The 72,089-nt window shown below is 39.8% G+C and overlaps 3 protein-coding genes and 1 long non-coding RNA gene across 5 annotated transcripts; 1 reads left to right on the top strand and 3 right to left on the bottom strand.

The window, feature by feature from the left end:
- Positions 1–30,698: 30,698 nt before the first annotated feature.
- Positions 30,699–32,982, top strand: LOC138888395 (uncharacterized). The gene is made up of 4 exons (XM_070170252.1): positions 30,699–31,151; positions 31,371–31,586; positions 31,686–32,104; positions 32,853–32,982. Exons 1-4 carry the CDS (start codon positions 30,699–30,701, stop codon positions 32,980–32,982), a joined length of 1,218 nt encoding a protein of 405 aa, XP_070026353.1.
- Positions 32,983–41,052: 8,070 nt separating this feature from the next.
- Positions 41,053–44,717, bottom strand: LOC104221572 (glutaredoxin). The gene is made up of 4 exons (XM_009772650.2): positions 44,440–44,717; positions 44,060–44,148; positions 41,499–41,597; positions 41,053–41,406 (listed from the first exon to the last, which is right to left on the bottom strand). Exons 1-4 carry the CDS (start codon positions 44,541–44,543, stop codon positions 41,321–41,323), a joined length of 378 nt encoding a protein of 125 aa, XP_009770952.1. The 5' UTR covers positions 44,544–44,717; the 3' UTR covers positions 41,053–41,320.
- A 3,434-nt stretch (positions 44,718–48,151) lies between these two features.
- Positions 48,152–61,522, bottom strand: LOC104220662 (uncharacterized). Its single transcript, XM_070171199.1, has 13 exons — positions 60,985–61,522; positions 59,885–60,020; positions 59,014–59,150; positions 58,564–58,765; positions 58,017–58,255; positions 57,823–57,934; positions 57,502–57,646; positions 57,210–57,352; positions 56,951–57,120; positions 55,951–56,247; positions 55,818–55,873; positions 55,183–55,394; positions 48,152–49,475 (listed from the first exon to the last, which is right to left on the bottom strand). The coding sequence occupies exons 1-13, from the start codon at positions 61,189–61,191 to the stop codon at positions 48,298–48,300; spliced, it is 3,234 nt and encodes a 1,077-aa protein (XP_070027300.1). The 5' UTR covers positions 61,192–61,522; the 3' UTR covers positions 48,152–48,297.
- Positions 61,523–63,393: 1,871 nt separating this feature from the next.
- On the bottom strand, positions 63,394–66,915 carry LOC104220663 (uncharacterized). Of its 2 annotated transcripts, none has more exons than XR_011406263.1 (4): positions 66,810–66,915; positions 65,482–66,640; positions 65,180–65,399; positions 63,394–64,317 (listed from the first exon to the last, which is right to left on the bottom strand). It is a non-coding gene; the product is annotated as an uncharacterized lncRNA (long non-coding RNA). The 2 variants fall into 2 exon arrangements; XR_709557.2 differs by having other exon boundaries at positions 66,749–66,909.
- Positions 66,916–72,089: the final 5,174 nt, after the last annotated feature.

Below are 72,089 nucleotides of genomic sequence, written 5' to 3'. Positions count from 1 at the left end.
TCCACTGGAAAGCATTAATGGTTTGGGGAACTATACCGACATGACATTTTGGTCATCTCAATTGCTTACATCACGGGGATGACATCATTATCTGGGTCTCCAGAAAATCGAGGCTCAAGTCGTTTCTTATCATTGTACTCTAAGAAACGAGGGGGATTATCTGTATACAGTAGAAATTGAGGATACTCGATTTCATCCTTTGCTCGAGATGGGAATGTCGCATCAAGGAGCTAGGACGTTGAGTCCAGAATTGAAGCCTCTTTCCGGACCAAGGTCGACGTCAATCGCGGGCATAAAGAGATAAACTCCGAGTGACATCGGTATAGCTTGAGAAAGGAAAAGGTGAGATATTCGTGATTGGTCGATGATCGTTGCATAAATTTCGGAACGGATCAATCCACGTCGGTTAATAAGATGTTAATATGGTTTCCTACTATAATTAGAAATGTACCTTATTTAGGACTCCTCTACTATATAAAGAGGGACCCCATTCATTTGTAATCATCATTGTTCACTCATAAGAATATATACACTCGTTACGTTCCTGCTATTTCACTTACTGTTCATCATAGTTGATTTATCTTTTACTGTTCTTATTGTTCCACCACAAGACTATCTCGAGTCAAGGTCGAGACCTGGCTAGCATACTGGTTTGATTTATTTTATTCTCTAATTTATTCATTTATTTCTTGCTTATTAATTTGTCACAACCCTAAACCCGGACCCGGTCGTGATGGCGCCTCTCGTGAATACAAGGCCAACCGACACTTACCATTTTCCAATTATTAATAATTAAGAATTAAGAAACTGTTTGAACATGAATAAATAAACCAAAGTTTAAGCAGGTAAAAGCATAAATCATAGAAGATAACCCAACGCAGCCTGATACCGGGGTGTCACTAGTCATGAGCATCAATAAAACCTAATACAAGTCTGAAAAATCCACAAACTATTACAAATGTCTGTTAAGAGATGGAAATGATAAAAAGGGAGAGACACAGGACTACGGATGTCAAGCAGCTACCTCGTGGACTCCGATATCTGCTGGGAGCTCTCAACTCGCACTGGCAGGATTCGCAACACCTGAATCTACACACAGAGGTGCAGGAAGTAAAGTGAGTACTCCAACTCAGTGACTTATAAATGTAAATAAAGAGTGAAAGCAAGAAATCACATAAGGCACAAAACATTCTATAATGAAGCAGTAAAACCATTTAAAATCAGTAAATCAGTGAAAGATAGGTAAAATTCTTTAAGTCAAATGTAGTTTCATGAAAAGCCTTTTTCAATGATTAAGCAGGTAATTGACAGTCAATTATGAAAAGTAAACACATAAAGGCTCGCCCCTCGAGCACAATATCAACAAATCCGCCCCTCGGGCAACATCTTAGAACAGTACCAGCCCCTCGGGCAATCACATAGAACAATACCAGCCCCTCGGGCTCAATCTCACATCACAATGGGTATTCGCTGTGAGCACGTGATTTTTGCCCTATGAGAACTACTCCAAAAAATTCAAAATAAAATGGTTTTGTGTTGTTTGTGATTTATTTGTATTTTGTCTGTGCATGTTTATTTCTACTTTAATTAAGAAAAATTCAAAAATATGTGTTGTATGTGCATTTAGGATTTAATTTTACAATTTAGGACTTAATTAAACAATCAAGTTTGTTTTACAAAATGGAAAAATCACAAAAAATATGTACTTTGCATTTTTTGCATTTAATGTCCGAATTGTGTGATTTTATCTTTATTTGATGTTTAATTTCGTGTGATAACTAGTATTAAGAGTTAATGTTTTAGTTAATTGTCAATTTTATAATTTAATTAGGATTTTTATTTGAAAAGGAATTAAAAGAAAATGAAAGGAAAAAGAAGAAAAGAGTGAAAATTGGGACAAGTTCAATGCAAAAAATCAGGCCCAAATCACCCATGGACCAGGTGCAGTTGGCCTGGCCAGAGACGTCTTAAAGCGACGTCGTTTGGTCACTCTTAATCAAGGTCGTTGGATTAAATCGATCCAACGGCTGAGATTCAATCTCCCTTACCCATTCCCGAACCCGACCCGTTACCCAGATCCAGCCAACCCCCCACTTAGACCAAACGACGCCGTTTCCTTTAAGTAAATTGATCCAGGCCGTTGATCGTGCTTGATCCAACGGCCAGGATTAAACCACCCCCCTCCGTATATAAGCCCAACCTCTCACCTCACACCTCCCTAAGCCATACCCAGTTCATCGTCTCCTTCAGAGACAAACCAAATGACCCTCGAAACCCTAGCCGCCCTGAAACCCTTTCGCCTGAAAGCCGGCGGCAACAACGCCGATGACCATGAAACCAACACCCCTAGATAACCTAACCACCCTCTCCACGAATCCCTTACCCGTTTTGCTCGAATCAGACTGTAGCTTCTCGAATCTTCAATCAAATATTTGAGCAAAACTTGAAACCCACCCCAACCAGTCCCAAACTCACACCAAGGCACCCCCGACCACCCTCGTTACGGATCTGTTAATCGTTTGCCTCGAATCAACCTCCAGCTTCTCGAATCTTCAATCGAAGATTCAAGCAGAACCTAAACCTACCCCAACCAGTTCCAAACTCATACCGAACATCTCCTTGACCTCCCTCGTCACCAAACCACTGTTGGTTTGGTTCGAATCAGACCAGAACCGTTCGAACCCCAAATCGAACCCCCAAGAACCCTAGAAAACCAAAGGTTGAAGTTTGTCCGAAGAAAAGGAATTTGGGTGTCCAGTGGACCTTAGTCGAAGTGTTCTCAGTTGAGAACACTCGATTAAGGTTCTTTCGACCTCAAAAAGGTCCGAGTCAGAGTCCAAGTCAGGATCGTCTAGTCTCCAAGTTCCTGAGGTATTTTCCTTTTCCTGTTTGTTCCATTTTTGTGTTTGTTTATTCTGTTTACTTTGTTTAAGTGTAGCTTTGTTGATTTTTCAGTTTTGTCGATTGATTCTGTCTTTCTTCATCAGACCTTTTATTTGTTCCAATTTTATCATTGCTTCTATTTGTTGTCGATTGTTATATGTTATAATTTGTGTAATCGATTGAATAAGTGGCGTCGATTAGTCCGGTAGGTTTGAGTGTTAGTTTAACATGATAGTAGTTTAATTTTGGTTTTGATTGCATGGTTCATTCTAGTCTGTCCTAAATGTTGTATTGAAATGAGCCTGTTGGTATAGTTGAACTTAGAACTGAGCCTGTGGGTATATTCAGTTCGCCACATTGTTTTGAATTGCATGGTCAGTCGAACTGCTTAGTCACAACTGTTATTTTGGTTGTCACCTGAACCTGCTGTGTCATGCCCTATAAGGGTGTTCTAAGTCATTAAAAGCCTTGGCCTTTATTTTGTTGCTATTTGATTCAAGCTTAAGCAATTGATGAATCGAACCCTACTGTTTAGGGTCTGAAATGAATCTGACATTGGTTTGAATTCAGTGTTGGTATGATAATGTCAACTGGATAGTAGTGAGTCATAAGGTTGCATTCAAAACTTAGGAGAATTGGTTATAGCTGTAATTTCAGGGGCTTTAGGAGGGTATTTTGGGGTTTAAAAGGTCTGAAAATGGCTTAAGATGAGTGGGCTGACAGTAGGGTACTAAAGTACCATTAAACTAATGCAATTGTTTAGTGCTAATGGGGAACAAAATATAATGGTGGGGGGAAGGTTTAAAGGAAATGGATTAAGAAATAGGTGCCCATACCTATTTGAATTTAAATAAAGAAAAGACAAGGGTAGTGGGGAACAAATGAATTAAAAAGAGGGAAAATATAATATAGTGGGGTTTGAGAGATGATGGGCAGAATTAGTTTAAAAATTCTGCCTAAAGTGCTTTTGAGAGTTGATGGGGCAGGCCTGCTTTGGGGGTTATATATAGAGTCATTTTTAGACAGAGGGGGGATCCGAAAAAATCTGAAGAGAGACCTAGAGAGAGGAAAAGTCAATCTGAGAGAACATTTTTGAGTCTTGAATCAGTTTTAAGAGAGAGTTTAAGAGAAAGGATACTGTTCCATTGAGTTCTAGGCAGAATTTAGATTCCAAGCACTAGTTCTTGCCTCTTTTGATTGTTGAATCTATTTGGCAGTCTATTGATTCTGTTTCTGAACTTATCCGAGCTCAGTTTGGTCTGTTTTGGGTGTCTGTATTGCTGTTGGTTGACAAACTCTTTCTGGGTTGTGGTTGAGTGTTATTTTGGTTTTAAAACTTGTTTTTGGAGCTGTTCTGAATCCCATTGCTATTGTATTGTCTGCTGCTTACCTGCTGCTGACTTTTCCTTCTTCTTGTCCTGTTTTCCAATCCAGGTACATGTTGAATCTCCACATCATGTAGAGTTTGGCTGAAATAAATGAAATGGAAACCTAACTTCATTGGAAAACTTCAGTAGCTACTATATCTTCTTTATAATTGAATGTAATGGTTTGAATTGTAATTAGGACTGTTTACTTAAGTAATTTGGAATGGCTGAATCTACAGCTTGTAATAAACTGCCCTTGAACTGCTTCGAACCAATTCAAATTCGTGACTATCTAACTGCAATTCAGTCCAATGGGTGTATGTGTAGTTTAGTGTTCATTTATGTTTAAAAAGAAAAGTCGGAAACAGTTGGATTTGAAATCGAGTTTGATGTCCAGTTGAGCATGTATTGTATTGCAGTAACTTATATCATGCAGATTAGTTCTTAATATATAGGTGTTAACTAGCGTTGGTAGAAGTGTATGACCAATAGTCTAATCCTTGAAGGCTTGATATGCAATCTTGTTGTCGAACTCAAAGCTACCTCTTAATTTGCTCTTTCACCTTTAGTAAAAACGGACCAGTAGTTAAAATAATCTAATCTTCAAACCATGTTCTATTCATTTGAGTAAAAGGATGCAGTAATTTCGATGGATACTTGATTTGATTCAACTGAAGCTGCGTCGGTCTAGTGGCCAGCCTAATTCCATGCCATCTGAGCTTTAGCGCTTTAACGAATGGCCCGGGTTTTACCTTATTTGTATACTCGCATGGGCCTGGGCCAAAGACTACGTTGGGGCGGCTTTTGGTTGTGCCAATTCACATTTTTCGGGCCTATCCTTGAGCCCTGAGACATATTTGGTTTACAATTATTGTTTTAGGCCCTTGACAAAATCGATTAGGATTTTTCCTTATTTTTAGAGACAAATTAATTAGAAAATCTTAGTTCATTTTAGGATGGACCTATAAATGAAATGAGACGAGCCTCGCTAAATAGAACACATAAGTCGCGGGGCCCTCATCAAAATGTATATTTGAAATACTTAGATTCCGAGGCGAGACGTTAGTGAATTTCACGGTCTTCCCCAAATAACCACGCGTTAGTCTCTTTAGGCGCGTACTTTAATAACATTGCCTTCTTAAACCCGGGTGCATATTTATGTTACCCAAATCCAAATCTCAACAAAGTCGAAATGTGTCTCTAATCACGAGTACATTGATTGTGACGTGGTTCGAGATGCATTTCCGCGACGTTGTAAATTCTTTTAAAAATAATGAGTGAGACGAGCCTCGACAAACAAAAGTATACAAGCTGCGGGGCCCTCTATACGTATTGGTAAAATTACTTAGACTTCGGGATGGGCCGTATAGCAAAATTTCATGGCCTTACCCAAAATAATGATACGCTAGTCGCTTTAGGCGCGCCTTTAATAATTTACTTTCTTAAACTCGGGTGCACACTTATGTGACCCAAATCCAAATATCAACGGAGTCAAGACGTGTCAACAATCACGGGTGCATTGATGTGACGTGGTTCGAGATGTGTTTTCACGATGTTGCAATTCTCGTTGAAAAAAATAACAATAATAAAAACGGTAAAAAGTTTAAATTTGCACATAGGTTCAATATGAATTAAAATCAGATATATAAGCCGAATATGACAGTTGAGCGACCGTGCTAGAACCACGGAACTCGAAAATGCCTAACACCTTCTCCCAGGTTAACAGAATTCCTTACCCGAATTTCTGGTTTGCGGACTGTAATATAGAGTTAATCTTTTCCTCGATTCGGGATTCAACCGGTGACTTGGGACACCATAAATCTCCCAAGTGGCGACTCTGAACTAAGTAATAAATCTAGTTTCGATTGTCCTTTAATTGAAAAAACTCCCCCTATTCCCCTGCGGGCGCAGGTGAAAAAGGAGGTGTGACAACTCTGGCGACTCTGCTGGGGATTCGAACCCAGAATCTCTGGTTCAGGGTTCAGAATTCGAGCTTAGATAAATTGTTATATTTGGCTTTTATCTGATTTTGTTACATGTTTGGGCCTAATGTGCTAAATGTTGCTTTTACCGCTTTGATATTATCTGAACTGTATATAAACTGTGCCGAAACCCTTCTCTTCTTACCTCCGGGGATGTGCTTGCTGGTCGAGACTCCCTATTCTGTTAGTGTCATACCTGAAATAAGAAAGAGGCCGGACAAGTTGCTAAGCCGGATGGCCTTTTGGTTCCCGGTACGTAGCCCCCTCCTCGACTCGAGTTGTCCGCTTGGGTACACAGTCTAGAGCAAATACCCAGGTTATGAACCTAGAATAACTCAGCTTCATGCCGGATCCCTAGTAGGAACGTTTGTTTGCACCACGTGCATTTGAATTTGGAGGCTCAACACAGGGGTTGGGTCTGTCTAGGACAGGTGTACCAAAAATGGAAATGACCATCCTGATGCATCTTACTTGCTACCTGTGCATTTATTTGCTTCGGGCTCGCATGCTGACCGGCTTTTGAATACTTTGAGGAAAGAGATATAGAGATGGTTAATCGCCTGTTTTGAAAAATCAATAGTGTCGAAACTCTATCGAATTTTTGAGAAAATGAAAAAAAAAAGAAGAAAGAAGGGGGTTTTGTTTATGAAAAATGGTTTTATTTGCCATTAAAAAGAGTCTGGTTTTTCAAAAAGAAGTTTGTTTTATCTACCCGAACTACGCCGGTTTGATTCTCACAGGGTGCAGGATACGTAGGCAACCGTCATCGAGTCCAACCTCCCCTTTTACAAAAATAGCCAAAAATGTCAAATTTTAATTGTCAACATAAATAAGTCGGGTGATGTCGTTTTTGGCAAGAATAGCCGAATGTTCCCGAAAGGGACGCCGGAAGGCTGACTTTGCATAAACGACCACTTTTAGTCATTTTTGGATTTTTGACCGATTGACTCACCCAACTTTAAAATCTTCGTTCCCGAAGTGCTGAAAAGCCGTGTGCGGAGCCGTATCTTCCTTTTAATCTGTGAAAAGTTAAAAATAGTCAATTTGTTGGGTCAAATAAATTTTATTTCTTAATCACCTTAATAAATGTGCAGGATGAGCACGATGCAAAATGAACATTTTTTAATAATGACTAAAATCCCTTTCAAGTTGCGGCTATGGTGGGATGACTTAGGTGGTGAAGGGCAAGATGAGGTCAAGAAATATCTAAAAGGTCTTACGGGTTTATTGGAAATCCAGCCTCGGGGGATATCATAAGAGCTTTGGTCACCCGCTGGGACCCGACACACAATGTCTTCCACTTCTCCGATTTCGAACTCACTCCGACTTTGGAGGAAATAGCCGGGTACATCGGAAATACTGAAGTTCTGTTGAGGCAAAAATACCTGGTTGCTCCAAGAGCTGTCACTGTGCATCGGTTTTTAGATTCGTTAAAGATACCCAGGACGGTCCATAACCCAGATTTGGCCGCAGGTTTTTGTAATCCGCGCTTCATATACGACAGATACGGTCATGTCGGAGGATTCAACAACCCGGGTAACAAGTTATGCAGCAAAAGTAACCGTCAGAAATGGGACGAGCATAGACGAGTGGCTTTTATGATAACCTTTTTGGGCCTTTTGGTATTTCCAAGGAAAGACGGAAACATTGATTTGAAAATAGTCGGGGTCGTCAGTACCTTGCTCACTCAAGATAAAAGCACTCTTGCGCCTATGATAGTATCTGATATCTTCCGAGCTCTCACAGCCTGCAAAGCCAGAGGGAACTTTTTCGAGGGGTGTAACTTGTTGCTACAAATATGGATGACTGAGCATCTCTGCCACCGTTCCCAGCTCTTGAGTTATGGTTCCTCGAAGAAAACTTGCATAGAAGAGTTCTACACAAGAATCAAGGGGGTCAGTCTACCCGAGGGAGTTACGGCGTGGACATCATTCTTTCGGACCCTCACCGCTAGCCAAATACAGTAAACACTAGGATGGTTGCCTGTGGATGAAATCATATATATGCCAGCCACCGGACCCCATTTCCTTTTGATGGGACTCCGGAGTATTCAGCCCTATGCCCCGTATTGAGTCTTGAGACAGTTGGGGAGATGCCAAATAGTTCCGAAAGATGAAGATCTTAGTGGCAAAGTAGTCGAGATCGGGCCCAACGGACAGTTTCCTGAAGCAGCAGTCCGACAAATTTGGAGCGAGTGTCAATACTTAACAGCCAATACATGTGTACGCGATCGGTCCAAGGGTGAAGTTTCACCGGGATACCTTGCTTGGTTTAAGAAAGAAATCGAGTTTGGGAGACCGGCCAAAAGGCCCCATCTCCAGGAGTTCATCTAGGCGTCGCAAGAACAGTGGGATTGGTTGGCTAAAGAAGAGAGTTACAAGGCAAAAATAGGCAAGCTGAGGCAACAGATTAGAGACCTGGAATTTAAAAATAGTCTGCAAGTTGATGCCGACCAGGGAGAAAAGAGCAAACTGGCCCAAGAAAATGAGGCGCTGAAAGCCCAAATCCGACAAATGCGGAGAGATGCTGACAAACAACAAAGGAGTCAGTCGGATGAGCGGTTAATAAAAGGATTGGAAAAGGAAATCGGTGAGTGCCGGGATGATTTAAAGAAATCTGAGGATACCATAGCACAACTCCAGGCACAATGGGAAAAAAGAACGAAAGAGCGTACACAGTACTTACAGCATGCGAGGAAAGATTATGGAAAGACCATTGCCAGTCTACAAAGGAAGGTGACCACCCTAGAGAGCGAGACGGCTAAACAAGCCAAGGCTTTTGAAACCGAGAGTAAACACTGCTATAATCTGATGGCCGCAATGGAAGATGAAATACAGCAGTTACGGAAACAACATCTGCATGATTCTCGGGTTTTGAAGGCTAGAGGGGATCCGATAGAACGCCTGCTCCTAGGGAAAGACCGAACCAGGAACAAGATTCTGACTATTGCTCATGCTATTACCAGGAAATATCGGGAGTGTGAAAACATGACCCGTACTACCTTCTTCTCAACGGTGATGATATTTGTGAAGCACATCATGTATGAATTGGAATAGCTGGAAAGGAACCTTACACCTAAACCCGCGGCGAGGCCGAATGACGCCCCGCGGGCACCCAAATTTAAAGCTTTAATGTGTTCATAGTTTGAATATGCATTTTCTTTTTCTTGGAGTCTGTCTTTATTTCGCATCAGAGTATCAGTAGTTATTGAGTTCGTACTTGGTTTGGTTTTGAGTCTGTTATTTTCCTTTCCAAAAAGCGTCTGGTTTATAATAGAATATTTATTAGTGAAAAATCGAAAATTTCCAAAATTATATTTTTATTTTCCGCACTTATAGGCAGAATTACGCCCGGTCTGATTCATGCGGGGACATGATACGTAGGCAATCCACATAAGATTCGACCACCACTAAAAAAAGGAAAAAAGGCAAAATGAATAAAAAAAAAGAAAAGAAAGAAATAAAAAGAAAGATGAAGGAAGTTTCTTAAACGCTTAAACGAGGCACAAATAAAGTAAGCCGGAATGACGCATGCGGTCGAAGCAAAGACATGTTAGAAATGCTTAAACTGCCTAGGAACATTGCATCCCCCAACGTGAAATTGCAATATGTGTTAAACTCTAACGCTAACAAGTTTGTTGTCCTTCCAGAGATTTCGAACCAGTTAGTTTGTTAGAACGTTCTGGCAGATTACCATTACCAAACAAGATCCAAAGGGCCCGTACTAAAAAGCATGACTAGTTCAGACCAAAGTGTCGAGGATGAAAGGACGGAGAATCAAATGCTGAAGGAGGAAATGGATAAGATGAGACAGGAGATGAAAGAAATGCAGCTGGCCTTAGCTAGGGTACAAAAAGTGCCTAACCCTCCGTTATTCCCACTCTCCCACCAGGACACACGCCGGAATACCCTCCCCCCGGCCCTTCGACAAGCTTCCCCAGTCACCAATACTATCAGGGAAGAAATGCCTATGATCCCCAAGCTTCACAACCCAATCAGAACCCTCCTCCACCAAATGTTCCTGTTTTCGTGGCACCCCCACCAGCCACGCTGCAAAGATTGTCCAGTGAGCCGTTGTTTCAGGCTCACGATAACCAATATTACCCCCTGAACCAACCTCCAAAGCACCCGAGCCTCATACTTATAATACTCACTTCGAGATACCGGTAGATACTGAAAAACCGGATAAGAGCCTAGAGCAAGACGAAGTGATTCGAAAGTTTAAAAGCCTGGAGCAGTCCTTCAGGAATATCCATGGGTTAGGCAACCAAGTCAGTGTGGCCTACAAAGATCTGTGCCCATTCCCCGACATTCAATTGCTGGCAGGGTTCAAGATGCCAAAGTTTGATTTATATGAGGGGCACGGTGATCCAATGGCACATCTGCGTGGTTTTTGCAGCAAGATGAGAGGAGCAGGTGGTAAACATGAGCTGCTAATAGCTTACTTTGGTCAAAGTCTAAGTGGGTCTGCACTGGAATGGTACACAAGACAGGATCCGAGCAGGTGGTACACCTGGGACGATCTAGCACAAGCACGGTACTTGGTCCAGATCCAGAGGTCCCCCCCCCCCTCACTACCAACTTAGACCCCATCACTCAAATTACCCACACATTCCATACGGCCCTCCACAGCCCCACTACCCACCACAAGAGCCATATTTCTCTGTCCATCACGCCCAAACTTACACCCAGCCTCCGGCTCGCCCACAATGGCGTGCGCTGGCTCCCCAGAATACATATCCACCTCCACAAAACACATATCCACCTCCACAAAACACATATCCACCACCAAAGGCCTACAAGAATCCTTCGGGACCAGGTTTCCGTGGGAATCAGACTTTCAAGAATGAAAGGGTGCAAAGACCGAGAACATTCACTCCGCTGAGAGAAACCTATACTACTCTGTTCCATAAATTGAGGCAGTTAGGCCTATTGAGTCCTGTGGAGCCCAAATTGCCAAATCCCCTTCCCAAAAGTCTGGACCACTCGGTAAGCTGTGAATATTGTTCGGGGGCTCCCGGGCATGGTACTGAGAAGTGTTGGAAGTTGAAGACTGCCGTACAATATCTTATTGACACAAATAGGATCGAGGTCCAGGAGCCAGAGGCACCTAACATCAATCAGAACCCGTTGCCGGCACACCATGAAGCCCACATGATCGAACTAGTGCACGAAGGAGGGAAGCTCAAGAAGCCCTCACAAACGGTAATGATGATCCGTGCCAGTCCGAAAGAAAAGTTGATCAGTGGAAAAGCGGTAGTATAGTCGGAAAGGGTAGAAGGCAAGCCAGTGGTGGTGATAGGGAAGAGTTCGTCTGATGTTGCCAAGAATCCAGAGCCGGTCAAAGTAACGGTGCAAGGGATATCAAGCAAGCCAGTAGCCGTGAAGGGGGCATGCATAGGACCAGTTGTTATCAGGCCAGTAATGCAGTTGCTGATAATCAGCGAGAAAGCTGTGCCATGGAGCTACAGTCAGGTAATGGTAATGCATAAGGGGAAGGAAGTTGTGGAAGAAATATGTGAGGCACAGGGGTTAACTCGTTCGGGAAGGTGTTTTGCTCCCGCAGAGTTAAGAAGGGACAATCCCGTAGCGACAAAGAATCCAGTTACCGAGGAAGAGGCGGAAGAATTTTTAAAGAAAATGAAGGCACAAGATTACTCCATTGTGGAGTAGTTGAGGAAGACCCTGGCACAGATCTCATTGTTGTCGTTGTTGATCCATTCAGATGAGCATCGCCAGGTATTGATGAAAATTCTGAATGAAGCCCATGTTCCGGATAAGATCTCTATGAACCATCTGGAGAAAATAGCAGACAAGATTTTCGAGGTCAACAAGGTCACTTTTTCAGACGATGAGTTGCCCGTGGAGGGTACAGAACATAATAGAGCCCTTTATTTGATTGTGAAGTGTGAAGACTCGGTAGTCACTCGCGTACTGATTGATAATAGGTCCAGTGCCAATATCTGTCCTTTGGCCACATTGAACAAACTGAAGGTCGATGGTGACAGGATTCACAAGAACATCATCTATGTTCGAGAGTTTGATGGTGGTGGTACAGACACAGTAGGTGACATCATACTTGAATTAACAATTGGTCCAGTCGGGTTCACCATGGAGTTTCAAGTGTTAGACGTGGCAGTGTCATATAATCTTTTGTTGGGGCGACCCAAGATCCACGCCGCCAAAGCAGTGCCTTCTACATTACATCAGATGGTCAAATTCGAGTGGGATAGGAAAGAGATCATAGTACATGGGGAAGACAATGCAAGCGTCGTAAGTGATGCCATCGTGCCCTTCATAGAGACTGATGATGATAAGGGACCGTGGGTTTACCAGGTTTTCGATACGGTTTCAGTGGATAAAATTTCTGAAGGCGAGGACCTTCCACTTCCCAGGATCGCAGCTGCGACTGTCATGGTAGCCTCGGAGATGTTGAAAAACGGGTTTGTGCCAGGCAAAGGTTTAGGGGCTGATCTTCAGGGTATTGTTCAGCCGGTTTCTTTGCCCAAAAATCTGGATACTTTTGGGTTGGGGTTCAAGCCTACAGTGACGGATGTGAGGCAGGCCCGCAAGGTGAGGAAAAGAGTCTGGGTCCTTCCTAAGCCAATCCCGCGCCTATCCAGATCATTTTTCAGAGCAGGTATCAGAAAGTTGTCGGTCCCAAAAGTTCTCGGACCACTGATTGGGCCAGATGGAGATTTGAATGAGGGCTTTGAAAGGCTATTCGCCGATGTTAACATGATAGAAGCTGGAGAAGGGTCCAGTAAGTTAGATGTACAGTTTGTGGGGCCTAGGGCAAATATCAACAATTGGATGGTTACTCCCCTTCCTACCCGGAGGGAGTCTTGGTAGTGGGCTCTGATTTTTCTTTCTTTTTGGATTATTCCAGGGTTGTAATCCAGTTTTGTTTTGTATTCGGCAAAGTGTGAAACTCTGTTATCCCGTATTTTAATAAAGTGAAAGCTTTTTATTCTTATTTTGTTTTAACTTTGTTTTCTTCTTTTCTCTTTCTGAACAGTTCTCTTTATATTGGTTCTAATGACATGACATGCACAACAGATCTTCAACCCAGTCTAAAAAATCAATCTGACTCCGAACTAATTGTACAAGAGGTCGATTATGATGATGAATCGGAATACGATGAGGATGAAGCCTTCGAAGAGATAAATAGAGAGTTAAGCCAGTTTGAAGAGAAATCCAAGCCCAACTTAAATGACACAGAAGCCATCAATTTAGGGGATGCAGTTGATATCAAGGAAACTAAAATAAGCATCCACATTGCACCGAATATCAGGGAAGAACTAATCAAAGCACTTATTGAGTTCAAAGACGTTTTTGCATGGTTGTATGATGACATACCGGGGTTAAGCACGGATTTAGTGGTTCACAAATTACCCATTAACCCGGCATGCCCTCCCGTCAAGCAGAAATTGAGGAAGTTAAAAATAGACATGAGTGTGAAGATTAAAGAGGAAGTAACCAAGCAGCTGCAAGCAAAGGTTATTCAGGTCACTCGATAGCCTGATTGGTTGGCTAATGTGGTTCCAGTGCCGAATAAAGATGAGAAGATCAGGGTGTGTGTCGATTACCGCAATCTGAACAGGGCAAGCCCCAAGGACAACTTTCCATTACCCAACATCCATATCTTGATCGATAATTGTGCCGGACGTGAGATCGGGTCTTTTGTAGATTGCTATGTTGGGTATCATCAGATTCTGATGGATGAAGAAGATGCGGAAAAGACGGCATTCATTACACCGTGGGGGACTTATTGCTACCGGGTAATGCCTTTTGGCTTGAAGAACGTTGGGGAAACGTACATGAGAGCAATGACTACGGTGTTTCATGACATGATACACAAAGAGATTGAGGTGTACGTAGATGATGTGATCATAAAATCTAAGCGTTAGGAAGACCACATTGCAGACCTAAGGAAGTTTTTCCAAAGAATTCGAAGGTACGACATTAAGCTCAACCTTGCCAAATGTGCATTTGGTGTTCCATCTGGAAAGCTGTTGGGATTCATTGTCAGTCGGCGAGGCATTGAGTTGGACCCGTCAAAAATCAAATCCATCCAGGAATTGCCACTGCCGAAGAACAAAACAGAAGTAATGAGTCTGTTGGGAAGGTTGAATTATATCAGCAGGTTCATCGCTCAACTCACGGCGACTTGTGAACCCATTTTTCGGCTACTGAAGAAAGATGTTGTGGTAGAATGGATGGCAGAATGTCAGGAAGCCTTCGACCAAATCAAGGGGTATTTATCAAACCCACCTGTGTTGGTCCCACCTGAACCAGGAAGATCGTTGATTCTCTATCTAACGGTACTGGAGAATTCATTTGGTTGTGTACTGGGGCAACATGATATCACAGGAAGGAAGGAGCAAGCCATCTATTATCTCAGTAAGAAGTTTACGGTCTATGAGGTTAAGTACACTCAACTTGAGAAGACGTGTTGTGCCCTAACTTGGGTGGCCCAGAAATTGAAGCATTATCTGTCATCATATACTACTTATCTCATTTCACGCTTGGATCCACTGAAGTATATTTTTCAGAAGCCTATGCCCACAGGAAGATTGGCGAAATGGCAGATATTACTCACAGAATTCGACATCGTCTATGTGACGAGGACGACCATGAAGGCCCAAGCATTGGCTGATCACTTGGCCGAGAATCCTGTTGATGAAGAATACGAGCCCTTGAGGATGTATTTTCCTGATGAAGAAGTGATGCATGTAGATGAGTTGGAATTATCTGAGGAACAAGGTTGGAAGCTCTTCTTTGATGGAGCCGCAAATACGAAAGGAGTTAGAATAGGAGCGGTACTTATTTCTAAAACAGAACATCATTATCCTGTTACGGCACAACTACGTTTCTATTGTACCAATGACATGGCTGAATATGAGGCATGCATTTTGGGTTTACGGTTAGCTGCAGACATGGATGTCCAGGACGTCTTGGTCTTGGGAGACTCGGACCTCCTGGTGCATCAGATTCAGGGTGAATGGGAAACAAGGGATTTGAAGCTCATACCATATCGACAATGTTTGCACGATCTGAGCAAGCGATTTTGATCAGTGGAGTTCAGACACATCCCAAGAGTTCATAATGAGGTTGCCGATGCTTTGGCCACCTTAGCATCGATGTTGCACCACCCAGACAAAATTCATGTTGACCTGTTGCATATCCATGTTCGTGGTCAGCATGCTTATTGCAACATGATAGAGGAAGAAATGGATGGCGAGCCATGGTTTTATGATGTCAAGGAATACCTGAGGATGGGGATATACCCGGAACAGGCCACCGGAGATCAAAAGAGAGCCATTCGGCGATTGACAAATGGATTTTTCCTCAATGGGGGAGTGTTGTACAAAAGAACACCAGATTTGGGATTGCTGAGATGTATAGATGCTAGTCAAGCCACGACAGTTATGACAGAGGTACATGCTAGAGTTTGTGGGCCACATATGAGCGGATATGTATTGGCAAAGAAGATTCTTCGAGCAGGGTACTATTGGCTCACTATGGAGCGTGATTGTATCAGTTTCGTGCGGAAGTGCCATCAATGTCAGATACACGGAGATCTGATTCATTCTCCGCTGACAGAATTGCATACAATGTCAGCACCATGGCCATTTGTTGCCTGGGGCATGGATGTCATTGGGCCAATTGAGCCGGCAGCTACCAACGGTCATAGGTTCATTCTGGTGACCATCGATTATTTACTAAGTGGGTTGAAGCTAAGACTTTCAAGTCGGTAACCAAGAAGACAGTGGTAGATTTTGTTCATTCCCATATCATCTGTAGATTTGGGATCCCAAAAGTGATCATCACGGACAATGGTGCTAATCTTAACAGCGGTTTGATGAAAGAAGTGTGTCAACAGTTCAAGATTATACACCGTAATTCCACACCATATCGTCCCAAGGCGAATGGAGCGGTCGAGGCGGCCAACAAGAACATAAAGAAGATACTGAGGAAGATGATAGAAGGATCCAGACAATGGCATGAGAAATTACCATTTGCATTGTTGGGTTATCGCACTACTGTCCGTACTTCAGTAAGGGCAACTCCTTATTTGTTGGTATACGGAACTGAAGCAGTAATACCGGCAGAAGTTGAAATTCCATCCCTTCGGATTATCGCTGAGGCTGGGATTGATGACGATGAATGGGTCAAAGCCCGATTGGAGCAGTTGAACTTGATTGATGAAAAGAGATTGGCAGCAATATGCAATGGCCAATTGTATCAAAGGAGAATGGCAAGAGCCTACAACAAGAAGGTGCGCCCCAGAAAATTTGAAGTGGGGCAGCAGGTGTTGAAACGAATCCTGCCACATCAGGCCGAAGCAAAGGGCAAGCTCGCCCCGAATTGGCAAGGGTCGTTTATTGTGACCAGAGTGTTATCCGATGGTGCTTTATGTTTAACAGATATCGAAGGGAAATGCGTCGACATGGCTATCAATTCGGATGCAGTTAAGAGATATTATGTATGATTTCTTTTGATTGTAATTGTTGTTTGTTTGTACTTGGCATTTATCGGAGAATGAAATGATAGAGGCAATTATTTCTTCTATCCAAACACTTTAACCTTTGCTTCCCCCTTTGAGCCTTATTTATTCTTTTATACCCCTCTTTTGGAATCAGTAATGAAAATGAAAAGAAAAGAGAAGAGAAAAATAATGATAATAAAGACAAAAAGAAAAGTCACAAGAAAAACAAAGGAATTGGGAACTACTTTTGACCTGATTCCTCAAAGAAGGATATGTAGGCACCTCACGGCTCGGTCATAGTGTAACAAAAAAAAATTCCAAGCAAGAAAAACTGGGGCAGAAGTTGTATTTATAATTTTGGGAAAGAAAGTTGATTCCAAGAGTTGTAATGTTTTACCCATCAAGATTATCTTGAACCTTTTACCCTTTTTCTTTTAGCCATACACAAAAACCCATATTGATGTCCAAAAAGACCTCCCGATCAGTATCCGAGAAGTGCCAAGTCATGCAAACAGAAGTCGGGAATAACACTCTGATCCCCAGCAGAGAAGAGGATCACAAGCTGGAAATGAATTGGTAGCCGAAAGAAACCCCAACAGAGAGAGTCATATCGGTAACACTCCAATCCCCAGCTGGAAAAAAATAAAATAAAATGAGAGAGTCTTATCGGTAAAAACCTCTGCAGGCACCATAAGGCAACGTAAGTTGAGAGAAATAAAACGAGAGAGTCTTATCGGTGAAAACCTTCACGGGCACCATAAGGAAATGGGAGTTGAGAGAAATGAGAGAGTCTTAATAGTGAAAACCCCTCGAAGGGCACTATGAGGCGACAAGACAAGATTGGCGAAAAGTATCCGCATTTGGCAAAGAGTTGAGTGCCTGTTTATCCCCAGCAAGATGAGGCGGTCCGAAAGATTGATTGATATAAGTAGACTGGGTTGATTAATCTGGAATGCACGACATGATCGTTGGGATCGGTTATATCATTCAGATAAGTTCTTTTCTTTCTTTTTTTCCCAGCATTTGTTCAGAAAGACTCCTTCCTTTTCTATCTTTTGAAATCATCACTTTTTCATTTCTTGGTCTAAAGACTTTATCTCCCCAGCGGTTTGTTTTTGAAAAGGATTTTCAGAGCTTATTACCAGTTGCCAAGATGGTGCAAAAACGCAATGTGGATAGGACGGGCCAAAGATAAGGCGACAAAGCGAAAAGAAGTTTGTCGCAAGACCAAATGATGAATGGGTCTAGATTCCAAGAGGACCGAATTTCTAGGGGAAGTTGGAGAAAAACAGAAAAAACAACAGTTGAAAAGTTATGGATCAAATTCCAAGAGGATCCCCAGCAGATTTGCGAGATGCGGGAATAACTCCGACAGATTATCGACCAAGTTCCGCGATGGTCGGACAACACAGAGCGGGGAAGGAAGAGAAAAGAAAAACCATCCCCAGCAGGAATATCATCCCCAACAAGTTTTGTAATAAAAAGAAAAGCAGGGAAAGGAAGAAGAGAAAAACCATCCCCAGCAGGAGTGGCACGACCACTCACCACGTTTTAAACTAACAAATTTTTCTTTGATTTGAAGCAGGGAAAAGAAATGTTATTGACAGCGGGAAGATATGGCCACAAAGAAGGTTATCAAACTGGGGCAGAAAATTGTCTCTCATTGCGAAAATTTTCTTGAAATCAGATACCCACTTGGGGGAAGATGGAAGATAACACAAGTTTTGAAGGAAGTGGAATCCCCAGCAGTTTACGGGAGAAGGCAATACAAGTTTTAAAGAAAGCAATCTTGGAAGAAGCAAGATAACCCAAGTTTTAAGGGTAGTGGTATTTGAATCAGTATCATCCCCACCATTGTTAAAAGGAGGAAAGTAACTAGTCTTAAAGAAGGAAGATAATTCCCCAGCAGTGTTATCCCCGGCAGGTTTCAGAGAAGTGAAAGCACCATCTTTAAAGGAAGTAGTCTTTGAAGAAGGAAAATAACATATTTGTGAATTAAATACCGGTGTTATCCCCAGCAGTTTTCAGAGGAATCAAACACCAGTTTTGAGGGAAGCAGTTCTGAAAGAAGATGATTCAAGTTAGAAGGAAAATGGTTCGGGAGGCAGGAAGGAACAACAACAATAAAACGCATTGTTTAAGAAGTTGTTGAAGTCAGGAGCCCACCTAAAGAATGGAGGTTGTTATATTTTAAGTCATAATTGAAGTCAGGAGCCCGCCTGAAAAATGGAGGTGTTATATTTTTTGAGAAGGTTGAAGTCAGGAACCCGCTTGGAGAATGGAGGTGCTATATTTTTAAGAAGTAGTTGAAGTCAGGAGCCTCCTGGAGAATGGAGGTTGTTGTCATTTCAAGTTGAAGTTGAAGTCAGGAACCCGCCTGGAGAATGGAGGTACTATATTTTTAAGAAGTTGTTGAAGTCAGGAGCCCGCCTGGAGAATGAGGTGTTACATTTTTAAGAAGTTGAAGCAATCAGGAGCCCGCCTAGAGAATGGAAGTATTATATTTTTAAGAAGTAGCTGAAGTCAGGAGCCCGCCTGTAAAACGGAAGTTGTTACAATTTCAAGTCGAAGTCAGGAGCCCGCCTGTAGAACGGAGGTTGTTATATTTTAAGTTGAAGAAGTCAGGAGCCCGCCTGGAGAATGGAGGCTGATTTACTTTCAAAATTGCTGTTGGAATCAGGAGTCCGCCTGGAGAATGGAGGCTAATTTATTTTCAAAGTTTTTGTTGAAATCAGGAGCCCGCCTGGAGAATGGAGGCTGATTTACTTTCAAAGTTGTTGTTGGAGTCGGGAGCCCGCCTGTAAAACGGAGGTTATTATAATTTTAAGTCAAAGAAGTCAGGAGCCCGCCTGGAGAATGGAGGTATTATATTTTTAAGAAGTTGATGCAGTCAGGGGCCCGCCTGGAGAATGGGGTATTATATTTTTAAGAAGTTGATGCAGTTAGGGGCCCGTCGGGAGAATGGAGGTGTTATATTTTAAGAAATTGTTGAGGCCAGGAACTCGCCTGTAGAATGGAGGTGTTTATTTTAAAAATTGCTGTTGAAGTCAGGAGCCCGCCTGGAGAATGGAGGCCGTATTATCTTTTAAAGTCAAGTTGGAGTCAGGAGCCCGCCTGTAGAACAAAGGAGTACACATTCAAGTTGAAGTCAGGAGCCCGCCTGCAGAATAGAGGAATACATTTCAAGATTAAGCCAGAAGTCAGTAATGCGTAGGATTACAACAAAAATACCCCCAGCATGAATCCCATTCCAGAAATCTGAAAGAAGACTACAAGAGCTAGTTGAAAATAGATGAGATGTTGTAATCCCCAGTTTAGTCTAGCTTCTTGTTTTCTTTTGGCCCGGTGTAATAAGGAGATCGAAAAGCAGTAGTAACAGCATGCAACAGCAGTAACAGCAAAGATGCAGTCCCATGGTTGTCCCAGCTACCAAAACTTCCCGAACTACATTAACCTGATTCCCTTCTAGCCAGGGATATGTAGGAAACTATTGAAGCAAAGGTTCGATTAAATCTTTTCAAAAATGCTTCACACGGAGTATTCCAACGGGCAAAAATCGCTCGTATCCGCTCACTTTATCTTTGCACGAAAACTCTTTGTGTTTTCGGACAAATAGGGGCAGCTGTGAGCACGTGATTTTTGCCCTATGAGAACTACTCCCAAAAATTCAAAATAAAATGGTTTTGTGTTGTTTGTGATTTATTTGTATTTGTCTGTGCATATTTATTTCTACTTTAATTAAGAAAAATACAAAAATATGTGTTGCATGTGCATTTAGGATTTAATTTTACAATTTAGGACTAAATTAAACAATCAAGTTTGTTTTACAAAATGGAAAAATCACAAAGAATATGTACTTTGCATTTTTTGCATTTAATGTCCGAATTGTGTGATTTTATCTTTATTTGATGTTTAATTTCGTGTGATAGCTAGTATTAAGAGTTAATGTTTTAGTTAATTGTCAATTTTATAATTTAATTAGGATTTTTAGTTGAAAAGGAATTAAAAGAAAATTAAAGGAAAAAGAAGAAAAGAGTGAAAATTGGGCCAAGTTCAATGCAAAAAATCAGGCCCAAATCTCCCATGGACCAGGTCCAGTTGGCCTGGCCAGAGACATCTTAAAACGACGGCGTTTGGTCACTCTTAATCAAGGTCGTTGGATTAAATCGATCCAACGGCTGAGATTCAATCTCCCTTACCCATTCCCGAACCCGACCCGTTACCCGAATCCAGCTAACCCCCCCCCCCCTCACTTAGACCAAACGTCGCTGTTTTCTTTAAGTAAATTGATCCAGGCCGTTGATCATTCTTGATCCAACGGCCAGGATTAAACCACCCCCTCCGTATATAAGCCCAACCTCTCACCTCACACCCCCCCTAAGCCATACCCTTGTTCATCGTCTCCTTCAGAGACAAACCAAACGACCCTCGAAACCCTAGCCGCCCAGAAACCCTTTCGCCTGAAAGCCGGCGGCAACAATGCCGATGACCATGAAACCAACACCCCTAGAGTACCTAACCACCCTCTCCACAAATCCCTTACCCGTTTTGCTCGAATCAGACTGTAGCTTCTCGAATCTTCAATCGAAGATTCGAGCAACACTTGAAACCCACCCCAACCAGTCCCAAACTCACACCAAGGCACCCCCTAACCACCCTCGTTACGGATCTATTAACTTTTTGCCTCGAATCAACCTCCAGCTTCTCGAATCTTCAATCGAAGATTCGAACAGAACTTAAACCTACCCCAACCAGTCCCAAACTCATACCAGACATCTCTCTGACCTCCCTCGTCACCAAACCACCGTTGGTTTGGTTCGAATCAGACCAGAACCGTTCGAACCCTAAATCGAACCCCCAAGAACCCTAGAAAACCAAAGGTTGAAGTTTGTCCGAAGAAAAGGAATTTGGGTGTCCAGTGGACCTTAGTCGAAGTGTTCTCAATTGAGAACACTCGATTAAGGTCCGTTCGACCTCAAAAAGGTCCGAGTCAGAGTCCAAGTCAGGATCGTCTAGTCTCCGAGTTCCTGAGGTATTTTCATTTTCCCGTTTGTTCCATTTTTGTGTTTGTTTATTCTGTTTACTTTGTTTAAGTGTAGCTTTATTGATTTTTCAGTTTTGTCGATTGATTCTGTCTTTCTTCATCAGACCTTTTATTTGGTCCAATTTTATCATTGCTTCTGTTTGTTGTCGATTGTTATATGTTATAATCTGTGTAATCGATTGAATAAGTGTCGTCGATTAGTCCGGTAGGTTTGAGTGTTAGTTTAACATGATAGTAGTTTAATTTTGGTTTTGATTTCATGATTCATTCTAGTCTGTTTCCCCTCCTGCTTCGTTTCTGTCCTAAATGTTATATTGAAATGAGCCTGTTGGTATAGTTGAACTTAGAATTGAGCCTGTGGTATATTCAGTTCGTCACATTGTTTTGAATTTCTTGGTCATTGGCAATGTTTTGAATTGCTTGGTCAGTCGAACTGCTTAGTCACAACTATTATTTTGGTTGTCACCTAAACCTGCTGTGTCATGCCCTGTAAGGGTGTTCTAAGTCATTAAAAGCCTTGGCCTTTATTTTGTTGCTATTTGATTCAAACTTAAGCAATTGATGAATCGAATCCTACTGTTTAGGGTCTGAAATGAATCTGACATTGGTTTGAATTTAGTGTTGGTATGATAATGTCAACTAGATAGTAGTGAGTCATAAGGTTGCATTCAGAACTTAGGAGAATTGGTTATAGCTGTAATTTCAAGGGCTTTAGGAGGGTATTTTGGGGTTTATAAGGTTTTAAAATGGCTTAAGATGAGTGGGCTGACAGTAGGGTACTAAAGTACCATTAAACTAATGTCATTGTTTAGTGCTAATGGGGAACAAAACATAATGGTGGGGGGAAGGTTTAAAGGAAATGGATTAAGAAATAGGTGTCCATACCTATTTGAATTTAAATAAAGAAAAGACAAGGGTAGTGGGGAACAAATGAATTAAAAAGAGGGAAAACATAATATAGTGGGGTTTGACAGATGATGGGCAGAATTAGTTTAAAAATTCTGCCTAAAGTGCTTTTGAGAGTTGAGGGGGCAGGCCTGCTTTGGGTGTTATATATAGAGTCATTTTTAGACAGAGGGGGGATCCGAAAAAATCTGAAGAGAGACCTGGAGAGAGGAAAAGTCAATCTGAGAGAACATTTTTGAGTCTTGAATCAGTTCTAAGAGAGAGTTTAAGAAAAAGGATACTATTCCATTGAGTTCTAGGCAGAATTTAGATTCCAAGCACTGGTTCTTGCCCCTTTTGATTGTTAAATCTATTTGGCTGTCTATTGATTCTGTTTCTGAACTTATCCGAGCTCAGTTTGGTCTGTTTTGGGTGTTTGTATTGCTGTTGGTTGACAAATTCATTCTGGGTTGTGGTTGAGTGTTATTTTGGTTTCAAAACTGGTTTTTGGAGCTGTTCTGAATCCCATTGCTGTTGTATTGTCTGCTGCTTACCTGCTGCTGACTTCTCCTTCTTCTTGTCCTATTTTCAATCCAGGTACATGTTGAATCTCCTCATCATGTAGAGTTTGGTTGAAATAAATGAAATGGAAACCTAACTTCATTGGAAAACTTCAGTAGCTATTATATCTTCTTTATAATTAAATGTAATGGTTTGAATTGTAATTAGGACTGTTTGCTTAAGTAATTTGGAATGGCTGAATCTACAGCTTGTAATAAACTGCCCTTGAACTGCTTCGAACCAATTCAAATTCGTGACTATCTAACTGCAATTCAGTACAATGGGTGTATGTGTAGTTTAGCGTTCATTTATGTTTAAAAAGAAAAGTCGGAAACAATTGGATTTGAAATCGAGTTTGATGTCCAGTTGAGCATGTATTGTATTGCAGTAACTCATATCATGCAGACTAGTTCTTAATATATAGGTGTTAACTAGCGTTGGTAGAAGTGTATGACCAATAGTCTAATCCTTGAAGGCTTGATATGCAATCTTGTTGTCGAACTCAAAGCTACCTCTTAATTTGCTCTTTCACCTTTAGTAAAAACGGACCAGTAGTTAAAATAATCTAATCTTCAAACCATGTTCTGTTCATTTGAGTAAAAGGACGCAGTAACTTCGATGGATACTTGATTTGATTCAACTGAAGCTGCGTCGGTCTAGTGGTCAGCCTAATTCCAGGCCATCTGAGCTTTAGCGCTTTAACGAATGGCCCGGGTTTTACCTTATTTGTATACTCGCATGGGCCTGGGCCAAAGACTACGTTGGGCCGGCTTTTGGTTGTGCCAATTCACATTTTTCGGGCCTATCCTTGAGCCTTGAGACATATTTGGTTTACAATTATTGTTTTAGGCCCTTGACAAAATCGATTAGGATTTTTCCTTATTTTTAGAGACAAATTAATTAGAAAATCTTAGTTCATTTTAGGATGGACCTATAAATGAAATGAGACGAGCCTCGTTAAATAGAACACATAAGTCGCGGGGCCCTCATCAAAATGTATATTTGAAATACTTAGATTCTGAGGCGAGTCGTTAGCGAATTTCACGGTCTTCCCCAAATAACCACGCGTTAGTCTCTTTAGGCGCGTACTTTAATAACATTGCCTTCTTAAACCCGGGTGCACATTTATGTGACCCAAATCCAAATCTCAACAAAGTCGAAATGTGTCTCTAATTACGGGTACATTGATTGTGACGTGGTTCGAGATGCATTTCCACGACGTTGTAAATTCTTTTAAAAATAACGAGTGAGACGAGCCTCGACAAACAAAAGTATACAAGCTGCGGGGCCCTCTATACGTGTTGGTAAAATTACTTAGACTTCGGGATGGGCCGTATAGCAAACTTTCACGGCCTTACCCAAAATAATGATACACTAGTCGCTTTAGGCGCGCCTTTAATAATTTACTTTCTTAAACTCGGGTGCACACTTATGTGACCCAAATCCAAATCTCAACGGAGTCGAGACGTGTCAACAACCACGGGTGTGTTGATGTGACGTGGTTCGAGATGCGTTTTCACGACATTGCAATTCTCGTTGAAAAAAAATAACAATAATAAAAGCGGTAAAAAGTTTAAATTTGCACATATGTTCAATATGAATTAAAATCAGATAAATAAGCCGAATATGACAGTTGAGCGACCGTGCTAGAACCACGGAACTCGGGAATACCTAACACCTTCTCCCAGGTTAACAGAATTCCTTACCCGGATTTCTGGTTTACGGACTGTAATACAGAGTTAATCTTTTCCTCGATTCGGGATTCAACCGGTGACTTGGGACACCATAAATCTCCCAAGTGGCGACTCTGAACTAAGTAATAAATCCCGTTTTGATTGTTCTTTAATTGGAAAAACTCCCCCTACGCCCCTGGGGGCGCAGGTGAAAAAGGAGGTGTGACACTCGCGCTCACTGGGCGTGTACAGACTACTGGAGGGGCCCCTTACGACCCAAACTCAATATCAAACCACCTCGTGACATCATTACTAGGCCCTCGGCCTCATATCAATCAAGCCACCTCGTGACATACATATCTCAGGCCCTCGACCTCATAATCGGTATCAAATATTTCCTCACAACATAGGCCCTCGGCCTTGCTCAGTCAAAAATCCTCACAAGCCACTCGGGCAGTAGTAAAACATGTTTCTCAGCCCAAAAATATCATTTAAAAGATCATGTAAGTATTTTAAATAGAGTAAACATGGCTGAGTACGAAAATAATAGAAAATAACATGACTGAGTTCAAGTATGAAGTCAAAAACAATGAGAAAATACCGATAAAAATCTCTAAAGGGTTCAATAGTTGGCACGAAGCCCAAATACGGCATTCAGCCCAAATAATGATGATAGCAAATAGATTTCAGTCAAATACGTGGTAAAATCATTAATGGGACGGACCAAGTCGCAATCCCCAATAGTGCACGACCCCATGCTCGTCATCAAGCATGTGCCTCACCTCAATATAGCACTACGATGTGCAATCCGGGGTTTCAAACCCTCAGAACATCATTTACAATCATTACTCACCTCAAACAAGTCAAATCTCTAGCTCATGACGCCTTTGCCCCTCGATCGGCCTTCACTCGCGTCGAATCTATCCAAAATCAGAACGAGGACGTCAAAATAGGCTAAGGGAATGAAGACCAAGCGAAAATAATCAATTTACAACATAAATCCCGAAATTACCAAAACCCAACCCCTGGGCCCACGTCTCGAAATTTTATAATTTTTACATCAATAGATTTTTTATCTCCCCATGAATTCATACATATCAAAAGTTCAGAAATTCGACCCCAAATTGTCCTTCAAATCCTCAATTAAAGGCCTAAGTTCCCAAGCCCTAGTTTCCCCAATTTTCACCCTAAATTTCCATAATTTCTAGCTCTAATCCATGAAATAATAGCATAGGAATGAGTCTTAAGTCCAAATTCCTTACCTCAACGAAGTTCCCTTGAAATCTCTCTTTCAAATCGCCCAAAAAGCTCCAAAGCCGAGATAAAAATGGTGAAATAGCTCAAAATTTGCGAAGGCCACAATTTATACCTTCTGCCCAAACATTTTTGCATCTGCGGCTATATTTTCGCTTCTGCGGTACCTCATCTGCGGTCCTCACTTAAACTCCCCTTTTCGCATCTGCGATCAACTTTTCGCATCTGCGCCATCACAGATGTGGTATTCCAACCGCTTCTGCGATTCCTGACAACTTCTCCAAAATCCGCTTCTGCGGATACCTTCCGCTTATGCGGTACCGCACTTGCGGTCTCCAATCCGCAGGAGCGAAAATACCAGAAGCATTAATTTCAGCAGCTGCAACAAATTTCAATCTTCACCGTTAACCATCCGAAATCATCTCGAGGCCCCCGGGACCTCAACCAAAAGCACAAACATATCCTAATACCTTATTCAAACTTGTTCCAATCATCAAAACACCTCAAACAACATCAAATCACCCAAAACACATCGGATTCAAGCCAAACTTTCTAAAATCTTCTGAATTCTGCTTTTGATCAAAAACCTAACCCAACCACGTCCGAATGACCCGAAATTTTGCACACACATCCCAAATGACACAATGGAACTACTGCAACTCTCGAAATTCCATTTCGACCCCTATATAAAAATCTCGCCTACCAACCGGAAATCGCCAAAATATCAACTTTGTCAATTCATGCCTAAATCCACTACGAACCTCCAAAACTCATTCCGATCACGCTCCTAAGTTATAAATCACCTCCCGAAGCTAACTGAACCATCAGAACTCACATTCGAGCCCTCTAACACATAAGCCAACATCCGTTTGACTTTTCCAACTTAAGCTTCCTTAAAAAAGACTAAGTGTCTCAAACCTTACAAAAATCATTCCGGATTCGATCCGACCAACCCGATATCACATAACACGAATAAACAAAGCATAAAGAAGCAGAAATGGGAAAAACGGAGCGGTAACTCATGAGACGACTAGTCGGATCGTCACATAATTGGTATTGAACGAAATCACATATCCTTAAAACCACAATATAAGTTTAATTATTATCCAAATTTTAGGGTAAACATAACTCTTACCCCCAACTTAAGTGATGACCAATTGCCCCTAACTTAAGTGATTATATGGCCAATTAACTCTTACCCTTTACAACTATAAATAAGGGGTTAATGTATCCTTCTTTTAGTATTATTCCGAATCATGTTTCGAACATTTTTGGATGTCTAATACTATTGTTTGTGACTTGTTGGCAGGGAGGAGCTAGGGATGGAAGGGCGTTCAATTGAGTCCTTTTGCGAAAAATTATATTGTGTATATAAGGTCAATTTTTTGCTTTGAATATATATATATATAGTATTATTATACTTTGACTTCCCTTGAAACAACCGAAAAAATTTGCTGAATAATTGAGGGGATTCAAATTTTTCTAGAGATCACCAGTTCGATCCCACTCCTTACTTGAGCGTTTCTTTACCAGCAGATTCTAACAGATTTTTAATTCTTCTAATTATATTCTTATTGTATAATTAAGTTTCAAAATGACTTGCGACATCGAATAAATGATGAATCATTTGGCGGTTGTTTGGCGGTTGTAAGATTGTATTTAGTTTGCTTCACTTTTGTCTTTAAAAAAAACGTTTTGAATTCCCTTAGTGAAAGTTCTGGCTATGCCACTATTTGTTGTTGGACTCAACTTTTAATTATTTTCAGTCTAACATCCATTAAGAAGAATCTGCCGACTTTGAACTCATCATCCTATAGTTAATTACTTATGCCTTAGGGTTGTTTTAATAAGGCTTTTTTTAAATAAAATGTGTACACTAAGATGTTATCTAACACTCTGTTTGGATTATTTTTCTCCATCATTTTATAGTGTATTGTATTGTATCGTTGATAATAGGCTAAATTCGTGTAGTTTGACGACTATTTATGCCCCGACTTGACTATGATTCACCGTTCTAGAATAGTTAAATGACGATAAATTGGCTCTAATTGTGAATTTCATGTTTTGTAGGAGCAAGTTGTGCTTATGAAGACTTAGGATAGTGTTTGGAGCTAAATTAAAGCAAGGAAAGCCCCTCGAAGCTAAGTACGTGTGAAAGAAGGAAGAAAAGAAGAGATAAAATGTTGAACCACTCTAGCACGGTCCTAGCACGACCGCGCTAGAGCAGAAAAACGAGGTAGAACACTCTGCGATATACGTGGCCACTAGTGCGGATCGAGCGTGGCCACGCTAGTTAAATCCGGAGTGCAGAAGTTTAGGGGTAAACTTGGAAGTTTGGGGGTAATTCCACTTAACCTATAAGAGGTCCAGCTCGCCCAAAAAGACATTATCAAGGTTTTTACAATTTAGTTGAAGGCAAGTAGAGGCAAGAGGCAAGGAGGATAATTCGACATCGAGTTCTACCTTTCTTCCTTTTGTATTTATCATTCATGATGAATTTTGCTGCTGTTATGATGAATACGATTATGAGTAGCTAATTATTTAGTCTAAGATTTTGATGAAACCTGTTGAGGATGAACTTCTTGTTGTGTTAATATAGTTTGCCCAGTTTAATCTCTATTTGTTCAACTACGTTCTTGTTATAGTTAATTGGTAGGATCCTTAATTAGTTGTGCCTATTTAGTATGTATTACTCGGAGAGAGTTCATATTTAGGTAATTGTTGAACAACACCACTCCCAAAGTATATGAGGAATCAATAACTGAGGGTTTAAAGGTGAGATTAGGGATAACGAAACCTTGGGTGTGATCTAAAGTGAGCTGCAATAAAAGCCAGCTAGCGTAACTCGGGAGAGTGCGTCTAGTAAATTGTCGTAATTACTCGGGAGAGATTTACGGTAGTAAAAGTGCTCATGATCGATAGAGACGATTAGGCAAATCTATGCGAAATATAACAGGAACGGATTCCGTCAATAGGGGAAATCACAACCTTAGATCCTTCTCTTATTTGTTTACAACTCAGTCATAGTAAGCTTTTAGTTTACTTAACTTCATTCGGTTATAGTTAGTAAAAATATCACCAATTGTTATTCAAAATATCTTGGGAAGTTGATTACGAAGAATTCAGTGAGTCTGACAAAAGTAATTGGTAGGTTAATTCCCTATGGGATTTGACTCTGGGCTAAATACTCGGATTATATTTGCAACAATCACTTGTCCTTTTTATAAGGCATAGTTGGGCATGATCAAATTTTGGCGCCGTTGCCGGGGAATTAACGGGTTATCAATTACAGTTGAAAGAAATACAAAATTCTTAGTGTAGTCAGTTTTCTATATTTTCAATTCATACATTGAAATTTTAACGTTTGTTAACTTGGTTGTACAGGTGCATGCCTAGAAACTCATCGAGAACTGATGAAGTGTTTGAAGCATTATCAGATCTCGAGAAAGTTTTCAAGGCCTTGAATCGGGCCAACTGGAAAAACAAACAACAAAAATCAACTGAACAACCTGAACTAGACATGGGTGATAACGTGGTAGACCCGACTGCACAGGTAGTGGAGCCTCTTGTGCCAGAGGCTGCTCTATATAACTGGGCGCAACCCACAACAGAGAAGTTGGCCACATCGATATTAGTCCCGCAGATACAGACCGAATCTTTTCAAATCACAAACAACATGTTGCACTTATTGCAAAACAAGGGATTATTTTCGGGGTCATACATTGAAGATCGTCAATAGCACTTGAAGAATTTCCTGTCAATCTGCAAAACTCAAAGGCAGACCAACGTAACTTAGGAAGTAATAAAGTTGTTGTTGTTTTCATTCTCAGTGACAGGAGCTGCCCAGACTAGGCTAAATTCACTCCCCATCAATTCCATCACAACTTGGGAGGAGTTAGTCAAGCAATTTATGAATAAGTTTCATCCACCCAACAAGACTGCTCAGCAAATTGATGAAATTTTGAGCTTCAAATAGAAATCAATGGAAACACTGCAAGAAACATGGGAACGATTCAAAGGGATATTGGTTATATGTCTACACCACGACATTCCAGATCAGATGTTGGGGCAGCGGTTTTACATGGGTCTAACAGATAGCATGAAGGCTAATGTTGATGCTTCAGCTAGAGAAGCATTCTTGAGCAAAACATGGAGAGAAAGCCAGAGCCTGCTTGACAAGATAGCACAGAATTCGGGGTGGACAACCAGGAATGCACCTATCACTCCAGTAGTTCACTCAGTGCCCTTAGATCCATCCAACACTCTAGCTGAAAATGTGGCCACCTTAATGACACAAATAAGTATACTCACCAAAAAGGTGGAAGAGTCAGGGTAGACGCAGCAGGTGTACATTGTAGATACAACCAATGGGGGTTTATTCACATCTTGCATTAGTTAGCTAATTGGTAGCCAATGGAATACAGAAAGTGATCATCATCATTACACTTAAGACATGAATTATGTGTTTAATTATGGGGACCAATGACAGTGTGGTCAGAATTGGGGCCAACAGAATCAGCCATACAGGCCAATCTAGCCACAACACAACAATTGAAATATGGGAGCCATGCGACCTCACATTAATGTGGTACCCTACCAAAGGCCACATGGATACAACAATCAAAATCAGCAACATGGTTATCATCCTCCTCAGCAGCAACATGGTGGGAGACAGGAAGATGGGTTTGCTAGACTCGAGGAGATGGTGCAGCAGGTTATTACGTTAAATGCAAAAATAAGTGAAAGAGTAGATGCACATGAGTCACCTATAAAGAATATTGAAGTGAAAATGGGTCAGATCTCGATGTCTTTAAATAATCGTCCTCATGGGGCATTACCTGCAGATACGCAGGTAAATCCAAAAGATCAAGACCCAAAGCAGCTGATGACAGTGAGTCTATGTAATGGCAGAGACTTAGGCTTGGAGCAAGAGAGGGCTCGAGAAAGTAGACAGGCTGAGATATTTGTACCAGTGCCCATTGAGCTAGATGATTCAACGAAACTGACAGAGGTAACAGTATAGCTTGCCCAGGAAAAAACCAACACACAGATTGAGGCTGAGAAAGAAGTTGAGACAGCATAGGAACCGATAGTTGAGGTGGTGTCTGACAAGGAGAAAACCCAAATCATTGGGAAGAAAAGTCATTCAACATCATTCCCACAGAGGATGGCCAAATAATAGAAAGAAGAACAATACAAGAACTTCTTGGAGATGCTGAAACAAATCCAGATAAATATTCCATTAATTGATGCTTTGAAGGAGATGCCTGGTTATGCAAAAATGATTAAGGACTTGATGTCCCGAAAATTCGACTTTCAATATTTGGCCACAGTGACTGTAACTCAGACCTGCAGTGTTGTGGTAACTAGACTAGTTGCTAAGAAGTTGCCTGATCCAGGGAGTTTCACAATTCCCTACACCATTGGTAACTTTGCTTTTGCCAAGGCACTTTGTGATTTGGGGGCTAGCATAAATCTTATGCCCCTGGCGATCTATAAGAGGTTGGGGATTGGAAGAGCTTGACCCACGTCTATATTGTTGCAGCTAGCTGACAGAACTGTGAAAAAACCCTCTAGTATTTTGGATGACGTGTTGATACAGGTAGGGAAATTTGTGTTCCCTGTAGATTTTGTGATTCTGGATTGTAAGGTGGATAAAGAAATTCCCATAATTTTGGGAAGGCCGTTCTTGGCCACAAGGCGAGCCCTCATTGATTGTGAAACTGGGGAGCTCAAGATGAGGTTGAACGATGAGGAGATAACATTCAACGTGCAGAAATCTATGAGGCGACCAAGTGAATTCGCTAATTATTATCTTATTGATGTCGTGGATGTAATCGTGGAAGAGTATGATGAGACATTGAATATTGAGGATCCTCTTGCTGCATGTCTTGTGAATTCAGATGAGGTGAACGGGGCAAAATTAGCAGAATGGGTACTGGCTTTAGAGGGCAGAGGGGTTTTGTGAGAGAAAACTTGAATCCAAGCCCCTGCACTTAGAAAATAGAGAAACTCATCTAGCCAAGCCATCCATAGAAGAACCACCAAAGATGGAGTTGAAGCCACTGCCCGCCCGTCTCAAGTATGCGTTCCTAGAACCGAACTCCATATTACTTGTTATTATCTCATCTAGTTTGTTAGATGTGCATGCACAACAACTTTTGCAGGTACTCAAGAAGTGTAAGACAGACATCGGGTGGACCATGGCAGACATTAAGGGGATCAACCCGGCATATTGTATGTATAAAATTCTGCTGGAAGAGGGGCACAAACCTTCCAGGGAGCATCAAAGAAGGCTGAACCCCAACATGAAGGAAGTGGTGAAGAAGGAGGTGATTAAGTGGTTGGATGCAGGAATCATTTTCCCCATCTCTGACAGCAACTGGGTTAGCCCGGTGCAATGTGTTCCTAAGAAGGGTGGTATGACGGTGGTCAAAAATGATAACAACGAGCTGATCTCTACAAGAACCGTTACAGGCTGGAGAATTTGTATGGACTATAGGAAATTAAATCTGGCCACCCGAAAAGACCACTTCCCACTTCCCATCATTGATAGCAAAGCTGCCACCCCCACCTCAGTCAAGGCAATCAGGAGCTTCCTCGGGCATGCTGGTTTCTACCAGAGATTCATAAAAGACTTCTCAAAAATTGTCAACCCTCTCTGTAAGTTGTTAGAAAAAGATCACCTTTTCATGTTTTCTAATGATTACAGGGTAGCATTCGAGGAGTTGAAAAAGAGGCTAGTCATAGCACCCATCATTGTTTCCCCCGACTTGGAGCAACCATTCGAACTCATATGTGACGCCAGTGACTATGCAGTGGGTGCAGTGCTGGTACAATAGAAAGACAAGCTAATGCACCCAATTTACTACGCCAGTAGAACAATGAGTGGAGCCCAACTGAACTACACTGTGACTGAAAAGGAGATGTTGGTTGTGGTGTTTTTATTCGACAAGTTCAGATCATACCTGATTGGCTCTAAGATAATTGTATATACTGATCATGCTGCTCTCAGGTACTTGATTGAAAATAAGGAGTCCAAACCGCACCTGATTCGTTGGGTAATGTTACTACAAGAGTTCGACCTGGAGATTTGTGATCGTAAGGGCACAGAAAACCAAGTTGATGATCATCTATCGCGACTTGAAGGAGCTGAAAACTCAGTTGAGGTAGAGGATATTCTGGAAACCTTTCCAGATGAGCAGTTACTCGCCACAAGCCTTGAGGAAGTGCCATGGTATGTAGACTTTGCAAATTACCTGGCAAGCGGTATAGTTCCCTATGACCTTTCCTCTGTGTAAAAGAAAAAGTTTTATCGTGACTGCCGCATGTATTACTGGGATGAACCTTATCTATTTAGAATATGTGTTGATAATATGATCCGGATGTGTGTCCCTGAGATAGAACAATTCTCTGTTTTGCAGGCATGTCACACATCGGCATATGACAGACATTTTAGAGGAGTTAGGACGACAGCAAAGGTGCTAGAAGTCGGGTTCTACTGGCCAAGAGTGTTTAAGGATGCACATCAATGGGTGAAGGGCTGTAATGAATGTCAGCGAACCGGGAACATTTTCCGTCGCCATGAGATGCCCATAAACCCAATTCAAGAGGTTGAAGTGTTCGATGTATGGGGGATAGACTTCATGGGCCCCTTCGTCAGCTCCTTTGGCAATAAGTACATACTTGTTGCTGTAGATTACGTGTCCAAATGGGTAGAAGCTGTAGCACTCCCCACCAATGATGCAAGAGTGGTGGTGGGTTTTTTGAAGAAGAATAAATTCACCCATTTCGGGACCCCGAGAGCTATTATCAGTGACAGAGGCATTCACTTTTGCAATCAAGCCTTCAAGAAATTGCTAGCAAAGTATGATGTGCACTACAAGGTGGCAATCCCATATCATCCTCAGACCAGTGGACATGTCGAAGTGTCGAATAGAGAGATAAAGAGTGTGCTGACCAAGACTGTAAACGCCACAAGAACTAATTGGGCAAAAAAATTAGATGATGCACTCTAGTCCTACAGAACCGATTTCAAAACACCAATTGGTATGTCACCATATAAGTTGGTGTTCGGGAAGGCCCGTCACTTGCCAGTGGAACTAGAACATAGAGCTTGGTGGATAATGAAACAACTAAATCTGGACATTGAGGTTGCGGGAACAAATAGAGTCATAGAATTGCATGAGCTAGACAAGTTCCGATTTCTTGCTTTCGAGAGCACGAGGTTGTACAAGGAGAGAATGAAGAGGTTGCACGACAAGAACATTGTTGAGCAAAATTTCAATCCCGGAGACATGGTGTTGCTTTATAACTCAAGATTAAGGCTATTTCCGGGTAAACTCAAGTCACGATGATCTGGACTATTTCGAGTGGTCAAAGTGTTCCCTTCAGGGGCCATAGAGATTGCCTCAGAGAAAGACTCTCATACATTTAGAGTCAATGGACAAAGATTGAAACCATATGTGGGCATGGATGAACCCAAGGAAGTGTCGGTGATCCATCTAACTGAACCTCAAAGGTCGAGCGAGCCTTGAATGCGCTCATCTGCATCGTGTCGCGACGTTAAATCAGGCTCTGCATGGGAGGCAACCCATTGACTTGTTGTAACAGTCGTGCCACGACATTAACTAAGGTGCTGGTTTGGAGGTAACCCAATGCATAGTGACTTTAGTATAGTTAGTATTTATTAATTTTGATTTTGGTAAGTACTGAACCAATGCAGGTGAGCCTGGGCGAGTGATAAGTCCATCAGATGCAGAAGGAATAGGTAAAAAAAACATGGAAAAATTTTGAGCCCCAGGACCGTGCCCGCGATACAAGCCGTGCTATAGGCCGCGCATATGGCCAAACATTATGCCTCAGCATTTCTCCCAGTAGCGTGCCCGTGCTAGTGGCCGCGCATGAAGCGCGCTAGTGGCCACGCATATGGCCAAACATTCTGCCTCAACTAGCGCGGCCGCACTCGAAACGCACTACAACCGCGCTAGTAACATCCGCCTGCTAACATTCTTCGATTTGTTTTATTTTGTATGTTAATAGTTTTAGTTGTTTATTCCCCCCACCCCACCCCACCCCCCATCCCCCTAATTATTCCCATCTTCTCCATTCCAAATTACCCAACGCCTAAGAATCCCAACCCTAACTCCCATCTTCTCCAAATTCCCCTATTCTCCATTCCCCACTAATCCCAACCCAAATTCCCCAAGGTTCAAGCCACGCTCTCCCCCACTCTTCTTCGCTTCTCACCATCTTCTCTCACTACAGGTAAGGTTTTCTTTTTGCCAATTTTTATTTTTTTTAGAGATTTTTGTTTAATTTCTTCATTATGTAGTAGTTTTTTGTTCTTCTCTTTTCCTAGAAGTAATTTGTAGTGTATGTGTAGTGCTTGTGGGTGGTGATGTTTGTGGAGTTGTATCTCTTAACTTAGTGGGTGGATTTGGAGAAATTGTGGTGGTAATTTGGTTGCAACATGTTTAATTGGGAGTTCCGGTATATAATGCCCACAAGGTGTTTGGTTAAATGACACAGTGAGTGTAAATGGTATAAGTGACCAATTGTACGGGTGAAGTCTGAGTAACTGCAGTTGAGTCATACCTTTTGTGTTGTGCTAATGCTATTCCTCTTTCAGGTACTATGGCACCATCCAGAAAATGCCGCACCACCGGTGCTTCATCTAGCAGTCAAGCTGGATCTTCCAGGGCGCATGGGTCAGCTCCTCCTCGTCCTTTTGATAGTAACAAGTTCGTCTCCGCCAAGGCTCAATACCGCTTTGCTGATAAGGCCCCTAAGAAACCAATACCGGAGAGGGGCATAGATATAGGGTCGCTCCAGCTAGGCTGCCCTAACTTGTATAATGAGCTAGTAAGGCGGGGGTTACAAATCTTCTTTGAAGAGATGGATGAGGGAAATATGATGGTTGTCCGTGAATTCTATGCCAATGTAAAAGAACATGTGAATGGCGTAATAACAGTGCTCAGGAAGGTCGTGGATGCCTTTGTTGAGGCTATTCGGAGGATATACCAGCTGCCCACATCGGTGGATGAGTATGAGGACTATTATGAATTGTATGGCAGAAAATACACACAGTGGGAGAGGTTCTTTGAAACCATTTGTGTCCCCAGCAAGGAAATTGTATGGATGAATGATGAGAAGAAGTTTCACTCCACGACGCTCACCTTTGAAGGGAAGTGCTGGTTTTATGTCATCAACAACCGCCTGATCCTGTCTTCCAACATCACGGAAATGCTCCTCGAGCTGCTCTAATTTGGTGCTTTATGAATGGTCACAACTTTGACGTGGCCAAGCTGATTCACGAGGAGATGTTTACACGATGTCCGGTGAAGAGGTATGGGTTCTTATTCCCTTCCTTAGTCACTAGGCTTTGCCGGGCAGCTCGGGTGCTGAAAAATCTGAATGTGAATGGGATAGTGCCAAGAGACTCCAAGTTCTGAGCTGATAAGGTAACTACTGGGAAGGATCTTGTGGCGGATGGTGGTGGTAATAGTGTTGAATCCGATGATTCTAAGGAAGGGGAGGATGAGCAAGAGGAAGTAAGGGCCGAGTCCGGCCCATGAGCAGATTGTAGAGGCTGCAGATCCATTTGGGGCTGCTCGGGTTACCCGGTTCACAGCCTAGAGTAGGAGGTGGCAGGATTGCGTACCACGGTCCCTGACTTAGGTACACGGGTTGATGTGGTGGCTGCCCAGCAGGTGAAATCGGAGAAGAAAAAATTGGGTTGGCTGAGAGCTCTGGGTCGTGCATGCAATCTGAACCCGGAGACGGTTTCAGATCAAGAGTGATCAATCAGGGAAATTCCTTTACCTCATTGTTCATTATTTTGTATGCCATGAGGACATGTCTTCCTTTTAAGTGTGGGGTGGGGGATACTTCAATGTATGTGTATATATGTATGAACTTGACTGTTTTATGTTTTCTTTGTTTTTCTTGATCGTTTTGTGGTTTTGAGTAGCAGTCAAATTAGGTAAGTCGACTTGTCCCGACGACGGATCTCTTTCGACGGGGTTCTTGAGGGACTAAGTCGACGTGAAAATTTGGAAAAAAAATAGAAATATGTTGGACTCTTCCTGATGAAGGATCTTCTAGACAGTTTTTTGAGGAAAGTAAGTCTAAAGAAAATATTAAAAAGTTTTTTTGTTTGTTTTATGTAGTGTAGTAACTCCCCCTTGGTTTTTCTTTGGGCCACGGTTCTTTTCCAAGGATTTTGCTTGAACTGGGTATAGTTAGTTTTTTTTTGTTTATGATGTTTCTAGTTCTTTGTTGGTACTTATGGGCGATGAGGTGAAGTAGGAAGAGAAGCCCTTAGCGTTGAAACACCTAAACACAGTAGGCACTAGAGTGTGACACTTAGTCTCAGTGGTTGATTCTTGTTAGAGTGCCTTAAATTGTATGTTTGTAACTGACTTGAGTACTCAAACGAGAGTGTCTTGATAAGACAATCTGGAGTGAGTCATGTGCCATGTGTGTGTGAGTTGTATTGCACTCTATGCTCTGCATTTGATGCCTAGAACTTGCCCCGTGTGTTTGCAAAGCGAAAAAGTAGCTTTATTCAGTCTTAGAAGTGATATAGGCATGTCTTTGCTAAGCCAGATATATAAAGTAGACCCCACCTAAATGTGATACATCATAGTTAACCCCGTTGAGCCTATAAGCATGTTTCTTTGGCAACCACATTACAAACCTTACCCAATTGTTTGAACGACCCATCTATTTGAACACATTTACCTCTCATAAGCACTTGAATGGTTATGAAATATGCAAAAGTTAAAGTGTGGGTGGTGGTTTGGTTTTTGAGTGGAACAAATGAAATAGAAAAAAATGTGCAGTATTTTGAAAAATAAAAGAATAAGATCCACTTAAAAGAGAAAAAAAAAAGAGAAAAGAAAATAAGTAAATGTAGTCCTTGATAAATGGTGACTTGATACAACTGCACCTAATGGAGTTTGAGGTATTATAGATAGAGTGTGGTGGAATATCTGGTCAGACATAAGTATGGTTTTGAATGCAAATGTGAGTGTATTAAAAGTGCTCAGGGAGGTTAGTCACTATATCCAAATATATCCTACCCTTCCCTTAGCCTACATTACAACCAAATGAAATCCTAATTGATCTTAGACTGAATGGGCTCGATTAGTAGAGTAGTACACTACGAGTAAGCATATGGTGCATCTGTGTGGCCTGTGAATTTTCTTTGTGAGAGTGAGTGAATTTTCTTTATCTAAGTTCCTAATTATTCTTAATATTATTATTTGTGGAACAACTCTCTTGTGTGATGTGAGGGCATGTGATTCACGAAGGAAATGTAAGTCTTGACCTCTGTATAGAGTAATTTGAGTAAGTATGAATATTGCACGGCACGCCAGAGTCGACTCTTGAGCCAAAGATGGTACACTACTAGACGTAACTTTGGTGATTTGTTCTTGGTGTGATAAGATAGGGAAAAGCTTAATGAAGGAACCTTTATAGAGTATGGTGGATTTCTCGGGGAGTAGCAATGATTTAAGTGTGGGGTGTTGATAATAGGCTAGATTCGTGTAGTTTAGCGACTATTTATGCCCCAACTTGACTATGCTTCACCAATTTAGGATAGTTAAATGACGATAAATTGGCTCTAATTGTGAATTTCATATTTTGCAGGAGCAAGTTGTGCTTATGAAGACTTAAGATAGTGTTTGGAGCTAAATTAAAGCAAGGGAAGCCCCTCGGAGCAGAGTACGTATGAAAGAAGGAAGGAAAGAAAAGATAAAATGCTGAACCACTCTAGCGCGGGCCTAGCGCGGCCTTAGCGCGACCGAGCTAGAGCAGAAAAACGAGGCAGAACACTCAGCAATATGCGCGGCCACTAGCGCGGTTCGAGCGCGGCCGCGCTAGTTAAATCCAGAGCGTAGAAGTTCAGGGGTAAACTTGGAAGTTTGGGGGTAATTCCACTTAATCTATAAGAGGTCCAGCTCGCCCAAAAAGACATTATCAAGGTTTTTACAATTTAGTTGAAGGCAAATAGAGGCAAGAGGCAAAGACGATAATTCGACATCGAGTTCTACCTTTCTTCCTTTTGTATTTATCATTCATGATGAATTTTGTTGTTGTTATGATGAATGCGATTATGAGTAGCTAATTATTTAGTCTAGGGTTTTGATGGAACCTGTTGAGGATGAACTTCTTGTTGTGTTAATATAGTTTGCCAAGTTTAATCTCTATTTGTTCTACTACGTTCTTGTTGTAGTTAATTAATAGGATCCTCAATTAGCTGTGTCTATTTAGTATGTATTACTCGGGAGAGAGTGCATATTTAGGTAATTGTTGAACAAAATCACTCCCAAAGTATATGAGGAATCAATAACCGAGGGTTTAAAGGTGGGATTAGGGATAACGAAACCTTGGGTGCGATCTAAAGTGAGCTGTAATAAAAGCCAGCTAGCGTAACTCGGAAGAGTGCGTCTAGTAAATTGTCGTAATTACTCGGGAGAGATTTACGGTAGTAAAAGTGCTCATGATCGATAGAGACGATTAGACAAATCTATGCGAAACATAACAAGAAGGAATTCCGTCAATAGGGGAAATCATAACCTTAGATCCTTCTCTTATTTGTTTACAACTCAGTCATAGTTAGCTTTTAGTTTACTTAACTTCATTCAGTTATAGTTAGTAAAAATATCACCAATTGTTATTCAAAATATCTTGGGAAGTTGATTACGAAGAATTCAGTGAGTCTGACAAAAGTAATTGGTAGGTTAATTCCCTGTGAGATTCGACTCTAGGCTAAATACTCGAATTATATTTGCAACGACCGCTTGTCCTTTTTATAAGGCATAGTTGGGCGTGATCTATCGTTTTATGAATATAATGTTTGGATAGATTGTATTGTTTGTTATTGTTAAATACGTAATATTTTGCTGTTTGGTTTGACTGTATTGTACTGTACTGTAACTGATAAGTTTACTAAAATACCCTCAATTGTTTAAATATTAAATTTATCAAAAAATATGCATAACAATAATTTTAAGAAACAAAACAGAAAAAGACAAAACACCTTAAGAAAGCAGAACAAAGGAATGAGACAGAAGAAGCCAAAACAAAGGAGCACAACTAATTAGAATTGAGTTAAAAACAAACTAGGAGAAGAAAAAAAAAACAGAAGGCGGCAAAACACCTTTAGCATTGGCGGCAGAAGTTCTGGAAAAAAAATAAAGTAAGTTACAGATTGGAGATTTGGAGTTAAAAGAGCAAAAAAAAAGTTAAAGGATAAAATAGAATTGTAGAGTAATAAGTTATGGCATAATTGAAAAGAAAGTAGGAAACACTCCCACCAACCAAATCGGTTATTTCAAAAAAAGGGATTATTCATTGTTCTGGAACAATGGATTTAACAATACAATATAACCAATTTTAGTGAAACAATCAAAATAAATATTGTTTTGGAATAACGATACAACGGGAAACTACCATCCAAACAAGCTGTAAACGTATATCGCCCTCGGAAAGTCACATTCTAGCTTTCCCCAAAAGGAATCTCCCAGTAAAGAGAGAACTTAGAAGTTTATTGTTGCATTTCCATGGTAATTCAAGTTTTGACTTGAGAATATCTATCATATTAAACATACAACTATGACTGCAATAAGATGAATAAGCAAATTCATGAAATAAAAAGGTTTTGCTATGAACGTCGTAAGGATTCCTCCCATCTGCCTTTCAATGCTAACATTTTTGTACTACCTATATTTTTACTTTTTCTTGTGAGTTCATAAAGAAAAATAAGAATCAAATAGTTCCATAGAGATTCTTTTGGTTCGATTATAGCAGCAAAGGGGTTATAAAGGAGTATGCAAGGCATGCATGATGTAGTTGTAGCATCATTCTATAGAACCATATATAGAAGGGAAGCAAATTCACTCTTGTCGGAAAGAGAAAGGCATATGTAACGCGAAATCTACAGTATATACTTCTCACACAGATGGTAATGTTGCAGCAGTAAGTTGAAAGGGAAAAAGGTAAAAGGAAATGTTTAGAAAACTTGGGACAAAAGAGAAAATGAAACCTGAAATCCAATGCCTTATTAAACAACCCCAACTAGAGGAGGCCCGAGGCCGTTAAAGTTACAGCAACAGCAACCTCAACTTCATTTTTATTGTCAGCTTAACTACACTGTATAGATAGATGTGTTTACACTTTGGCAGAAGTGTTGGGAACAGCAGCAGCATCCTTGAGCATGGGAAGTAGCTTTCCCTGTTGATGCTTCTCTACTATGCCTGCAGAATAAGAAATAAATGTCAAAGCTCCGGGTAAGTTTTAGACGGAAGGAAGAGATGGTGATAAAAGAGGACAAGTTGATGATTCTTACTGTCACAGCCACCAACATGTTTTCCCCCAATAAACACGTTTGGTACAGTCCTCTGCCCGGTCCATTCAAGTAGTGCTTGTTGCACCTCATTTCCATCACCTTCAGATAAACAAAATTCACCAAAGAAATTCTCATCGACTATAATGCGCAACTATAGGGTTCAGGAACTCTTTGAGTAAACACACATTTTGGCAAAGCTAAACTAAGCCAACAAGTTCAAGGTATCCATTAGAAGACCCAATCTCCCAAACATGTTCTAGCCAGTGCTTCTAACATACTTCAAATCCAAATTTAAATTCATAAGGCGCTAGATGGCAATGCTGAATGCTTATAAGCAGGAAGATTATAAACAAACTGCTAACATTGTGCACTGGAGCCATGCCTCCAGTGTCCCACACCAAACACTTATACGAAATTTCAACTAGGATACGGTAATAATCCGTGTTTTGCTTAAAATGATCATGGGGCCAGAAAGTTCCTTTCAATGGGTACAAAATACTTTCCATTTAAAAGAAGTATCATGGTAACCAACAAAACATTTATAAAAATCATTTGTAATTCTTAAACCTCTAGCATTTAAGAGTGCTGAAAATTGAATACTTAATTCATTCTAAGACATCGACAATCAGACCATTACAACTAAATACATAACACTCTTTTTTGCCTAATCTACTCTATCTTCGAGCCTTGGTGCTTATAATATTTTAGGAACAACATTCCTTTGCAAAAGGAGGTCGAATACCTCTTTGGTTCTCTTAAGAAACTCTAGGGGTTAATTCCTAATACACCCATAGAGAAGACATCCAAATCTTCTTAAACATTTCCTTTTTCAATTAACTTAGAGATAGAACAGTTGAATTACTATAGAAATTGAAAAAGGAATGAAAACAAGACAGTGGAAGTGAAAGGAATCTTGTCACGAGATTTCTATGCTTTTCTTAATTGCTGTTGAAAGATAGGATGTTGGGTGACAAAAGGATCATATATAAGATGTTTACTAGAGAAGTGACTACTGACTAGGGCTGTGCATAATTTGGTAAATACCGAATTACCGTACCGAAATCGAAAATTTTGATATTTGATATTCGGTATTTTGGTATGGTATTTAGTTTAAGTTTTAAAAAAAAATTGGTATTAGGTATGGTATTTGGATTTTAAAATAAAATACCAAAATACCGATACCGTACCGAAATATATATTATATTACACAACACATATTATCAATTATAACATAAATATAAAAATCTAAAATTTTCCTTTCCTTTATTCTCTAAGTTCATCAATTAACCCTAAACAAGTGACAAGACATTTTTATTGATCAAATTTATGCTTTTATGTACAGTTTTCTCTCTATGGGTCGGATATTTGCTGGTTTTGGACAAAACTTTTGTCAATAAACATCTTCAGTTTTATATTTTTGAGTACTTTAATTAAGAATATTAGAGTCTATGGCTCTATGCACTAGTTAGTATTCAAACCGAATAAACCGAAGTTACCGAACCGAATAAACCGAAACCGAAAGGAGAAAAACCGAACCATACCGAATTTAATTAGGTAAGGTATTGGTATAGGATTTTAAGATTCTGAATACCGGAAATACCGAACTGAAGTGTCTAAATACCGTATCATACCGACCGACGAACAACCCTAGAAGTGACACAAGGAATCACAAAAGAAGAAGAAAGAGGAAATCTAAAACACTACCACCCCACCCCAAGAAAAATAATTTTTGCTACTAAGCACTTATTCCCTTCCTCCCCCCCCCCCCCCAAAAAAAAATAAATAAAAAGGAAAAAATTAAAAGAAGAGAAAGCTGGTTCTGACCCTAAAATGATGGGCACACCTTGAATATTCAATCAGATATCTCCTACTAGATTGGGCACACCTCAACTATTTTACAGCATACCTGCTATCCCTCACCCAGCACAAATCTGTCAACCAAGCACAAGTCTATGAACCAAGACTTGGGCAATGAAAAAAAAAAATAGCATATGCTTTTCATTTCAATTTATGTATCTTTGTTTGACTGTGAACGAAGTTTAAATAAGAATTCTAATACCGTGATCTTCATATACCACAAATATCTTTTGAATGTCTAAAAGATGTCATGTCATTCCTATGAGGAGGGAAAAATGAGAATGTCCAACCTGAGAACTTACGAAATATAAAAAGGTGACATTCTTTAATAAATAAAACAAGAAGGTAGCACCCAAGGGTGAGAACGATGAGGTCTCGGGTTCAAAGCCAGCGGAGGGGAAAACACTAGGTGCATTCGTTACCTGGTAACTGTTGCATACGTACTATAAGGCATGCATTCTATACATTTACTAACCTTCCTCTTAACAAGTGAAACTAATCAGCTAACAGAAATTCAAATTTTTCTGCTCAATCTCAATCTTTCAGTACTCAAAAAGAAAAGGAAAATAGAAGAGAAAAAGCAGAGAGGATCTTTATTGCATCTTGAGATAAAACTAGATTTAGGGGGGATAGAAATCACAATGTTTTGCAGCAATAAGGATGTATAAAGAACATAGAAGCAATTTCCATGTGGAATGACTCACTTTCCTGATCAAGTTCAATAACTTTGAAAGTAGCACCAAGTTGGGAAAGAAGCTGCTTCACCCTCGTGCAATATCCGCAATATGTTTTACTGCACGAAGAAAAAGCAATTAAACAGCATGGAGTCATTATATCCTGATATTTTTAATGCTAGAGAAAAAAAGATCGTTTTCCTAAAATTCCCCTTTCCTCTCCCGAATCTTGCAATAAATAAAATAGGCCAAATTCTCAATAAACCAGTTCATATTCCCCATTTTTTTTTGAAACATAAAAAACCAAATTGGAAAAGTAAAAGATTCCTCTTTTTATTACTACTACTTAATAGTTTTAAAATTGAAACTGAAATCAAGAGAGAAACCCCAGAAAAAGTAGGTAATAATACCTGAAGACGACGACGGGGTTAGAGGAAACGATCTGTTTGGCTTTGGTAAGGGCTATCTCCATTTGTTCTTTGCTAATCTGAGGTGAACTGAACAATGATCCCATTGGGTCTTTCCTTTATATACAAATAGATGAAGGAGTTCAAGTTTTAACAGGTGTTGGAAGTTGGGTTTGCCTTGCTGTTGCAAGATTGCCACAGGTGGCTTTTTCTTTCCTCCTTTTCGGTGCCACTCGATTTTCTCCTTTGGAAACTTTTTCATCGACAAAAGGTAAGATGGCATCTATTTCTTCTGATTTGCGTTTATTTTAGGCCGAATATTTAAATGCAGACATTTAAAGTTGGCACGATCTTTTATTTAGACACCTGAACTTAAGAGAGTTCCTATTGAGCACGTATAACTTTGTTCCGATTAAACACTTCTTGCTGAGTTAGCACATAGAGTGAGTTTCACCCAATATGGGCGCGTGAAAAGCCCAAAAAATAGATTTTTTTTATTTTTTTTATTTCCTTCTTCTTTTTTATGTCCACCATCATTTCCACCATTGTCTCCTCCACTTTCCGTCATCTTCTCCGACTCATTTTCCTCTTCTTCTTTCGAATCTCATACCAGATTCAAATTCAGCCGAAAACAAAAAGTTCAATACAGTAGTACTTTCTTCAAAATTATCATATAAAATACAGTAGTACTTAGAAGCACAATGAATGGAAATAGAAGAGATTCTTATTGGAAAGGAATATGATAGTGCTGAAGCACAATGACATTTGTTTGTTTGTTATCAAGTCCTTATTTGTTTGCCAAGGAAAAGTTCTTGGCAGAGATTCTTGGTTATTTCCATTCCTTTCAGAACTGAAATGAAGAAGAAGAAGCAGAGAACTGAGACTAAAACGAAGAAGAAGAAGAAGAAAAATGAATGGAAATAGCTTGAACTTTTCCAATGAAAGCCAAGAATATCATTGTGCTTCAGCAGACCCAAAATGAACCAATCTCACTCAAATCTTCACCAAATGATTTAAAACTTGAAATGAAAACTCTAAACAATATCAATACCAAGCCCCAGTGATCAATTCGAACAAACAACCGCAAAATCAAAAGACTTAAGTTCGTCTTCTTCGTCGAACAATCAGTTCAAGTTTCGAACCCAAAACCCTAGAAAAGCAGTTCAAATCAAAGCTCAAATCTTCAGACCTCACCTCGTATCAGCGTTTACAACCAAAAACTCGAACACCCAGCCAACTTCGAACCCTAATTTTCAGATTTTCAAAAAACCCAAGTACGAACTTTTCCGGTGAAATCTAAGATTTTGCAAAATTTTGCATTTGTTCTGTTCGATTTGGAACCCTGAAACTCCATTTCCGGCAATGTGGCCTAGAATTAAGCCAAGCCATGATTATGGGAGTACTTTGTTTTGCAGATGAAGATGGAAAGGAAGGGGGTGGGGGTCGTTGGGGAAGATGACGGAGGGGAGGGTGGGGTGGGATTCTTGTTTTTCTTTTATTCTTTTTCATTTTTCTAAAGTCTTTTTTTAATTGTTAATAAATCCATGTGTCTCTATCTTATTGGTTACCCTGGCGTGTGAATTTCACGCATCTATTACGTATGGATGCCTAAAAATTTTGTGTCTAAATGACACGGTAAATACATGGTTAAAATGTTCAAATGAAACAAACTTTAGATGAAGTGTCTAAATGAAAGATCGTGTCAACTTTAAGTGTCTTCGTATGTATTCGGTCTTTATTTTAGGCATTCACGGCAAAACCCAAAGGATTCCAATTTGTTTTTTGGATAAATCAACCAAAAAAAAATACTATTCTAAAAATGTAATTTTACTTTTACTTATTCATTTTATCAAATTAAGAGAATTTCTTTTTCTTGTTTTATCCTTATTATTAGCTATTCATTCTTTAAATTATTTTTTAATATTCTTTTAAATATTATTATTATTATTATAGGTAAAATTATAAAATATATATTTTTTTTTTAAAGGGGCGTAAAGTCAAAAGTAGACAGCTAAAAATAAACCGAGGAAATAAGAAAATGACTTCGTCAGTTTATTTGTTTCGTTTGCTGCTTAACCCTCTGTCCCAATATACTTGTGCACTTTCACAAGTTAAATTTAATACCATTCACATTCATTTTATGTAATTTTTATACGTGATTGGTAAATTTTAGACCATTTCGTTTCATGTAATTTATCTTTTTTTATCTTCTCATTTCAAAAGTTTGTTAAAATTCTACCAAAGCCAAACTTGACATGAAAGACGAATTTAGATAAAAGTTTTATGACAGAGAATACTTACATGGAGTAAAAAGCACACACTTTCATGAGAAGTGGCGGAGCGAGAATCTTACATAAATATTCCAAAAAAGTTCCAACTTACCAACTTCTAGCTATTAATAATAGACTTACCAAAACTAGTCAAACAAATATAAAAATTAAGAACACAAACAAAATAAGGTTCTTTCTCTCCAAGAATCACACACAAAAATCTTCTTCCATATTTTTAAGCGGGATTAGCAACATTAGACACAAGATGAAAAGAAATTTTGTAGATGAGGTAGCAAATAAGGTAATGAAATACATTATATATATACAAGATTCCAAAAATCTAAGCAAAAAATAACTTTTTTCAATGGGTATGGTTGAGATTCATTGAAAACATATAGATGAGTCAATATACAAAATTTGAAGAATATTGGAGGTGATTTGGACTGATTTAGTATCAAAATTTGTAGTTAAAATCGAGTTCAAAAAATTCTTCTGCGACACATGTATCACGCATGTATCTCACACGCATATATACATGGATATACGTGTGATATACATTTGATACAAATATGATACATGTTTGATACACAACATATCATTTTTTTCATATTCATCTTCTACTTCAGATTTTCAATTCAAACCACGTCAAAACTCCACCAAATCATCACAAAATTGAGTTCAAGCTCCTTAAGATGTACCCAATCTATTCTAATAACACCTACTCAAAAGAAAGTAAAAATTTGACCTTTTTTGTCTACAAATAGCTAATTGGCTAATATTTTAGGAATTGACCAATTTTTGTAATAAGCTACTTATAAATGGACATAGCTGATATTTTCCCTGGCGGAGCAACATGCACCCAAGGAGTGTCAATCGACACCCCTTCGTCGGAAAATTACACTGTTTAGCTTGGTAATTTTTTTTTAAAATATGTATATATACTATATAATAACACCCCTTGACTTTTTAGTGAGTTTATTTCTTTATATTTTGACTCCCCTTTATAAAATTCATGGCTCCTCCACTGTTCATGAGTCACACTTTAGCCGAGAAGATGTGTCTGTCTGGTCATTAGTATAATTTGAGGTGTCCATCTGATCGTTGAGGACAACTTAAAGGGGTCGCTTATGTATTTCGCATTTACTTTTCATAGTGCTATTGTTTCCTTGAAGAAAGGTGAAAAGAGTACTATATGAAGCATATTCTTTTCCCCCTTTTCTTTGTTTAAACGACAATTTATTATCCAATAAAAAGACGAAAAGATTTAGTGTAAGACAGGAATATTCAAGTTATGACATTGACATCATGCATTTATATTCTAGAGCTACATATTGATACATTCTATGATTCCAACAATCCTTATTATGGAAATATAACATAAACCTGCTAAGCACATAAGCTCAAAAACAGTCAAGCAGGGGGAATCCAGGATCAACGTCAGAGAGTTCAGAATAAGTGTTGTATACTTTAATTTATAGCATACAGATACATTGTTACATAGTTAAAGCAACAGGTCCAAACCCGCTTTAGATGTAGTCAAGTAACCAGTAAAGCCAGAATATATTACTCCATTGTATATTGAATAAGATGTTTATGACTTGGAAGCAAAAATAGCTTCTAAATCATTGTGCAATCTTCTTGGTTTTGACTTGAAGTCTGCTGATGCATCCATAGATGAGCTCCCACTTCTCTTTGTATTCCACAATCCGCTCCATCTAACAGTACTTGTTGAGGGATCACTTGGCGTTGCCTTACTGTCTTTACTAAAGCTGGACTTTGCTAGTTCTCTTATTCGCCGCATCCATGCTTTATCACCTGAGCTCCTACTACCAGAACTCCTATTCCTGTCACCAGAAGAAGTAACATCCCCAGTTTCCTTTAGTCTGTGGTCTAACAACGCAGACCCACTTTCGAGCTTTCTGATCAATCTTTGAGGAATGAAAAACAAAAGGAATCCAATTGATGCTGCTTTCAGACCAGAGCAGAAAGAATTGTCATCAGGACCGAGTCGCTTTGTCTGTCTGTATAATGCATACCATTCATTTAGCAGCTGGACCAAAAATGCTATGAAGAAAAGTGCAAGCATGGCGATTCCAATTTCGGTTTCCTTTCTTGATGAATCTCTTTCTAAGAGAACAATGCAAGCAGCGAAAATACCTACTTCACAAGCAACTGAGATGATCTCAACAAGCTGAACCTTCTTTTTAATGAAAGGCTTCTTCAGAACCATAAAGAATAGCTGGAAAGAAGTGATGCTAAGCAGGACAACTATCGGAGTTTTTGAAGACCAGTTCTTCAAATACGTACCAGCCACAATTCCAAGACAAACTCGCTTCACAAATTCAAGAAATGTGAAGTATATTCTTAGAATACCAAACAACTTCTGGATAAAAGGTGCTTCTGCATCTTCCGTCTCATCGTCTGTTGCAATGACTTTGTCATTATGCTTGCTAGGATTTCCTCCTGTAATCTGAGAGAGCATATACTTTGGTGGACCCCTTAGGTCCTCAAACAGGGGGCCAAACATGATTAAATATTTAGAATCGCGTGATTTTTTCCATGTCCACTGACCTCTTTTACCAGGACCTAGGGTAACTCGGATTAATTCTTGATACCAATGGAATGTCTGCCCAACTTGGTGTACCTCCTTATACTGAAGAAGCTTCCCTAACGTGATTCCAATAGAAAGGAACAACAGCAATGCTAGCAGTAGAAATGATACTAAACTTAAAAGTAAAATGCCAACAACAATTCCTGCAGTTGATCCTCCTAGAAGAAAAGAACAAATTTGGGAATAATCAAATCTTCAAGTGATGCAGAAAGAAACTATAAAATGCGCAGATCCATTCTAGTAGAGAACATTCTTATAGTAAATGATAGATTATCTCCATACCAAAAGATGTATCTTGATACTAGAAATATTTAGGATCTTAATAAAGCTGTTAAAGACCTGTAGCCCTAGAGGCTGGATAGATTTTTAGATATATGCAACCGTGCCTAATTTCTAATAATTGATGTGGTTCTCCTTTTTACAGACAGGGAAAAGGTTTGCAATAAGACTTATTATCTGCATGTCCCCGCTCCTACACGGGGAGGGTGTCAGGAAGAGAGAATGCTAAGGTAAACACTGTTGCGGAAGCCAAATGTATATAGTGTGAATAAGTCACAACTATTATACCAAAAATTATGACAGCCACCAAATAATAAATAAGACAATAAAGCAACAATAAAGGGAACACCAGAATTTACGAGGTTCGGCTAATTTTGCCTACTCCTCGGACACAACCAATATTTTATTTCACTCCAAAAATACAAGTGAAATAATACTAAAGAGAGAAGATACAAATGTCTTAAACAGATGAGAAGGCAAATGAGAGGTGTGTTTAAATCCTAAACATTAAGCCTTCTTTTATAGGGGGAAAATCCCCCCAACTTTTGTTTTCCCACCGATGTGGGACAAACATTTTGTCAAATTCAACAAATCTCCACCTTGGCAAAATTCCACATCTTCAATTTTCTCTCAATAACAAATTTTGGTTGTGTCTTCATCTTCAATCTTCAGTGTTCAACAATGTTGATCAAATCCAAACAATGTTGAAACTTGATCGCAGTCACCACCTTTGTCAGCATATCAGCAGGATTCTCCGTAGTATGAATTTTCTTCACTGTGACTCCACCTTCTTCTATGATTTCTCGTACAAAATGATATCGAACATCAATGTGCTTCGTCCTTGCATGATAAACTTGGTTCTTCGCTAATTGAATAGCACTTTGACTATCACAAAAAATTGTGATACCTTTTTGTTCAACACCAAGCTCCTTTAGCAATCCTTGAAGCCAAATTGCCTCTTTCACAGCCTCTGTAATAGCCATGTACTCTGCCTCTGTTGTAGACAAAGCAACTGTTGACTGCAAAGTAGACTTCCAACTAACTGGTGCCTTTGCAAAAGTAAACACATAACCAGTAGTTGATCTTCGTTTGTCCAGATCACCCGCAAAATCTGAGTCACAATATCCAACTACAGACTGATTGTCTTCCTGCTCAAAAACTAACCCGACATCTACAGTATTATGAATATACCGTAGAATCCACTTCACAGCTTGCCAATGCTCCTTCCCTGGATTGTGCATATATCTGCTAATAACTCCAACAGCTTGTGAAATGTCAGGCCTTGTGCAAACCATTGCATACATCAAGCTACCAACAGCATTTGCGTATGGTACCTTTGACATATACTTTCGTTCAACTTCATCCATTGGCGACATAGTAGTACTTAGCTTAAAATGGGAAGCAAGTGGAGTACTAACTGGCTTAGTCTTGTCATCTATGCCAAAACGTTGAAGTACTCTCTTCAAATATTCCTTTTGAGATAAACAGAGTTTCTTTGAACGTCTATCTCTAATTATCTCCATGCCAAGAATTTTCTTTGCCTCACCCAAATCCTTCATCTCGAACTCCTTCTTCAGTTGAATCTTCAACTTATCAATTTCTTCCAAATTCTTGGAAGCTATCAACATATCATCAACATATAGGAGAAGATATACAAAGGAACCATCTTTAAGCTTGTGCAAATACACACAATGATCGTATTTGCTTCTCTTGTACCCTTGCCGCAACATAAACTCGTCAAATCGCTTGTACCATTGTCTAGAAGATTGTTTCAATCCGTACAACGATTTTTCAAGTTTGCACACCATATTTTCTTTTCCAGCAACTTTGAATCCTTCTGGCTGAGTCATGTAGATTTCCTCCTCCAAGTTTCCATGTAAAAACGCAGTTTTTACATCCATCTGAACTAGTTCCAAATCCAATTGTGCTACTAAAGCCAACATAATTCTAATGGAGGAATGTTTTACAACTGGAGAAAACACTTCATTGTAATCAATTCCCTCCTTTTGAGCATATCCTTTGGCCACCAATCTTGCTTTGTAGCGAACATCTACTTGGTTAGGAAATCCTTCCTTCTTTGCAAATACCCATTTGCACCCAATTGCTTTCTTTCCCTTCGGGAGATTGGCCAATCTCCATGTATGATTCTGATGAAGGGACTGTATTTCATCATTCATGGCAATCCTCCACTTATCTTCTTCTGAACTTTGGACAACGTCTTTATAAGTAGTAGGAACATCATCAGCTACAATTGAGGTTGCACAAGCAACCGTCTCTATGAGACGAACATGTTTCGTTATTGTTCTTTTTGGCCTGCTGGTTGCTATTGATTCAAGTTGTTGTTGAGGTTCCTGAGTTGGAATCTCCTCTACTGGCTCTCCTTCTAGAGGATAATCTTCATTTGTTTCCTCCTCTGCTTCTTGTGTAGGAAAAATAAATTTTCCCTCAAACTCCACCTGCTTAGAAGCACCTTTATTTTGTTTGGTATCTTCTGTTACCTTATTTACCATAGCAGATTCATCAAAGGTAACATCCCTGCTGAATATTACTTTCTTTGTCATAGGACACCATAAGCGATATCCTTTGACTCCAGAAGTAATTCCCATAAAAATAGCCTTCTTTGCCCTTGGATCCAATTTTGACTCCGTCACATGATAATATGCAGTTGAGCCAAACACGTGCAAAGAGTTATAATCTACAGCAGGTTTTCCATACCATTTTTCAAATGGTGTCTTGCCATCAATAGCAGCAGATGGTAAGCGATTAATGAGGTGGCATGCATATGTAATTGCCTCAGCCCAAAATTCTTTGCCCAAGCCAGCATTGGACAACATACACCGTACCTTCTCCAGCAAGGTCCGGTTCATACGTTCTGCCACTCCATTTTGTTGTGGTGTATGTCTAACAGTGAAGTGTCGGATGATGCCATCATTTTCACATACCTTATTGAAATGATCATTTTTGTATTCACCTCCATTGTCTGTGCGAATACACTTGATCCTCCTGCCTGTCTGATTCTCCACCATCGTCTTCCATTTGAGAAAAATTCCCAACACTTCATCTTTGCTCTTCATTGTATACACCCATACTCTTCGGGAAAAATCATCAACAAAGGTTACAAAATAGTGCTTCCCACCCAATGAAGGTGTTTTGGAAGGACCCCAAACATCAGAGTGTACATAATCCAAAATGCCTTTAGTATTATGGATCGCTGTACCAAATTTAACCCTTGTCTGTTTCCCTTTGACACAATGCTCACAAAACTCCAAGTTGCAAGCCTTTACTCCTTTTAACAATCCTTGATCTGATAGAGTTTTCAAGGATTTTCCTCCAGCATGTCCCAAGCGCATGTGCCATAGCTTGGTTGCTTCTGCCTCTTTGTCGTCACTGGATGTCACTGTCGCTGTCCCAATAACTGTACTGCCACGATAGCGGTACATATTATTATTCTTCCGATTAGCCTTCATTACCACTAGTGCACCGGAGCATACTCTCATCACTCCATTTTCTGCAATGATTTTGAACCCTTTTGATTCCAGGGCTCCCACAGAGATGAGATTCTTCTTCAAATCCGGTACATATCGAACATCTGTCAATGTTCTGATCATTCCATCATGGTTCCTTAATCGTATTGAACCAATGTCATATGAGGTAAGAGGGTTGTTATCCGCTGTGTGGATGACTCCATATTCTCCTTCTTGAAATTCCACAAACCAGTCCCTGTTGGGACACATATGATGGCTACAAGCCGAGTCCATCAACCATATGTCTGATGATGTTAATGACTCTGTTGTAACTAATGAGAAGTCTGAATCATCACAATCAGCTACATTTGAATCCATAATGGCCTTTCCATTATTATATTTGGCCTTATTCTTCAACTTCGGACAGTCTTTCTTCCAGTGCCCTTTTTCTCGACAAAAGGCACATTCATCTTTGCTGGGTCTGGATCTTGACTTGGATCTTCCCTTCTTTGTCCTCGTTTGATTTTGAGGACGACCCCTCACAAATAGTGCTTCTCCTTCTCCGCCCTTCTGTTTTTCTCGCTTTCTTTGTTCATAGCTGTACAAAGCCGAACAAACTTCTCTGAGAGAAACTTCGTCATTTCCATGGAGTAGAGTAGTTTCAAGGTGCTCGTACTCATCAGGAAGTGACGCCAACAACATCAAGGCCAAGTCACCATCATCATAAGTTGTATCCATATTTTGCAAATCTGTAACCAACTTATTGAAACTGGTGATATGTTCATTCATCGTGGTACCAGGAACATAGGTGAAGTGAAACAATCTCTTCTTCATGTACAATTTATTTTGACTGTTTTTCTTCAAAAATTTATCCTCCAGTGCTTTCCATAATCTACTTGCAGAAGTTTCCTTTGTGTATGGATATTTCTGCTCTCTAGCAAGGTAGGATCGAATGGTACCGCAAGCAACACGGTTGAGAATCTTCCAATCTTCTTCTCCAATAACATCTGGTTTCTTTTCTTCAATGGCCAGATCTAGCCCTTGTTGAAAAAGGACATCTAGAACCTCGCCTTGCCACATCCCAAAATGCCCGGACCCGTCAAAAATTTCTACCGCAAATTTCGCATTTGACACAATTCTTGTCATAAGCGAAGATGCCAATGATGACGTATTGTTGACACTTGATGTAGATTCTTCTTGTTTATTATCTCCCATATTTGACACAAATATTATTTAATAGCTGACGACACAAATCAAGATTATTTCCTTTCTGATGTAGAAGATCAGACTAAGCTGCAACCACAGAGCATACTCAGACAGAACCTTGACTCAGTTACCAAGATAAATCTTTTCTGATGTGGAAGATCAGACTATGCTGCAACCACAGAGCATACTTAGACAGTACCTTGGCTCTGATACCAATTGTTGCGGAAGCCAAATGTATATAGTGTGAATAAGTCACAACTACTATACCAAAAATTATGACAGCCACCAAATAATAAATAAGACAATAAAGCAACAATAAAGGGAACACCAGAATTTACGAGGTTCGGCTAATTTTGCCTACTCCTCGGACACAACCAATATTTTATTTCACTCCAAAAATACAAGTGAAATAATACTAAAGAGAGAAGATACAAATGCCTTAAACAGATGAGAAGGCAAATGAGAGGTGTATTTAAAACCTAAACATTAAGCCTTCTTTTATAGGGGGAAAATCCCCCCAACTTTTGTTTTCCCACCGATGTGGGACAAACATTTTGTCAAATTCAACAAACACAACTACGACAATTATGCAGGTAATATCTATTAGCTTCAGCAGTAATGATCTACTGGCAGTTTTAACTCATTGTGACAAAATCTATGCAAATCACAATCTTTCAGAAATCACAGTTCTAAGAGCTGTAATGCTTTGAATCTACTGACCTGGTCAATATCTGATTAAGGTAAGTAGCGTCTAACTGTTATAGATATGTACTGTATTGGGGATCAGTCACTACAGATATATCTCATCATTTTTAGATGTGAAAATTGATGTGTTTCAGGTGGAATGCACTCGTTGCAACACAATGCTATAGGGCATAATGCATAAAGGAACATAGTGCTTATGAATTGGAAATACCTTTAACTATATTTACTGAGACTTTGCAAATGCAAGGTATAGCCAGAATTAAAAGGAAGATCTCAAATCTTGGAAAGACCAAAGCTCCATAGCTCCACTTTTTTCCTGTGTCCTTTCTCAGCTTTAAAATAAAAAGGAGCAAAACATGAAGCAATATCAAGCTGCCTCCAATAACGGCTAACCAAAACATGCTTCTGTTAAAATCTCTCCACCTGGAAACAGCAGATGAATTTTTCATTTGCAGATGCTAAATCCATCTTTTGCTTAAAGGCTGATAAAGATATTTTCAAGTACATGCACTTGATCGTCCTTTTCTTTTTTAACTAAAACCTAAGTCCCAGTACCTGAAGCATGGTCTCTATTTGTTACTTTGCATATTTAGTTTCCCAAAGAAGTGAATATAATTGTATCACGTATTTGGTGACAGCCCTAGTTCTGGTTTCACGTGGCCTGGAAGTAGCTTGGTTTACAAGTAGTAATCCTGACCTTAGTGCTTCTTGGTTAATTTTTGTAAAGAGGAAACTAGTTGAAAGTACACCTCAGGACATTGATTTACTGCATTTATCCAATGAATCGGGAAACTAATCACCTTTGACCACTTCAAAAGTGATACAGAGACATCTTTCGATACTTACCCACTTGAATATTGTGGATCCAGGATATACTGAGCTTCCGGAAGAAGATTCTGGCTCTGCCATTCAGAAGAGCATTCAACAACGCGATCACGGAACAAGTATTTATGTTATGGTGAAAGTTGCGGATTCTAACCTCGAAGATTGACCTATATTCCATAGGACTAAGTGGCAGCCCATATAATCCTGAAGCTTTGTCCACATTGTATTTGTCTGTTTTCTTTCCAAAATCATGAATTTTAGAGCCGTATGAATGTGAGTTTGTCGGGGAACTCGGTCCCATCATGAATGGAAACGTGCTTCCAGTTTCCCATGGGAGCCTCATGTAGGGAACACTCCATTGCAGGCCTCTAGCAAATTCGTAGTATTCAACTGGCAATGTAACTGGCAACCATCTCGTCAATGCAAATACCTGAATGTGACAAGCTATTCTCTGTTTCAAGACACAAAAAGAAAAGATGTGCACTCAGAACATAATGTAATGGATCAATCAATCTAAGAGTGCTATTTTGATCTCAAAGATTTTGAAAATTTCAATGAACTTAATGGACATAAGATGCGTGGACATTTCCAAAAATGTATTCGTCCACATTAGAGCCTTCTGATATTGCTAGTGAGAGAACATAAACTCTAAACACTACCCAAATAAATCATCAGCAGAACTCGATCTTAATGGTATCTATGCCTTATGACCCCTTTTCATTGGTAGCTCAGCAATGGTAGAGCTGTTGTCTGTTCAAAATATTTCTTGCTCCAACCGTTGAAAATAGCAGGTCGACGTATTAATATTTTTTCGGAAATTATGCTGCCAGCACAGAGATACTAAAACTGGGAGCTAAAGTTATTACTCTGAACTCTACAAAAATAAAAAAAGAATCTGACTTGTGACGAGGTATCTGTCACACTGGAATTTGTTTTTGGAGAAAGCAAATGATTATTCCCTTCTCATGGTGTTGCTTCCGAGAATACATCTCAGGAACAAAGGACAACTTCATGAGCTTCACTAAGAGCCTTAGAGTTCTAAAATTCAAGATCTTTCATATCCTTCCCCATGTATTTAACAACCAAAGAAGTACCCATATAGACTGCAGACCTATACGAGTCTAACATAAAGTTGTTAAGGAAGGGGTATTTACAAAAAGATTTCTAGCAGGATCAGATGTCATAAAAGAGCTTGGTCTTGAGTATGCACCAACAGATTGGAGGCTCGCAGTTGACACAGTGAGGAGCCCTGCTGCAAAAGATGTTACCACGAAAGCAGCAGTTGCAAAGATGGAAAGCACTTGAGATATTGATGGTACAGTATCTGTAAAAGAGTAAAAGGAAATCATACATGATTAAAGCATCATCAAAGCAAAAGAAAGTGACCTTGAGTTTAGAACTATCGAATATTACAGTGCAGGAGCTGGAGAACATTAGATTGTAGGTTTCTGTTTCCAGCAACATCACCGGTTACATTTTCCGGGATGCTCACAGAAACAAAATCTTCCCTCGCTTGTATATTGACAATGTAAATGCTTCTACTCATTTCTTGAAAGCTGGAAATACATAAGAACATTAAATCAATGAGCCATGACTGGTACACGACAGAAATGATGTTATTCTTCCTAACTTGCTAAAGAACAAGCTTTATTTTACAGGAGAATCTTTTCACCGAGGAAGATCAGTATACAAGGAATCTGCTAACCTCTGCAAATGTCCTCCAGTGATGGACACATGTGAAGAATTAAATCCAAATACAGGCTTAACGAACTTTATCCATACAGGAATTTGCTCTTCACAAGTTCTCATCCTAGATGTTGTGCTCAAGCTGACAGCAGGCCGTTGCATATCTGAAGGTCCAATAAACAATTATATTTTGGAGAAACAAAATAACTAGCATATCAAACATTACCATGCAATCACATATCATCCTCATGTCAATTCAGCAGGTGGAAGTAGAGGCATTATCCTTTCTTTATTTAGAGGTGTCTTCAATGAAAAGTTTCTAACAGGCAGTCAAACGTACCGTATAGAAAAGTAACTGGAGTTACTGGAGCTACGGAGGTTCCCTGTCTGCTCAATAATAAGCTTGATCTTAGGCTCAATGTGACTATGGCCATCTGTGATATGCCTTTAATCTGGAAATGAACCAAAAAAAGGTATTATTTACAAGAACTGCAATGGAATATCAAATTGCAATAAACATTGGAAAGAACTAACCTGAAAGCCAAATCTACGTTCTCCCAAACTATTTCCACTAATGGGAGTAACCAACCCCTGACTTATGTTCAGAGAATTCAAAATTTCAGTAGATGAATTGACAATAGGTTCTGTAAAGTACAAATACACCTTCATGTTCTCAGTTCTATTTGTAGCTAGCACTGTTCTCGTTTCTCTGTCAATCTGTAGTAGCCTTTCAGGTATTTGAGTCCTTATGTCAACGGACACTGACCTTCTATCTGTTGAATCCAGTATCAAAGAGATTGGAGTCACTCCATATTGATCGGCACAGAGTTAATTGTTGATTGTTAATCTATTATCTTTATACACTAGGATTCGTTTCTACAGTATATTCATATTAAGATATCACATATTAGAATTTGTTTCAATTGTCACAGAAAGAAAGATGTCCCTTTGGATCATGAAATGGCAGGGCCTTCTAGAAGACTAGAACAATAATATAACTCTGAAACAGAAAATCTGATTCAAAAGGATCATCTCTAAAAGAACCGATATCAACATGATAAAGGTAAGGCAACTGACTCACCAAAATGCATAAATATTCTTGAATTTTCTGTCCTTTTAAATTTGTTTCCAGCAGAGTCTGAACAGAAGTTTTTATCCATTACCACGACCACTCTTCCATACTGATCACGTGTAGACAGACTCACGACAACAGAAAATTTAAGATCTGGCTCAATAACATTGAGTGTGTTTGGTACGACCTGTCCAGGGCCATAAACAAGAAGCTGCAAAGAGCACACAATTGATAACTAAGTTTTGAGCTGAAGAGATAATAAAAAAGGAATTTCCAAGAACCCTAGATCCCCTACACGACTCTTTCCATTACAAGGCAATTTGAGAATGTTTGCAGAGGTGAACTTCAACTAACGAAGGTCAAAACCTTGAAGAAAAGATAATTAGACATCATAAGAAACCAAGCTTTCATGCAAAAGACTTCCCACTGCCAACATATTTTAGCTTCTCATATACTTACATTGCAGGAATTCGTGGAAGAGCATCCAAAACCACCTTGGGTCCAACATGGCTCGCTGAAAGATATGTTCACTGAAACATTTGAAGCATTTGTAAAAGATGTTGGTGCGGTAATGTAGGCTGTAGGAGGAATAGTGTCTGCAGAAGAGTAGGGACATGAAATCAGGAAGTGAAACCATGAATGAATTTTTACTTTACCAGCAGTTACAACTAGACTTGAGTCCCAAACACACACACAAATACATCATGCTTAGAAAAGACCAAGTTTATTGTCTACCTGTCCGGCAACTGAAACATAAACAATAATTGATGATAACTGTGCTAGGATGCCTAAACAAGGTGAAAATTGGAACATGTAGCCTCTTTATTCAAAGTTTGAGCAAATGTCTTAAAATGGTTGAAAGATATTACACGGAAATAGAAGTTTACCTTGTCTTTTTATTACAAAGTGTTCCAAACCTATCTGGCTAATAAGAAGAAAGGGGCAAGCTAGAACCTACTCCTACCAGGTTGCTGGATTGAAGTAGTACATTATACATCAGCCCTCCAGCAGCAGAGGGTGTTCGATTCCCGCATTATGAGGAAATAAAGAGACAGAGAGAGGATCAGAAACTATGTAATGATCCAGAGCTCTCCTCATTTACCTTCTCTCCACTATTTGGTGATCTCTCCCCAACATATGTAATAACTAACTATGTTGAACAAAGAAGGATCAGAAACAACAACAAAAAACAACTTAAGCCTTAAAGACAGAAGTCAAAATACACCACCGAAGATAATGGTCGTTTTTATGTGCCCTAAGTGGTATTTAAGTATCATGAACTACTAGGGTGGCACCAAGACCATGAAAAGAAGAAAAGGTTGAGTGCTACCAACAGTCCAGTTATAACGAGAGCATCCAGCTCCATGAGATCCATTGGTGCAAACTTCAAAAGTATGATTTCCGTCTAACAACCGTGTGTACAAAATTTCTCCACTTGCACAAACTGAAGGGATGTGATCATCCAGCTACAGTAACAGTAAATGAAAAATTAATTAGTTGTGTAATGAAGCGCAAAAAACTAAACGAACAGAAAACTTACCAAGTTAAAAAATAAAAACTGAAACTCAATAAATGTAGAACAATCTTCAATAGGCAGTTGCACCCTAAGGATCAAGAGAGAATCTCTCTTAAAATGTGCATTTTCCTTAACTGCTACTTTTCAATATATTCTATGGATGTTATACAAGAAATCTTTCCTTAAACCTCAAGTTTATCATTGTAAGGTGCATATCATTTGACAGTAAGGTGGCCGCTTTCTATAATCCTTCGCTATTATCGACAGATATTTTTTATGTTTTCAGGGAAACAAGTCATACATATGCCTAATGGCTTACTATTGGCATTGCAGAAGCTTACCATTAAATGCTACTTACTACATATTTTATTAAAGGATTGAAAATAATGTAGATGGAAGTCTGCTGACAAGTGAGGATGAGCATAAAGATGGTTTCTCTCCTCTTCTTAGATAAAAATAACACTGATCCATGGAACCCCTTCTCTTCTTTCATTTTTTTCTCCTTGTACTAAGGTGGTAAAGTTAGTTTGTGCTCACATTAGACACTCATCTACTATCGACATCAAGTATGCGGAGAAGATAGTAACTGATAATGTTGAATTCAAGCTACGCGCTTGCGTCTTTAAGTTAATACTAAAAAGAGTTCCAAATCCTATATGTTTAAGTATCTCCAAATATTGAGCAAAATTAACTAAATAAACAAAATCACTCAAATTGGTCTTTTGCCTTTCAGAGAGAATGAAGTAGGAACCCAAAGGCAGAATCCTTTTGAGGAATAGCTCAAACAGGATATTCGTAGTGCATTCAGAACTCCTAAATTAACAGCAATTGTAACAAGAGCATGCCTGTGCTTTGCAATTAAAAACAAAAAAAAAATGACATGTAGACAACTGTTCTATAGCATGCAAACTGACCTTGCAATAAGTGGAGCAGTCCGCACAAATGTCACCATTGCCACTCACCAAAACTTGAAAAGCAAATTTAGCAAAATTCCGGTTTGAAAATGCGCGAGGTGTCCTCAATAACTTCAAAGAAACCTCTGAGCAGTTTACTCTGAAACTCAGAACCAGGAAAACCCAAGAAAGCAAAATCAACCAGCTGAAATATTTTTCTAGACCCATTTAACAAGAATTACATCTCAAATGCAGACGATCGATTTTGCATGAGTAAGTAAGTCAAGAATATGTAGCTTCACAAAACAAAAAACAAGAAAAAAAGGTTGGTATATATCATGAAAATGTGTAAAAGAGGTTAAAAAAGGGAACTTTGTAGAGGAACTGGGGAATGGGTATTAGTGGTGGAAGTTGAATGAAGCGAAGATATAACACATGAGACTGAGAGTGCAACTGTGAGAGTGAGTGAAGATAAATAAGAGAGGAAAAAGATTCCAAACGGGCAAAAAATTGCGCAATAAATGAAGACAAATGACAGGGACGTGACTGAGTTGCCATTTGTCTATGAATATGAGATGAGAGAGAGAGTTCTAAGAATTTTAATGCACTTGGAGAAAATGATGAATTCTGCTACAGGACAATACCATTGTCGAACTCTCCATTTGTGGAAAATTTAGCCTGTTAGGGACCTCTTCTGGAGCTCGTAATAAATACTACTAGCTAGTCTGTTTTCTGTTTCTCTTTAAGTGTCTTCAAACTCCGAATAATAGGAGTATCTATGACTTCCAAGAGTTACAGTTCAGAAGTAAAGTCTTAAAGTTGGATTCTTACATCTCGTTCCTTAGTTACAACTTACTAGTATAATCAATGAAAAAATATATTTAAAAAAAATAACTATTATTATCAACTGTATCATATGGTGTAATGGTTATTAATCAATTGCAAAATATTCTAAATTATTTTTAGGTGGCTGATTACACAAGAAATCTTTATGTTGAAATTGTGGAAAGTCGATAATATAAAATGTAATTTATATTGCAAAGTCATTTATTTCTGTTCACATTATAATAGATAAATTTGAACCATTTCCTCCCCGTCATTTTGTGGATATTCCGTGTATAAGCTCTGAGTTGCTTTATACTACATTTTTTTTTATCGGAACTTGCCTCTCCGATGTATTCATCACGATACAAATTTCTTATTTCCTTTCTCTTAGTTTTGATCACTCATTTCAAGCAAGAGATAATTTTCTTTTGAACGTTTTTATGATTGAGAGCCTAATTGCGTTGTAGCAGGGCACACCACGTTAGTACTGAGCTTTCGAGTTAAGATTATTAAACGAGTTCCGACAAAGAAAATTCAATGTTTTTTTCCTCTCCTTTCTTGTTTGTGTCTACCCTTTGGTATTCTCCAAATTTGATACATTTCCCCTCCTAAAAAAGCCAAAGCCCCTTTCTCATTCTCATTTTCTCTCTTTTCCTATATTAGACCATCGGTCCTCCTCCAGTTTTAATAAGTTAACTTGTTATTCACCAATAGAGCAGAGAAAAGTCACCAATAAGTTAACACGTATTACAAAAAATAATACCAAACCAGAGTTCAATAGAGCAGAGAAAATTCACCAAGCCAGCTGCCTTCATATGGCCCATATATAGCTCACATTAAAAAAAACACCTCATATTAATATAAATTTCAATGGAAAAGAGTACTTTCTTTTCCTAATTAAAGGTCACTATATCAGTGTGCCAGATATTATCAGGCATTCTAATCTAGCTGTATTTCGAAGGCTTCTTTTTAGTACTTGCTTCAGCATACCCTACTATAATGGAACCACGTTTTTATGTCCATTTGTTAATTTTATGTGAAGGGTCTCCTAAGCAATGTTTACTGCGTAACAAGTACTATAAGTCTGATTCTGAAGACGAAATTTACGAAAATTAACTGTTGATTTAAACTATTTTTATGTCTAAATTACGACCATGAAAAGAAACATAAAATTTCTAAATTTCACGTATAAAATATCAGGAATTATCAAATTTATAGGAGTATGATTTATGAAGAATGTGAGTTAAGCGATAATGTTTTTGAGGCCAAGCTTTGAAGGGGAATTCTCACCACATACGATTGGGTGTGTGCCCGTTCATGTAAGAATAATTGAGTATATTACCCATAGATGAACAGCATCAGTCTCTTTCTGATTTTGTATCTTTGTACAAAAGTTGTAAGAAAAAGTAGAATAAAGACAAACCTGAATTCTGAGGGGAGCGTTGTAGCATACACTTGGCCATGCAGGCCAAAATAGGATTACAATTTCAAAATACTATCAATTCTTTCTCATTCCTTTGACATTTGCCTCGCGACTTCTGCATCAATTTGGAGTAGGTGAATTATACTACAAGATGCAGGACGTCCATAATTTCAACACACAAATGGATACGAACAGAACAGAGCCAATTCTATTGTTGTACTTGTCTTGCTATTTACTACTGCAGCTTTAATGGATACAAGTTTATGTGAATTCACTCACAAAAGTACACACTAATTGTCTGTTACGAATGAGCCATTCAAAATAACCAGAAATTCTCTCTCTAGCAGAGATACAAGGTGGGAACATCATGAAGATGAGATCAATATGCATAAAACAGTGGGCAGAAACTCAAAACACCCCCATCCCCCAAAAAAGTATTAATTACTATTTCATAACTTGCGTGTTCCTGACTCCTAAGAAGCATATCCCAGACCAAGAGGTCGTTAACCTTCTGGCAAACACATGCAAAGGAGGCGTTAATAAAATATTCTTCCCTCTTTCCTTCCATACCTAAAGAGCCTCTTAGTCAATCTGGTCAACATGCCAGACACCGCATTTGTCACAGGTTTCCATGACTTCAGCTTTATCATCTTTAACTTAGACAACTGCAGATCTTTGTGAATACAAGTCGTCAAGACTAGGTCCAATACAGTAGATGATATCTTATTCTCTGAACTCCTCCCAATGGGACTAATGTCTTATGTACAGGTTTTGCAATGGATCTCATGTCTCAAACCCTTAGATCTTCATAATAGCTACTGGTCAGCAAGATATTAGGGTGACTTGGACTCATTGCAATGTAACGGATGCCTATTGCATGAACTTCTGTATTGTGGTAATCTAACTTACAAGGATCATCTCACCAATCCCAGCAACTGAATTTGCAGTCATCCCGGCAGCGTATATAGCGGCTGTGGCTGGTGGATATCAAAAGAGGCAGCCAAAGCTCATAATCATGTGCTTTTCAGTCTTCGGAAATACTTAGTTGAGAATCAAGGATTGATGTTACTACACGTATTTATGACATATCTCTAGCAAATCGATCCCTACAAGAAATAGAAGACCTTGTCATTGAAGTACTTCAGTTATTTCCTCAATAAAAGATAAACTTTTTGTAACGTGAAGAGAGATGTGACTGGTATTGTAAACATAGGTTAAAAAAAAGGAGTGGTATTGTTAACATAAAGTACATACCTGGAACAGAGGATATAAACTTTCTAATTCTTAACATATTCAGTGAACCTGATAAGTCAATTCTACATATGCATGATTCTATATCCTGCTCTGCCCCCAACCACCCCCTCGCTAGAAAAGCCAAGATCTCTTATAGCAGTGATTAATTACTCAAAGAAACTACATGAGTTCTTAGCACTTGCCAAATCTCAGCCAAGAAAAAGAAATCATAATACCTATTCAGTCACACTTTTATAACTACCGTTGTTAAATGTTGCACCCTGGTTTTTATTGAAAGAACACTAGAACAGACAGCTATAAGTGACAATGAGTACTCTCTACAGTTTACACATTGCTTGATAAACTTCTACTACACTCTAACAGAGTATTTGCCCCCAAATCTTTATGAATTCCAGACCTCTTCTAAATTCTTAAACTAAAACAGCACGGGCACGGAAAAACTTGTTGCTTTCACTATTGTGTTTGATAACCTCTTGATTTGGCTACAGAATTAATAAATGAAATCAAGATTACTGATAGCACAATCGAGTGGAATCTCTTGATAACTATAGTTATTTTGGACCTACCATCATATATTGGTATTTCAATAATGAATTTAAGTGTTTCTACAAATAAATATTTAGTCCTAAGTAAGAAATAAAATCCCATTTGGCTGTATCCCCTGAACTAGGGTCATCTAACTTCTTTATCAGGTGAAAGGAAACACAAGCATACCATGAATTTCTGATCCATCCAAAGAAGAACTAAATTTGACAACTCTGGCATAACCATTAGCATCGGCTTGAGCAACTAAAGGACAAAAGTTTCTCCCAACAGGGCTCAGGGCACCATTCTATATCAGAACTACCAGTTATTACCATTTGGCAAGCCAATTTAAGAATATGAGCATCAGCATCAACATCAAGGAGGGATAACTACAGGACCAACCATGAGTCTGAAACAGCAGAGGATTGGAATTTCCATCAAGATAGCAACATGACATATCAATAATTAACGTACAAAATAAATGATCCCACCTGTGCCAACTGTTGAACAACCACATTGGCCAATCTACATGCACTCTCCACCTTCTTCATCTCTCAACCTTTGCCTCTGTTTTTCTCTTATTTGCCCCCCCCCCCCTCCAAAAAAAAAAAACGCGTGCTTCTACATGCCTATGAAATATGAAATGTTAAGACTTAAATTAAATGATGGGAAAATCTTGGAATTCCCTAAAGAACACACCTTCTATGAAAATATAGTTAACATGCATGGTCTGACATTCTATATAAAATTTGAAGCAAAAGAAGGAGAACAAAGGCATCATTAACCGACGTGATGCTAGAGCATCACTCAAGAAAAGTTTGCGCCCTAAAATTAATCAATTACAAACTTGGTACTTGGTGATATTATCACATCAACGTGCAACTTTGAAATCGAAAAACATCAACAAGATAAACTTGTTACATATTTACTACTATTTTCTTTTCTTTTCCTTTATTTTCTTTACAAACTTGATACTTTAGTGATATTATCCCTCTGTTTCTTTCTTTTTTTCCCTACTTTTTTGTTTTATTTTAAATTTATACTTTTCTTGTCTCCTATGACCATATTATCCTAAAGAATCACAAAAAACTTTTTTTCTTTTTGGTGCAACATTAGAGGTCTCCAATTGAAATTTATAAGTTTTAAAACTAGTATGTGCTAGGTGCTACAAAAACATTTAAGACCTTTTTAAAACTAGACTAGAGTGTAGTAAAAGTTAACGAAGAAAAGAAACCGTCAAGATTAATACGGCACTCTTTCTAGTTTGAGGCACCCTAAATCTTAGACACTATTCCACAAATTATATTAGCGTACACAATTTTCACAACTTTTCTCCACTTAAATCAAATAAACATTTTCAAACTCAATATCCAGTCAAAAACCATCATATAAAATGTGATGGTGCAAGTGATATATTCACCTTGCTGCATCATGAATCAGTTGACTAGTAAAAGAAATGCAATCATGGCTGAAATGACACTCATCAAAATTAGAGTATTAAGAAATGTTACTTCAATCAAAAGGGCAAATGAGCCACACAAAGAACAGAAATTGAATGGACGAACGCTGTGTACAGATGGGCTGAGTGGAAGAAAGTGACATGACCTCAGTTTCGTTCCTTAACGCCTCCACCAAAGTAAACCAAGAGACCTGCAAGAGATGAGCGATTATCGTGAGAAAAATCCCCAAGCCCAAGCCAATACACGGGTCAAATTGAACATCACGAAAACTAACAGCCAGTATATATGAATCTATTACATTATCATGAATGGGAGTAGAAGTACGCGACGGAAATAGAAATGCAGGGGAAATGTTGAACCTCCAAACCCAGGCAAAGTTCATTCATGGTGATGGAGTTTCCATTTGCAGTCCGAAAAGCTGCCCAAAGTTGTCAAGTGGTGCGATTTGAGGAGTCCGAAACTTTTTTAATGATTTTTTTTGGACAAAAAGTAGGTTTCTCATGCTAAAAAAAAAGTTACATAACTAGGTAAAACGCACTACTATACTGCATTTTACTTTAATGGAAAGTTAGCCGTTAAAGTAAAACGCAGTATAATACTGCATATTATTTTTAAAAAAAATTTAACTAATTCGCAGTACTATACCTTAAACGCAGTACAGTACTACGTTTCACTTATTAATGCCCAGATCTGAAGGAATGCAGACAAATTTGTTTTTTTTTTTTGTAAAACGCAGTATAATACTGCAGACGGTGAATGAAAATAGAAGGTTATGTTCATGCGGGAAATGGATCATCTACCACATGTCGTGCGCACATGCGTTGAAGTGCTTTCAACAAGTTGGATATGGGGCAACAAACTATATTGATAGGCAATACAATGTTGTTGCATACGTAGACACGTATAGTGGGAAGTTGCAGCCATTATGTGCTGAGCATTATTGGCCGCCGGAAACTTTTAAGATGGTATGTAACAAGGACTTTTTGCGCAAGCTGCAAGTGCAAAAGAGAACGCGTATACGGAACCAAATGGATGTTGGTGACACCGTTTATACGCGTAAATGTGGCATATGCTTGCAAACAGGACACGACCGTCCTAAATGTTCTTCAAGTGGTGTGTGTGGCGGTGGTAATCCGGCTCCTGGTGCAAGTTCGTCGAATGTACCTAACTATCAAGGATACCCCTAGTCTTTTGTTTTGGTATATTGTAATACGTGTTTGTACTTATGTATGTTGCAATATATATCAAATAAATTTATGTTCCACAATCTGGAATGAGTGAAGAAAAAGCTGTTTAATTGTAGAAAAATGTAATATGTAAAGTGTGGTTTGATAGTTTCATATAACAACACAAGCACTTAAACTTAACTTCAACTTCAATTAAAATAAAATTTAGTGCGCATACATGCCATACATGTCAATACATGCCACTTCAATACATGTCATACATGTCACTTCAATTAAAATAAAACATTACTACAACACAAACACAAACATAACATGCCAACATAATAAAAATACATGAAATATGAAAAATACACTAAACATATACATGCCAATGTTTAGTCCCGATTGTCATTTATTCTCCGTTCCAACCACTTAAATCGTTCTTCCATTTGTTCTTTTTCTTCTTCTACCTCTTTCAGTTTCGCCTTCACCTCCGCAAGTTCCCGTTTATATTTTTTTTACGTTCCTTTTGTGCTTCACAATTCCATTGTGCTTTCCATTTTTCTTCTCCCACCTCCTTCAGTTTCGCCCTCATTTCTACAATAATTCTATCGCTTTCTCTTTGTGTTTCCCGTTGGCATAAACACATATTATGAAGAAACTGCAGTTGTTCTCTATAGCATTCCTGATAACATGGTTCATCAACCCATTCCTCAAAATCACAAATAGGTTCGTCCAACTTCACCACCGTCCCAACAATTTTGCATCGAGCATTCTTTTCCACAGTTGCACTTTGGTGGACGAAGAGGTTGAGCCATTTAATGAAATATTTGCTTTTAGTAAAAAAAAACTTACTTTTAATGAAATATTTGCTTTTACTAATTTTTTAGCACACAAAATAACTACAATGAGGCCGTTATTTATAGGCAAGACAAAATACATAAAGCGTGGTATAGTACTGCATTTTATGGAGTTGTCTTGTCATTCTGAAAAAGATGAAAACCATGTAAAAAAAGCTGCTTTATTGCAGAAAAATTTAATATATAAAAGTGAGGTATAGTACTGCGTTTTATGGAGTTGTCTTGCCGTTCTGAAAAAGATAAAAACCAAGTGAAAAAAAATTGCTTTATTGTAGAAAAATTTAATATATAAAGCTCTAGTACAAACAAAAGCGCTTTTGAAATTGTTACCGGACAGCAACCGCTACTCCCACACACCGTCAATGCACCAAATATGTCTAAATCTCCTCGAGCTGCTAGCTTCTCTAAAGAGTGGAAGCAAAATTTGGAGATAGTGCGGAGCTATCTTGTCAAGGCTCAAAAGCGGATGAAGAGGCATGCTGATCAGAATCGTCGCTTTGTTGAATACCAAGTAGGAGACAAAGTGATGGTCAAAATTCCAAAACGTTACTTATTTGCAGGGGTCCATGACCCTCGCTTATTGCAAAAATATATTGGACCCTTGTCCATTGAAAGGCGTATTGGGAAAGTTGCATACCGGGTGGATACCCCAGCTTGGTGGAAAATTCATCCTGTTTTTCATGTCAGCCTCCTGAAACCTTTTCGGGAAGATACAGAGGATCCTTCAAGGAGCCAGCTCACAATACCCAGTATTCGAGGGCCCAATTCAACCGGGAAGAGGCGTGTTGAAGCTATCCTTGATGATAGAGTGATTCATGCCTCAAGGAAAGATCACCAGGAGTTCTTGGTGAAATGGCAGGGCTGTGATACAGAGGAGAACACTTGGGAGAGGGGAACAAACCTCAAAGCCTACAAGAGCCTAATTGAAGATTATCTTGCAAGTAAGGCGCCGAGGACGTCGCCAACTCAGGTGGGGGAGAATGTCATGGGCGGCTTTCCAGCCGTGCCCCATGACCCCTTGGGCGCGCCCCGTGGCGTCCTAGCAAGCCTTCCAATGCCTAGCGCCACGGACGGCCCCGTGGTCTTGGTCGCGCCAAGTGACAAGCGCGCATGTGCCTCTGTCGCCCCACCGATATCCCTCGCCAGCGCCCAACCGCAGGCAGATGCCAACAGCGCCGCGCGCGCAGACAATGCCGCGCGCGCAGATCCTGATGCCAAAGACTATGCTGCCGACAACGGCCATGTTTTCTGCCTTATAGCAAACTAAGTCTTTTTCATTGTAAATATAGAGTAGTTTTATTCCATGTAATTTCATTATGTTTCTCTAGCTTAATCAAGTCTAGTCTTGTAGCTTTGGATTATTTTTTTTAAGCATTATTAAGGGGGACCAAACAATCAAAACTTTCTAGCAAGCAAACAATTCTCTGTACTGGTGTCTCTCCCCCTCGACACCGCATTTCCTTTCTGTAATAGCTTTCATTAATGCAATCAAGCTTTCTTTCATTCTCAATTCTCATTCCTGTTCTCTCAATTTCTCTTGACATTGGTTTTCCCGTACGGCACTGACAATCTAGTCTAGCGTACGGAGGGGACCTCAGTTGGCGGACAGCAACTGCACTGACATCAGTTGCTTAGCCTTACGTCGCCCTTCCAAGGAATCTCAGGAAGGCGCCGCGTAACAGTTGGTATCAGAGCCTAGGCTCGACATCGGACGAGGGAACGCATTGCCATTACCACCATTTCTGACCATGGTGAATCATGGGGACCGCATTGCGGCCCTTGAACAGACGGTTGACGGATTACTGCCCATCATGGATACGGTGCCTGAACTAAGAACCAGCCTAGGGCAAAGGTTGGACGACCTGGACCGCAGGGTGCTCCAGGCCGAAGTTGACATAGAAAACATCAGTCGTGACTCCGAGGGAGACTGGCAAACGGCAGCCACAAAGGCAGCCGAAATTTTTGGCAAATTCGAGGGACTCCAACAGGAGCGTGCCGAGGATTTAGCTTACAGGGAACAAGAGGCAGACAGGGTGACTACCATGCAACAAACTATTGACGACTTGACAGACAAGCTCAATGTTGTCAATGCTGCTTTACAGGGCCTGCTGCAAGGCGGTGGAAACCAGATCGGGGACGCTGCAAACCCCACTTCCGCGACACAAAAATTGAAAATTCTTGAGCCAAAGCCATACAGTGGAGCTAGGAATGCCAAGGAAGTGGAGAACTTCATCTTTGATGTCGAACAATATTTCGATGTTGTTGGGGGCCTAGAAGAAGCTAAGAAGGTAGCAACTGCTGCCATGTATCTTCAGGGTGATGCTAAACTCTGGTGGCGGGTGAAATACGAAGCCATCAAGGCCGGTGAAGATGCTCTCGAAACATGGGCAGAACTGAAGGCAGCCATCCGCCTACAATTCTTCCCCGAAAATGTTGAATACAATTCAAGGAGAAAGCTACGGGAGCTCCGTCAGACCAAATCTGTGCGGGACTACGTGCGGGAATTCTCCGCGCTCATGCTAAGCATACGCGACATGGGGGACAAAGACAAGCTCTTCACTTTCCTAGAAGGGCTGAAACCTTATGCCCGTATGGAGCTACAAAGACAACGGGTAGATACCCTGCCCAAGGCGATCCAAGCAGCTGAATGCCTTGGGGACTATCAAATGGAAGCTCGGAAGGATAGGCCTCAGCCGCTTGCCCGAGCGGGATTCAAAGGGGGCCAGTCTAGCAATGGTGGCCCTAGCAGAAGTGGGGGAGATTGGGGCTCAACCAAACCTAAGGCTACCTCCACAGGCAGCAACAATGCTGCGTCTAACAACAATGATCGGGGGAGGAAGCCTCCTTCAGGATGTCGTCATTGCGGCGGACCACATTGGAACAATGAGTGCCCACAGGCACAGATGAATGCCCATCAGACTTTTGATGATGGGACGGATGACGACTCAGACGATGCGGATCAGACTGAACCAGTAGGTGCCTTCAATGCAATTGTTGGCTCCATTTCTGAGGCATTAGCAGAGACTAGTGCTGGTATCCGTAAGAAGAAGGACCCATGTCCAGTCACCAAGAAAGGGAAAAAGAAGGCGGATGATGAGACTCCTCTTAAGCACGAGAGGACCTTAATGTTCGTTGAGATGAAGGTGAATGGCAAGCCCATTCGGGCCATGATAGACACGGGTGCTACCCACAACTACTTAGCCTCGACTTAGGTGGAGCGCCTTGGTCTAGTTGTAGGGAAAGGTAGAGGCCGTGTCAAGGCTATCAACTCACCTCCCCAGCCAGTGGGTGGAATAGCCAAAGAAGTACCGATGAAGCTTGGCCCTTACGAAGGAAAATTCAACTTGCGCGTGGTGATCATAGATGACTTCGAGTTGATAGTTGGATTGGAATTCCTGAGGCAAACCAACACCATGCCTGTACCGTATGCTGACATGTTACTGATGATGGGAGCAAACGGGGCCAAGCCCTGCGTTATCCCGTGCATGCCCATGAAGATGGCCGTTGAAAACATCTCGGCCTTGCAGTTGAAGAAGGGGGTCAAAAGAAACGAACCTACGTTCCTGGCAACCCTCTGCATCGAAGATGTAGAATGCTCCTCGGGTCCCATTCC

This window comes from Nicotiana sylvestris, chromosome 3 (assembly GCF_000393655.2).
Source record: "Nicotiana sylvestris chromosome 3, ASM39365v2, whole genome shotgun sequence".
Lineage (NCBI taxonomy): Eukaryota > Viridiplantae > Streptophyta > Magnoliopsida > Solanales > Solanaceae > Nicotiana > Nicotiana sylvestris.
The sequence above is the reverse complement of the archived record's forward strand: the minus strand, read 5'-3'. Positions and strand labels throughout refer to the sequence as shown.

Coding starts and splice junctions, on each gene's coding strand:
- LOC138888395 (XM_070170252.1), top strand. CDS start 30,699: ATGGGAGCCATGCGACCTCACATTAATGTGGTACCCTACCAAAGGCCA. Junction 31,587..31,685: donor GTAACTTTGCTTTTGCCAAG/GCACTTTGTGAT, acceptor ATATTGTTGCAG/CTAGCTGACAGAACTGTGAA. Junction 32,105..32,852: donor TTAGAGGGCAGAGGGGTTTT/GTGAGAGAAAAC, acceptor TAATGATTACAG/GGTAGCATTCGAGGAGTTGA.
- LOC104221572 (XM_009772650.2), bottom strand. CDS start 44,543: ATGGGATCATTGTTCAGTTCACCTCAGATTAGCAAAGAACAAATGGAG. Junction 41,598..44,059: donor TATTGAACTTGATCAGGAAA/GTGAGTCATTCC, acceptor GTTTATCTGAAG/GTGATGGAAATGAGGTGCAA. Junction 41,407..41,498: donor ACATGTTGGTGGCTGTGACA/GTAAGAATCATC, acceptor CTTATTCTGCAG/GCATAGTAGAGAAGCATCAA.
- LOC104220662 (XM_070171199.1), bottom strand. CDS start 61,191: ATGGGTCTAGAAAAATATTTCAGCTGGTTGATTTTGCTTTCTTGGGTT. Junction 57,353..57,501: donor ACTGGAGGACATTTGCAGAG/GTTAGCAGATTC, acceptor ATGTATTTCCAG/CTTTCAAGAAATGAGTAGAA. Junction 55,874..55,950: donor AATATAGGTCAATCTTCGAG/GTTAGAATCCGC, acceptor TCTGAATGGCAG/AGCCAGAATCTTCTTCCGGA.